The following is a 67,819-nucleotide window of genomic DNA, read 5'->3' as shown; positions in this document are numbered from 1 at the left end:
CCCCTCTAGGATCGCTACTGGGAAAAAAGGGAGATTTAACTGCAGTGGTGCCCACTGGTAGATTTGCATCAGCCAAAATGCCCTTCAACACCTAAGGCCAGATTTAAAGGGCACGTATCATAGGAAAATTGTGTCCTCCATCAGAGGTGCAGGCTAGAGCCCATACTCCATTTGAGGGAAATAATACTATTGTGCCCAAAAAATACTCATAGCGAGCACTATGCACTAAATTGGGGCCCTCAAGCCTTATTCCCTTTTTAATATTCTGCAACTGCAGACCATGGCATAACTAAAGAGTAAGGGTCTACAAGTCAGTGCCGGAAATAGGGGCAGGCAGAAGAGGCAGCTGCCTAGGGCGTAATGATAGCCGGAGGGGGCGCTGGGCAACTACCTCTAAAATTGTCTTCTGCCTAACCCTAGTCCGCACCCCTCAGTCTTAATCCCCTTCCTTCTGTCACCCACCCCTCTGTCGATCTCCCCTCCCTCCTGTCACTCTCCCCTCCATCGCTCTCCCCTCCCTCCTGTTGCCCTCCCCTCAGTTACTGTCCCCTCCCTCCTCTCTGTCGCTGCCCCCCCCTTCGGATGGCCCCACACATGGGCCAATAAACTGCCGACTTGGCCTGTCAGCAGCTTTTATCGGCCCGTGTATGGGGGCCTTTAGTTTAGTTGATACATTTCTTAACTTTGTCCCTGCTGAGCAGAATCTCTGGGTTTCATTAAAGGCAGCTGTTAGAACTAAATTGTAACAGTTTAGAGTCTGCATTACAATTACTGAGCTGTCAGACTGAAACACCAGAGACACGAACATTCAACTTTAAACTTGGATTTTGGAAAAACAGTAAAAAATAAATAATGTAAGGTAATTGAAAAAATTCTTTATTTCTGGGGAACAACCTAAAAACAACTGAATTGAAAAAAGTGTTTGGAAGGTGAACAACCCCTTTAAAGGAAAACTATTGTGAAAGTGCAATCTAAATCCCATCTCATGTAAAACAGGAAACATTCTAAATATAAACAATTCAAAATTCTGCATGAAGAGAGACAGATTGCTAAAAGGGGAATATTGAAGAAGAGAAACGTGATCACTGCAGAATGATTAACTGATTAAATTTATAATGTTTGTATCTATAAAATTAATCTTTATCTTTTAGTAGTACATTTTTCCTTTTTACTAGTTCCTCTTTAAACAAAGATTTAATTGTAGTGGAAGTCTATTTAATATGTCTTGCTTAAACAGGGCAACTTGTACTTTATACAGGTTTTTTTGGTGGTCAAAGATGAATTTGTTGTGGAGCCAGTGAGACAATTTAGCCCCAGGCCAGGGTTGACTTTGTACCTGTAGCCTTCCTGTAGCTCAGTGCTGTATAGACTGACAAAATCCTAAAACCCTGGTTAAAAACCTTTTTAAATTGTTAAATTGTAGCCTATTAGAGGGAGTGCCTGAGACAGGAAAGGAAGTACTGAGGTAGAATGATTAAGCATCCTGCAATATTATTGCTAATAGATGTGATGTCTATAATTCCTCACATGGGAAAACAGCTAACATCATAAACTGTGCCACAGTTCTGTGAATATTAAAATTGAGTGCCCGTGCCTCTCTATGGAAGGCTGTATGATGTGCTGCTAGTGGGAGAACTGCCCAGGCATGGGAAGAAGTGATTTTTTACAATATTGCTGCTGCTGCCAGTAGTGTGGAATGTGTGTGGCTTTTAACCATGTGGTGTAGGGTTAACAGATCACTTAAAAATTCAGGGACATAAATGGAAGTTGCAGGGCTGATTGCCTTTAAATTAAATTCCAATCAGTATGACCCTTCTAGCTGAATTTTCTAGACATTTCAATTAATTTTTAAGCGATCTGGTAACCCTAGTGTGGAGTGCATGTGCAGGACAGTTTCTAGTCAGATCTCTGTAGTGCTACATTGTGAGTAGAAGCTGCAGATGTGCTCTGTAGGCCAGCATGGTATTATGCGTAATAGATCTTGCCAGACTAACTTCATTTCTTTTTATGAGAAGGTAAGTAAAGATCTCGATTCTGGGATGGCAGTGGATGTGATTTACTTAGACTTTGCTAAAGCATTTGATACAGTGCCACACAAAAGGTTACTGGTTAAATAAAGGAATGTTGGCCTGGAACATAGTATTTGTACCTGGATAGAGAACTGGCTAAAAGATAGACTACAAAGAGTGGTGGTAAATGGAACATTTTCTAATTGGACCGGTGTTGTTAGTGGAGTACCGCAGGGCTCTGTACTAGGTCCTTTGCTTTTCAACTTGTTTATTAATGACCTGGAGGTGGGCATTGAAACTACTGTTTCTATTTTTGCAGATGAAACTAAATTGTGCAGAACTATAGGTTCCATGCAGGATGCTGCCACTTTGCAGAGTGATTTGTCTAAACTGGAAAACTGGGCAGCAAACTGGAAAATGAGGTTCAATGTTGATAAATGCAAGGTTATGCACTTTGGCAAAAATAATATAAATGCAAGTTATACACTAAATGGTGTGTTCCTTAATGAGAAGGATCTAGGGGTTTTTGTAGATAACAAATTGTCTAATTTTGGGCATTGTCATTCTGTGGCTACTAAAGCAAATAAAGTTCTGTCTTGCATAAAAAAGGGCATTAACTCAAGGGATGAAAACATAATTATGCCTCTTTATGGGTCCCTGGTGAGGCCTCATCTGGAGTATGCAGTGCAGTTTTGGACTCTAGTCCTTAAGAGGGATATAAATGAGCTGGAGAGGGTGCAGAGACGTGCAACTAAATTGGTTAGAGGGACGGAAGACTTAAATTATGAGGGTAGACTGTCAAGGTTGGGGTTGTTTTCTCTGGAAAAAAGGTGCTTGCGAGGGGACATGATTACACTTTACAAGTACATTAGAGGACATTATAGACAAATGGCAGGGGACCTTTTTACCCATAAAGTGGATCACCGTACCAGAGGCCACCCCTTTAGACTAGAAGAAAAGATCTTTCATTTGAAGCAACGTGGGGGTTCTTCACAGTCAGGACAGTGAGTTGTGGAATGCACTGCCGGGTGATGTTGTGATGCTGATTCAGTTAATGCCTTTAAGAATGGCTTGGATGATTTTTTGGACAGACATAACATCAAAGGCTATTGTGATACTAAACTCTATAGTTAGTATAGGTATGGGTATATAGAATTTATGTAAAAGTAGGGAGGGGTGTGTGTATGGATGCTGGGTTTTCATTTGGAGGGGTTGAACTTGATGGACTTTGTCTTTTTTCAACCCAATTTAACAATGTAACTATGTAAAAGGGACACACATTCCACCTTTCCATTTAGCACAGTGGTTCCCAACCAGTGGCTTGCGAGCAACATGTTGCTCATCAACTTCTTGGATGTTGCTCTCAGTGGCCTCAAAGCAGGTGCTTATTTTTGAATTCTAGGCTTGGAGGCAAGTTTTAATTGTATAAAAATAAAGTGCACTGCCAAATAGAGCCTCTTGTAGGCTGCCAGTCCAGTCCACATAGGGGTAACAAAATAGTAAATCATATTTTGGCACCCTCAGGAACATTTTTCATACTTGTGTTGCTTCCCAACTCTTTTTATATTTGAACGTGGCTCACAGTTAAGAAAGGTTGGGGTCCCCTGATTTAGCAGCTGCTGCCTCACTCTCTGCCCTTCTGCTTCTATGGAACACTGCTGCAACAGAGAACATATTATACCTCAAGTCTGGCCAGCAGAATAAAGAGTCTGAGGAGGAAATAAAACATGAAAGCAAAGTGAAAAGCAGATAGAGGAGAGAAGATACTGTATGAAACAGGGCAAAGACAAGTAGAAAGCCCAGCATGGAAAGAACTGTGCTATGGGCTGCTCTGACCTCCTCAGCCATTAACATTGAGAACTTATCTTTATACTTTTTTTTCATATATTAAACTAAACTAGCCAGGCAACTGTGCCTCCATGTTGGAAAAAGTATTTGGTACCAGGGGGAAGGGGGAATCTTACCAACCCTTCTGCACCAGGGAGGCTGCACAGTCACAAACTGCATCCTGTAAAAATCCCCAAGTACTGACACCTAGTGCTCACAGTTAGGAACTTCCAAGGAGCCTCAGTCGTTTGACATATACAAGCGACATTTAGTGGTAGGTCCAGGCCCGGATTTGCAGCAAGGCCTAGGGTGGCATAAATAAAGGGGCAGCATGCCGCCAAGCTGCATAAATGTTTGTTTGATTTCCGAGCACTAGCAACTAGGCAAAAAAAAAAAATTAAATGCGGAAGTGCAACGTTTCGGTGGCACACCCCTTTGCTTGACAAAGGGGCGTGCCCCGAAACATTGCACTTCCGCATTAAACATTTTTTGCCACTCTCAATTCATTTCTATGTGATTTATCAATGGGAAAAAAATGAAAATTCACCCTTTGATAAATATGCCTTTCAAAATGCAGTTGAAATGAGTGGCAAGTGGAGGAATTTCACTCTAGCGGACTGTGAAGATCTCTAACTTCACTCTTTGATAAATATACCCCAGTATATGTTCACAGTCCTCCTTTCTTTTTCCCAAGTATAGCTTTTATAATCTCCGCTCCTCTCCCTCTGATCTTGTCTGCAGCCTTCTCCATTCTGTCTGCCAGCGTCCTCTCCATGTGATTGATTCCACTGGTGTCTAGAAAGAAAAGCTACACAGGCTGGGGAGGATGGTTTGGAGCTGGTTAACTATTTACTATATTATCAAAGTGGCTGTTAACTTTTTAGTATGATATAGAGGGGGATATCCTTAGACAATTTGCAAGTGGTTTTCATTTTTTATGTTTGGATTTTGAGTTATTTAAATTTTTATTCAACAGATTTCCAGTTTGCTATTTCAGCAGTCTGGTTGCTAGGGTCCAAACTACCCTAGCAACCATGCAGTGATTTGGATATGAGACTGGAATACGAGTAGTTGGGGACCTGAATAGAAAGATGAGCAATAAAAAGTAGCAATTTCCATAAATGTGTAGCTTTAATGAGCATTTTTTTGTTTAGAACATCCAGTGCACCCTATGAAATGGACAGCTTTGGAATCCTAAATTATATGATTCAGCCCAATGCTACCCGGGCCGGACTGGGAGAAAAAAGCAGCCCTGGCAAAATAAATCAAAGCAGCCCATCTCGGATATGGGATTGGTTATCTGGATACCCATTATCCAGAAAGCACCAAATTATGGAAATGCCATCTCCCATAGACTCCATAATAATCAAACAATCCAAATGTTTAAAATTGATTTCATTTTCTCTGTAATAATAAAACAGAACCTTATACTTGAGCCAAACAAAGATATAATTAGTCTTTATTGGGAGCAAAATCAGATTATCGGGTTTATTTAATGTTTACATGATTTTCTAGTAGACTATGAAGATCCAAATTTTGGAAAGATCCATTTTCCAGAAAACCCCAGGTCTCAAGCATTCTGAATAACAGGTCCCAAACGAGCAAACTTAGGGGCTGTTACTGTTGAATTGTGCTTAGTACAGGGAATACCTATGCTGCCATAGTTTTATGGGATCTCTCTGTACAGACTATGAGCAAACGTAGGAGCTGTTCCTGCTGAATTGTGCTTAGTACAGGGGAATACCTATGCTGTCATAGCTTTATGGGATCTCTCTGTACAGACTATGAGCAAACTTAGGGGGCTGTTCCTGCTGAAACATGAGGTGACCATCTGACCATGCCCACTATGGGAGGAATATTGAATATAGACAGCTAAACATTTCTTTTTAAAAAAAGACACTGATGCAATTAAGCTTATTAAAACCCAAAAGACACAGTTGCAGTTCCATGTATAATACCTCAGAACTAAAAGCAGGATGAACACAGTGAGAATTCCATGAATAAATACCCCCCAAAACTGGCACAAGGAAAGGGAACAAGGAAAGGGTTTAAAATCACAAGGCAGTGTAATAAAAATGATTTGTATCCTTACTTGGGCCAGCATTCTTTCTGCACTGATAGTGGGGGGGGGGGTGAAGAGATTGAATCTGCAGCGCCAGTGTCTGCCATCCATCCTGCCTCTTCAGTACTGGACAAAGCAATCATATACAGGTGCCTTTTTCCCTGCCTGCAATTGCCTGTCATTTGTCCCATAGCTGAGGGCACACAGGGGACGTATGGTACGTTCGTTCTCCCAGTCGCTCCTCTCCACTGCACACTTGCTGAAACACCCCCCCCCCCCCCCCGCTAAAGCTGAGCAGTCCGGACAGAAAAAAAAAGAAAAGAAAACAAGCAAGGCCCTGGGGACGGGCTCTTCAGACAGAAGAAAGTAATCTTCCTCGATCACTGTTACTACGCGCACAGGGGATCGTTTGGTGAGGCAGGAGATTTTGCTATGGTGCGGCCCATTTACTTTGCACAGGCAGTGGCCCGAATTAACAGATGGCCAGTCCGGGTCTGAATGCTACCATATATAAAACTAAAGCAGTAACCATGGGGCGCAAACATTTGTTCTACGAAACTGGGGAGCTCTGTTTTACAGCACACGGCATTACAGCTAATACATTGATTTTCCTCTCAAAAAACCCAGAGATAATACGGAAAGTGGGCAATTCACGGGGGACATCACTGGGATATGGTTGTTGACCATTCAGGATAACCACATGCCTTATAAATACAACAGAACTTTATTTATATGTGGAGACCAAATATGTGAATAAATGATAGCACTCAGCACAACCAGCAATACTGCAGGCTTTCTTCTTAAAAATGGCATGTTTATTTTTAATAAACTACCGATAGTTTACTTTTGATTCTGATTAACTTACTCATCAGTTATGTCCCATGTGTCCCCCCCCTTTCAAGTTGCTGACTGACTAACAGGTTAGAGAGATACAATGGATAAAGTTATGTTCTGGCTGTTATGTTAGACTTCCCTTCACTCCAGCCTTTACAGGTTAAATACATTTCTCTTTCTAGTACAACTGCTACTATAATGACACCCAGCCAGTTGGTTGAATTGGCACATGATATACATGTGAGCAGTAACGCCACGTCAAGGCTTCAACCAGGTTACTGTCCATTCACACACCTATTGCAGCAAATGGCTCACCCGATGACTTGCTGCAGTAGTTTCCTATCTGGCCAGGTAGCGGCTGATATAAGCCATCATGGGACCCCTCCTCCTCAGATCAGACTGGGAGGTGTAAGGAACAAAAAAGTTCCCCAATGAATAATCTACAATAACACACACACTTCCACACACCCACATCACTCATTCACTCACTATTTTTCTCTGTGGCAAATCCCATGGTCAGTGAGACTGGGATTCGACTCCCCTCTGCTTTGCTAACTATATAATTCCCTCCAGTAGTTCCCTATCCAATATGGAAATACGATTAGATATGTGATCTGGCTCCTATCAGTGGATTATGGACACTGTTAGTAATGGAGGGTGAGCGTGTCCTTCAGGTTTAATCTAGATGATCCAGAGGAAGGCAAAAAACCCATCTGTAGCCATCTCCAATTTGCTTCAGATGGGGGAAAATTCCTTCCTGACTCCAAAACGGCAATCGGACCAGTCCCTGGATCAACTTTCTAAAGACTATTAATACCAGCAGCCTTTTATTATCTAAAAGGCCTGGTTATGGGGGATGAAGATTATGATGGGCCTAATTATTTTGCCTAATATAAGATTCATGGCGGGGAGGGGAAGGAGGGAGTTGTGGCTAGGCAGCATTTGGGGACCTACAGCTCTTCTTAGTCTACTCTTATTCCTTTAATCCTAAACCCTGAGCCTCCCTAAACATTACACCTTCACATTCACAACTCTAATGGTCTTATTTTTATTTTTAAAAATGGGCCCTCAAGCTGCAGCTCCATCTGCTGCATTATTACTCCCTCCAATTGGCACAAGCACACAGGCTGCCTTGTATTGATTTATTGTATTTACATTTTAATGGTGAACTAAACTAAATTTGCAGCCAATCAGAAGGTGCACTATGTTCATCTTCTAAATTGGTGCAATGGGGTTCCCTATTTGCATTCACACACCACTCATACCATTCAAACCTGCTGCAAATGTATTATCAGGATATAGCATCTCCCTTATCCCACATCATAATTCCCATATCCCCTTACTAAAACCTGTATAACACCCGTATTCCATATATCCCTTACTGCACATAGCTATTCTCATATCCCTTTACTATAACCCTTATAGTACCCATATCCCATAATTATAAACATATATCCCTTATCCCGTATCACTACTGCCATATCCTGTATCCCTTGTCCCATAAACTTTACCCTTTTCCCACAAACTTTACCTTTAACCTATGTACTACAGACTACAGACAGGGGAAAGACAGGAGAGCATAAAAGAAAAGAAACAAACTATTGTAATATTCCTATTCCAATATAACATCACTACCCACCCACCCACCCTTTTTTTTGCCTTAACTTATATTAAAGGTGAAAAACAAGGTTAGAGTAATATTTATATTCCTATATAACATCCTATCTATAAAAAACAGTAAAAGAATGGGAGGGAAGTTGGAAAAGGAAGAAAACTTACTTAATGCCATACTTACCCCACTTAACTTACCCTATATAAAGAAACTGAAGTATACTGAACGGTGTTACTTAACAGTGCACTGGGTTTCCATAAGTGCGCTGTATGTTCAGTATACATTTTTACCCTTATCCAAGGGTCTGTTGGATTTCTCCATTCAGAAAGTCCGGCGTGCAGCTATTCCTTTCTTCTGGTGGGGCCTCCTATGATGTTTTGTGTGCTACAAAATACAAAAGAAAAGAGTACATTATTCATAGCATAACTCTGTATATTACTTTATAAATACTGTTTCTCTCCTTTCCCATGTAAAAAACTAATTTCTAGGAGTCTAAGGGCACAAAACACACTAGCAAGTTGCCCCAATCTTCTGAAAGCCCTATTAATACCTCAACATGTTTACTATCATGTATTACTCCTTCCATAAGTAATCCTTTCTCGTCTTTCCCATTTTAATGGACTTAGTTAATTTCACTTACCACTTTGACTCGAATTCTCTCTACTTTCTGTCAAGGATCCCATGTGGTGCTGGTATGATTGGCTGTACGGGCAGACACTTGTACACTTGCAGTAGACAGTAGATGGCAGATCTGATGTTCATTGATGGAATTGGCCATGGATGGTACATTGCCGTCATCACTTGCTGTACAGGCAGTTTGAGGTTAATCCACATGAGCACAGAAAATACTTTACTTCTGCCAATTCCAGTTGGAATCCACATCGGAGAAACCTTCCACTTTAGCTCTCTTAGATGTCTCAGCGCAGAATCCTGGATGAATTACTGGCAACTTATCTGCTGGTGGCTAAAACAAGAAACAACACACTTTGTTGGATTATAATATATAATTTTAAGCATGGGTATAAAATAAATGATACAGTATGGTCACATATATTTGAATGAGATGTAGCTAAAAAAAGTGTATTTAATTTAAAATTCTGTACTTCGTGATTAAGAAGTTTTTTTACTACATGGTACAGGTATGGCATCCATTTTCCAGAAAACCCATTATCCAGAAATAATTTAATATTTTTCTCTTTAATAGTAAAACAGTCCCTTGTACTTTATTCTAACTAAAATACATTGAATCCTTATTAAAGGCAAAACAATCCTATTGGGTATAATGAATGTTTATATGCGTTTTTGGTAGACTTAATATATGGAAATCCAAATGATAAAAATACCCCTTATGCATAAAAACCCCAGCTCACAAACATTCTGGATAACAGACCCCATACCTGTATCAGGACAATTTGAGAAATGGGGTTATAACTATTTTTTTAACTCTTTCAGCTGCAAAGAAGAAAAATGTGATATTACAAGGTATATGGAGACTTGGTTCCTGCAAAAGCCAACTAACTACCTATTACAGCTCTAATAAAGGAAAGAGCCTGTTAGTCTCCACAAACCTAGCCTTCCCATCTGTCAATGATGCAATAAGTATACATGTAGGTGTTGTGGAGGTACGAATGTAAGGGAAATACGTAACTCAGTAGCTTTTATTTATGTTATTACTTTTATTTATGTTATTAAGCCATCAAACCCCCCACTACTGAGGAATTTTTACAAAACTCAGCTTTTTTCTTCTTCAATCTGCCACCCCAACTATAGATGAATAAAAACAGAAATAAGCAGTGTACTGTAGGGTGAATAAAGGGAGAAGCCTCATGTTGCTTGGTGTAGCCATGTACTTACAATTTTGGGCTGGAAAGGTGTCTTTATTTTTCTATTTTCCAGCTCGCTCCAGTTGACTCTGGCATAGAATGAGTGCTCCCTGATGTTCCCATTTGCTCCTAAACGTTTGGTCTTGTTCATCTCCAGAAGCTATAAAAAAAAGATTATTTATCAGACTATAATAGATGTTAAGTCAGGCACCATCCAACAATAGAAGGGCTGTAATTGTTTCTACTTACCTTTGGCAGAAGGTCCCGCATTTCCTGGCTCATGTGACGCGGGGTATTCAAGCTTTTTCTCCCTTATCTCAAACAGCTCCTGTGCAGAAACCAGTGATGGGGCAAATGGCTGTCTGCCAGTGGCCATTTCGTACATGATGACACCGAATGACCACCAGTCCACTCCAGCATTGTACTTCTCCAATGACAAAACCTTCAGAAAAAAAGAAGAACAAATTATCAAAGTTACAAAGATGTCCAAAGAAGAAAAAGACACAAAGATTTGAATGCCTCTGTGTATAAATGACATTAGAAAAGATTTCTGACCTCCGGTGCACGGTATCCAGGTGTTCCTGTCAATCCGCTGATCTTCTTTCCACCGAACACTCCCTCAACAGCGAGGCCGAAGTCACAGATTTTGATGTGCCCGTTGTTATCCACCAAGATATTTTCTGGCTTCAGATCTCTGCAACATAGGTGTTGGGAACAATTAACATTCTAGAATAAGTAGTTCTGTGAGTGATAGTCAGGGATAAGTAAGTAAATACACATTAAAAGATAACTGAAAACAGATATTTTTGGTATAGAACAACCTAAAAGCAACTAAGTTAAGAAGTAAGAAAAAGGAATGGATAATAAAGACAAAAAATAAGTGTTACAGTAAAGGCAGATTATACAGAGAGAAAGATGCATTGCTTGGTTAAAATGAAATGTAAAGTACAAAGAGTTAAGCAATTTGTAGTGAGTCTGGACAGAAAGTGTCACAGAGTCACTAAAATGAACTTTCACTAACTGATTGCACCAGATCAGGGCAGCCATCGGGGGGGGGCAAAGGGGAGAGTTGTAGGGGGCCCGAGGGTAAGGGGGCCCCGAGGGTAAGGGGGGCCCCGGCCATGGCACACTTACTTGACTAGCCGGGCACCCCATCTTTATGAGAGCTGCTGACTTCGGGAAGGCATGGACATTTAAGGGGCCCTGGCCACCAATTTTCTTATAATGTGTGGGGGTAGGGCCCTGGCCACCAATTTTTTTCTCATGTGGGGTCCTAACCACCAATATTTTTTAATGGGGGGGCCCTGGCCAGAAATGCTTTTTTATGGGGGGCCCTGACCACCAATATCTTTTTATTTTTATTAAGATGTCGGAACCTTAGCCACCAATATATTTTTTGTTTTTTTACTGTATGGTGGGGGGCGGACCTGTGGGGTGAGGAAGGCGGACATGTAGGTGGGGCTTGCAGTGGGCGCAGCCCAGGAAATGTTGTTGTATGGGGCCCTGTGATTTCTGATGGCGGTCCTGCACCAGATACCAGAGGTGGAAACATTACTGTTAGATTGTGAACTAATAGGGAAAAATCTTGCCCGTGAGGGAAGGGGGTGACACTTTGCTGTACATTTACGTGCCTGCAAAGTTACAGTAAGTATCTCAAGGAAACTTGAACAAATGCTATAAAAATGTTAACTATATCATGCTAACAGTGAATAAAAATGGAAAGTAGACATTACTCATTATTCTAGAGAAGAGAACTGAAATTTTACTGACCGATGGATGATGCCATTGGAGTGAAGGTACTGTAGGGCTATCACCATCTCTGCAGTGTAGAACCTGCAAAAAAAAGAAAAATAATAAGTAAACAAGCTAAATTCCATAGGGCTACCTATCGAATAGACACCACCTAGTGAATTAAACTTTTTCTTGTCCTTCAATGCAATTCAGTGGTGCGGTGGTTCTGCTGCTGTGCACACACCTTCCTTATTCATCATCATCATCATCATTTATTTATATAGCGCTGTCAAGATACGCAGTGCTTTATTCAGGCAAAGGCCCAAGAACTAATACACAGCTGTGCATGAATTTACATGAAGGACATTTCCAACAAATTCTGCATTTCTATTTTATTATCTACAGATGTAATGTTGTGATTCCCGAACCTGCAATAAAATGTATATATAAAAACAAATATTTAAATTCGATTTTCTTGCCCTCTAGTGGTGCCCTGGTTCTGCTGCTGTGCACACATCTTTTTTTTATTCCTCAGTCTATAGTAAGAATCTTATCACTTACTGGATGTTCTTCATTGGTAGACTTCCTTGATCTTCAATCACTTTGTACAGTGTTCCCCCGCTGGCATATTCGAGCACGAAGAAGGCATGCAGCTGGTTAGACAAATGAAGAATTGGTGAGACATAGGAATACATGGCACAGAACTGAACAGCAAGGAATGTGAATTGGGGACTAAATAGTTATCAGAGGTGTTTTCCTTCGTTCATTAGGCTCTGCTCTCCATTATGTATCTATTCTCATGTTGTTAATTCAAAATGGATATAGTATTAGGACCTGGGAATTCATTGGGGCAGGTGAGTTGCCTGAGTAGGCCTTATACACAAGAAATATGAACAGATGCAAGTAGCTCTGAGAATAGAATTTTAATAGAAGCTGCTTTTGCACTAATAACTATCCAAGGAAACCTCATAACATTGTATGTGGGTCTCTTCTCTCTCTGTGTATTTCTACAGACAGAAAAAATGTCAAGTGTTTTTTGATTGCAGTTGCAAGAAGGATGAGGAAAAGATATTTCTGCATTTTGTGAACTATGAGTACCAAAACTTGAGCACCAGCTGTGTGCCTAGTGATACTGGATCTGCTTTCAAACCAGAAATTAACTTTTCCTACTGACTCACAACACATAGGGATATATTTATCAAAGAGTGAAGTTAAAGATCACAGTCCGCTAGAGTGAAATACCGCATCTCTCCATTCATTTCTATTGGATTTTTAAAGGTGTATTTATGAAAGGGTGAAATACTTTAAAAATCCCATAGAAATGAATGGAGAGAGGCACTATTTCACGCTAGCAGACTGTGGTGATCTCTAACTTCCCTCTTTGATACATATATCCCCATCTGTCAATATATAACAGCCCCACATGAGTACAATGAAATAGAAGATATGGCTGCCCTGCATATTGCACTATATTGTGAAACCCAGTTTTGAAAGGCTAACGACTGCGAAATATGATGAAAAATTATAACTTTTTTCACATGTAGCTGCAGTTATAATACTAGATTTAATGGATCTGGAAATATTGCAGAGGCTCTTTCAGAGAGCAAAGAGTAACCCAAGGTAACCTAGAAAATAATCTAGGTTTATAAAGCTTGGGGAGTGACAGGATTGTAAATAAGATGAGCACTGGATAAGTTTTGTGCATTAGGTTGGCCTTAGGAAGTAAAACCATTAATGAAACAGATTATGTATCAAAAGAGTGTTCTGTACCTCGGACTGGAATGTGGCATGAGAATGGCAAAGAAAGGGGCATCCTCTGGCGATCTTCAAGAGTCGGGCCTCCTTCATGATGCAAGTAAAGTTGCCCTTGCTGGGTTGTTTGGGCACCTTCTTAATTGCCACAAGTTGTTTCTTTGATGTATATGATGCCAACATCACCTAAGAGCAAAGAGATGAAATATTACAGAGTGTCTTGAATGCTGCTAACATCATGAATGACAGATAATACAGTCAATCAGAATGTTAAAGACATTGCCAAGTGCTTGATTTTACTTCATGTTTTCTGTACAGATTTATAAAAGATAACAAAAGAGATTTCTATATTGGGAGTCCCCACACTCACCTGTCCAAACATGCCTTCTCCTAGCTCTCGGTGGAATTTGTAACTCTGTATGTCCAGGGGGGCTGGCCTTTTCTCATCCACGTGGGATTTCTTCGGTGCACTTCCACTTCCACCTTGTGGGATCAAACAAATTCAGTCAAATCCCATATCAAAATATATTATGAATTGTATATTTTACTAAATATATCTATGTATCTCTATAACAATGTAGCTAAGAAAGCACCCACATTCAGAGAAAAAACTCTTTATCTTTATTATTTGTGAGCCTTCTTAACATTAAGGGGTTATTTATCAATAACGAATAAACCCACAACTCAAGTGTTTTCTAATTTATGAAAAAACTACAATATGTAAAGAACTTGAATAAATCAATTTCGGGTGAAAACTCTGAATACTCAAATTAATCGAGTTTACAGTAAAAAAAAATTAAAAAAACTAGAATCATTCGAATTAATTGAGTTTTTGAGCGAAACCCACCAAAAAAAAAACCCTATTTCCTGCTTTGGGTATACTAAATCTCTAAATCTTTGTTTTTTTTCAACATAAAAACTCAAGTTTTTGGTAAAAACTACCCTCAAAACCTTTAATACATAACCCCCTAAGTGTAAGAGGGATTTTATTAGGCCTTTGGGGTTTCCTATTTTCCCTAATCGTCTTTGGCAAAAACTAAAAACACCTAACTGTAAATATAAGACATTTTAACAAAGCAAAGGGATGGATTTGTAGAAACCCCAACCCATCAACAGGACAAACATCCCACCAATGGGGGGCAGTTAATTAACTATAATAACTCTACCAAAAGCACTGTGTATCTTGACAGCGCTATATAAATAAATGATGATGATCAAAACGACAGTTGGGCATCAGTGGCAGTTGACAACCGACAGTTCACCCAGGAGAATCATGTGACTAGCAGCAGTGAGACATACAACCAGCAGCAGTAACATGTGCCATTAGCAAAAATTGAGTCTTACAATCACTGACACCAGGAATCAGAGGAATGTTTAAATTGCAGGGTAGATAAGGCAAATAAAAATAAGAAAACTCATTATGTAATCTACAACATACTTAGATTTTCATTTAGATTGTAATCTTTTTTGGACAGGGCCCGCTTTACCTCTTGTATTGGCTCTTGGTTGATTTTGTATATATTCTGGTATGCTTAGTATACACCCAGTGATTGTACAGCACTGCAAAATATGTTGGTGCTTTATGAATATGTGTAATAAACTGTAAAGCAAACTTTTAAACATTCAGTGAGAGCCACAAGAGCTTTCCTGTATAAAGAAGGTGGGTGGGCATTCTGTAAATAAATATAAAAATGTATGTCTAAGGGCAATGGCATGAGGGATTTTGGGCTTTGTCCATTGAATACAAAGTGGTGCCTGTAGGTGTGACAAGGCTAGAGGACCTTCTAGGGGTAGAAGTGGAGCTGGCCTGGAAGGAGGAGATGGTTTGCATTGTTGGGATTTTTAATAAAACAGTTAAGTGTAAGAGGGATTTTTTTAGGCCTTTGGGGATTCCTATTTTCCCTAATAATCTTTGGCCTAAAAACACCTAACTGTAAATATAAGTCTTCTAAAAATCTATAGACTTGAACGAAGCAGAGGGATGGATTTGTGGAAACTATAATGACTCTATATTAAAAAATTAGAAGTAGGTATAACAGAAAATGAATACTAAAGTAATATGTTTTTCCCCTTACCTTCCAACGGATCTTCTGGGCTCCTTGGTCTTTTCCTCTTGTCCTGCTCCTTCCTTCTTTTGCTGCTCTGAAGAATTTCAAGATCTTCTAAGCCGGTTTTCTTACTGCTTTCAGTTTTTTCATCTTGCTTTCTCTTCTTGCTCTCAGGTTTACTGGTCTCATCTGAGAGCATTTCCTTTTTCTTCTTTGCTTGATCTTCTTTAATCCTTTTTCTTTTCTTCTTCTCATCTTCAGGGTGTTTCTTCCCTACACTGATAAGTTTTTTATTCTCAGTGTCACTCTTCTTACTTTCTTTATTGTACTTGGTCTTCTGTGCTACATTCTGATTCTTGGCTTTCTTCTTTGTCTTCTTGCAGCATTTATCCTGTGAAGGTTCTCTCTCTTCTGGAGTCAGACTCCTCTTTTTCCTCTTCCTCTTCATCTTCACCTACCTTCTTATTCTCCTTTTATTGTAATTATGTGTCTTTTATCCAAAATTTGTCTTCGTTTTTAGCAATCGCTGTGGCACTCTCTTTCTCTTGCTCCCTCTCTCTCCACCGTCTAAAAGACAGTTGGGCATCAGTGGCAGTTGACAACCAACAGTCTACCCAGGAGAATCATGTGACTAGCAGCAGTGAGACATGCAACCAGTGGCAGTAGCATGAGCCATTAGCACAAATCGAGTCTTACAATCACTGACACCAGGAATCGGAGGAATGTTTAATTTTCAGAGTAGATGGAGGCAAATAATAAGAAAACTGATCATTTAGTTTCATTATGTCCATCTACAACATACTGAAATTTCCATTTAGATTGTAAGCTCTTTTGGACAGGGCCCGCTTTACTTCTTATATTGGCTCTTAGTTGATTTTGTATATATTTTGTATATATTCTTGTATGCTTAATGTATACACCCATTGATTGTACAGCACTGTGAAATACTTTGGTGCTTTATAAATATGTGTAATAAACTATAAGGTAAACTTTTAAACATTCATGGAGAGTCACAAGACTGTTCCTGTTTAAAGAAGATAGGTGGGCATTCTGTAAATAAATATAAAAATTTTCTAAGGCCAATGGCATGAGGGATTTTGGGCTTGTCCATTGCAATTTTAGTAGCCTGTGAAACACTGTCTATCAAGAGAGGTGCTGCCAGAAATGGGGCAGCATTTTCGATAGATCAAGTGGTGTGTCTGGCTTAACTGGGTATGACTAAAACTAGGGTATGTCCTAAATTGTTTTGATTTGAGGGAATCAAATGTTGAGGTAGTGTAGTGTTGCACTCACATATCAGCACATTGTGTGTGTGTGTATGTGTGTTTATGTTTCTTCCTGTGGGTATAGAGTTGGTAAGTAAAAATAAACTGGACAGAACGGTAGAAACGCTTGCAGTGAAAATAAAACAAACATTTTTGCAACAATACATTTTTGCAACAAACATTTTTGCAACAATATTGCAGGGTGTTCAAACCACAGGATTCAAACTGTTTATAGATCACAGGTCCCAGCATTCTCTGATCCTCCAAAGGGATCAGGGACTCCATTAAAAAATCAACAATGATTGTAAAGTGCCATGAATCACAAAACCCATAACTCTATATAAATATAATACACATACTAACACAAGTTACAGCTGCTACTTCATTAATTTATTATGTAAGTACAAATACTGCCAGCAAACCACCCTGCCTGATGGTGCTCTGGGCTTGCAGCTAATGCAGCCGGAGAAAAGGTTCCACTCAAAAATTTCTCACCAGATATGTTTTACACTGCCACTTTGCCCTGGAAAATCTGATCCCTTAAAGGAGTTTAATGAAACAATAAAAATAATAGTGGTCCCCACTCCCACAGTACAAAGGCCACACAGACATGGGAGCTGAAACAGTAAATAAAACACATTTGGCCAAGGGATTATTAAGCCTGCCACCACGTCAAGGTAGACTCTTTAAGTAATTACCTACTCTAATCTAAATTGCACCTAGTTAACATTTTAGCACTTCTAATGTACAAATAAGAGCGATTTGGTTAAAAAATAACCAGTCCTAATAAAGTTAATGGGAGGTGGAGATTTGTTGCCTGCTGAAAATCTGAACTAACGATGGGCACAAACTCCTGAAAATCCCTTCCTCATCTCTCACTGGATTTCAATGGAGATCTGGCTGAACTGCAGAAATAAATATTATATATATATATATATATATATATATATATATATATATATATATATAGAGTTCATGTGGGGCCGCACTCCGCTAAAACATTTCAAAATCGGGTGCAAGGTAAAAAATGTTACATATCATAAAGAAGACCAGCAACACCGATATATTTTGTGCAAAAAATTCAAATGTATTGAAAATGCATGTACAGCATTTTCAATACATTTGAATTTTTTGCACAAAATATATCGGTGTTGCTGGTCTTCTTTATGATAATAATATATATATATATATATATATAATATATATATATATATATATATATATATATATATATATATATATATATATATACACACACACACATTAGCATTTTCCCATGTTAAGTCAGTCTGCTGCTAACAATGTGTTTACATGCAGCAATCCATGACCCCAACAATTAAAAAAGAAAAACTTTGGTGGCCAGGGCCCCTACTAAAACAACATTAGTGGCCAGGGCCACTGCTAAAATGAAACTGGTTGCCAGGGGTTTAAAAAAAAATTAATGTTCACTGGAGCTTACCCTAAAAGTGTTTCTTTCCTGTGGTGTCTTCTCCTTCTTCAGTGGTCCTCTTCCTCCTCCTCAGCTTCTTTGTCTCAACCACCTTCCGTCAACCTTAGATTAACTGCGAGTCTACGACCTCTACATTTGTTTAATGTAGCAATCCATTATTATCCATTTTCCATATGGAAATCTCACAATGCTAAACTATGACAACATGCCAGCTGTCATTGGTTTGCTTTTCATGATTTCCTCTCCTACACCGACTTTAACCATACATCAACTGTAACTCTTCCCTCTGATATAAATACTAGACTAACAGTAGATTCTATTTATATATATATATACAATGATTCAATAATATGCTCTATCATGCCAAATTGAAACTGCTTACAATCCAAGTGCTTCATATGAAAGGTGAAGTTGGTCTTAGAATTACCTTTCAGTACAACAGACTTGATATTCAGAAACAAATTGCAATTGGTCTTCTGTTTATCTTTTTTTTAAAGTTTCTGTCCTGTGCCACTCCTATTCCTCATGCGGTCCTTGAATTGATTTGGGTTAAAGCTTTCAGTATTTGTTTGTGCCTCACTTAGCTCATGACAATATTACAAATCTATGAAAATATAAATAATGTAAAGATTGCAAAATGTAAGCAGTCATGCTTGCCATGGACCCACTTTCCTTTACAAATACATGGTAGGATACATACTGATAAGCTCCAATGTTAAATCACTTTTATTGACATGGCATTATCCCCACTGCTGCTATAGGCATCGTCTCAAAGTCCCTTCCCATAGACTATTATTAACTGTTCCTATAGGCACCATCTCTCCCTGCTATCCCACAGTCACAGTACATTCCCAGAGACTATTATCCCCACTGTTATTATAGACCCCATTTCTCCCTACAATACCTGCTATTCCACAGTCACAGTCCCTTCCCAGAGACTATTATCTCCAATGCTATTATAGACACCATATCTCCCTACTATACCTGCTATCCCACAGTCACAGTCTCTTCCCAGAGACTATTATCCCCACTGTTACCACCTCTCCCTACTATACTGCTATCCACAGCCACAGTCCCTTCCCAGAGTCTATTATCCCCACTGCTACTATAGGCACCATCTCTCCCTACTATACTTGCTATCCCACAGCCACATTCCCTTTCCAGAGACTATTATCCCACTGCTACTATAGGCACCATCTCTCCTATACCTGCTATCCCACAGCCACAGTGCTTTCCCGGAGGATATTTGCACACAGAGAATCCCAACAGCATCATTGAGTTTGTGGGCTCCCCCTGCAGAGGAACTTTCAGCCCCCCCCCCCCCGCGAGAAGGAAATAGAAAGAAAGGAGATAATGTGAATTGAGAGAACCAAAGAAAAGAGCATGTGACAAAGGTGCATAAACTGAAGGGAAAAAACAGAAAATAATGAAGCAAAGAGCAAGTGGAAACAGAAAGCATTATAGATAACAAAAGGCAGGATGGCACAGTGGCAATTACGTGGATAATACCCCTTGGATTTCATAGCAAGATGGCATATAGGCACATCCATGTATAGTACCCCCCAGAATTCGTAGCATGATGGCACAAAGGCAATTCCATGTATAGTACCCCCCAAAATTCATAGCAAGATGGCACAGAGGAAGTTCCATGTATAGTACCCCCCAGAATTAATAGCAGGATGGCACAGAGGCGATTACATTTATAATACCCCCCAGAATACATAGCAGTATGGCACAGACGCAGAAATGATACCCACTGAACAGTTATTTTTATGTACAACAGCCTCAGCACATTTATAAATGTAAATACACATTACATTTTCACAGATATTGGCAGACAACAAGGAAAGAGTTAAGGCTATTGCTTAGCAAGCTTTTTAGAAGTATTCAGGCAGACACACACAATGGACCACTGCGACCAAGTTTGAATAAAAAGGTAGGAATCTATTCACAGGAAAAATATACAAATAGCCTTACACTTTTCAGGCCTGAGGAGAGCATGTAATCATAAGCCTATGAAATGCATGAAATGTATAAAGCTATTTGTATTTTGTCCCTTATAATACAGTTTTTCTTTTTAATTGCAATTCTTTTACATGGAGGTCCATTATGAGTGCCTGCCTGAATATGATTCTCCTCACACTGGCTTTAAGTGCTTCCAGATAATGCTTACTTCTTGTACTATGCTCTGTCTGGGAGATTATATAAATTGTAGGGTTGGTGATAATAATACTCAGAGGCACCATGCCCTTTACTGTATACTGCAAATTTACTATCGACAGGTCACAGGTGCTGCGAGCAAGGGAAACAAGCAATTTCAATAACAGGATGTAGATATTTGACCATGCCCTGTTATGCCCCAAATCTCAATTATGGAGACTCCCAAAAAACTTTTGTAGTTGTCAGGGTTGCCAGGTTGGCGTTTTCCCAGCCAAATTGGGCTACTAATTTAAAGCCCAGGCTGGTTTTGAAAGTACAAACTAGCCAAGGTACAGATTTGGGCTACTTTTTGGGCCTTTGGTTGGTTTGTACTTTGGAAACCAGCCAAAGATTTTTCTTGCCCTAATCATGTGTCAAGCCTAAATCACAATGCATGTTGGGTAATGTAGTTTTTGTTTAACAATTTCCCGACTGCCAAGTTTAATGTAAGACTACAATACCCGGCATGCAATGGGCCTGACATATGTAGAGGTCGGGAGTTAGTGGATTTTGGGCTCTGTACCCCAGTCTCCCTCCCTCTGAAGCATTCTCACATTTTACAGTGACTCAATTTCAGACAATTTTGGGGCAAAAATCTGCTGGCCACCGAAATGTCTAGAGGGTGACCTGTTTTACCAATATTTAATGAAATCATATATGAACTAGGGCCTTGTGGGGCCCCTATACCTCCAGAGCCCTCCCCTGTAGTTACGTCCCCTGGTGACTGACCCATTTTGCTTCATGGAAAAATTAGCAAATCTTCAAATATATTCATTTATTTTTTTAGACTTTTTTTTCCCTTGGTAGAGAGCAGGAAGTCCATAAAGGCGGGAACAGTACTGTGCGCGTGAAAGGCAAAATGATGTCGCCAGTGGAAAGCGTGGCCGCAGCGCTTCTGCACGCAGACTGTAAATGGATTTAGAGAGCAATAATCCCTTCCGCTTCAAAAGGCCTAGATCTTTCCACCTCAGTTCTATTGGTTGGCAGAGTTGAGGTGAGCGGTCGAGGGACGTGCCCTGCACATGCGCACATCTAGATACGAACAGCGGCGAGACAGTGGCCGCTCACACGTATTAATACTACTCCCAAGGGGAGGAGTGCGAGGCTGCTAGAGTACCGTGGCCCGTTCCGTATTACAGGAACCAATGAGAGTGTGCGGGTGTGGCCTGAGGAGAGACCGCTGTTAGACATTGCAGCAGCCGGTTGCTGGGAATCATTTCCCCATTCCTTCCCTGTATCTGAAGGAGCGGCACCTGCTGGCTGTGACATATCCACCCAGTCACTCTTTCCCGCGCTTTCATTGAAGGCCCCGGGTGACTAAAATGCAGGGGTGGCCCTTAAGGACTAGGGGCCCGAACTGCGAGGTCCTTAGTTACGCCACTGCCCCCCCACTGTAACCAAGGAAATTTACAGCTGAATGATTGTACAGCCAACATGCAACGTTATTTGCTTTATAGTTGTGTTTTTAAACCGAGTATCTATGAAGCGACGCAGCGAGCGTCACACAAAATAGTTTCACAGATAACACCACGTGTACTGAGCAACTATATTAGGAAGAGACGCCGCTCCAGTTGAAACACAACGCGCATAGTTCACATTCCACACGCTCGTGTCCAGCTTATTATGCACTGAGCTATTGCAGCGTCACTTGTTTTTGTCAGAAGCATGCAGCCAATGATCGTCGACTTTCTCTATTAGAGGGGGCGTGGCCTGAGTTACCCGGAAGTCTCATGTTTGTGTTGGGCTGCGTTGCTTGTTGTCGCTTGGGGCTTTTAGACTGGTCTTTACTGCTCCTGTGCTCCATCTTCGGTACCAGCATGAAGGAGCCGTCCGTCTCTCCGGGGCCGACCCCAGTCCCCGTTTTTCTCACCAAGCTCTGGGTTCTAGTGGAGGACTCGGCTAATTGCGATGTGATCGCTTGGAACACGGTAATGTGCATTTTTAAGCCTCCTGCCTTTAAGTCCCAAGTCAGTGACGCGTGTCTTGTCTCTTGTTAAACTATATCTCCCTCACCTCCTGTCGCTTTCATTATCAGTGATGGTCCCTCGTGGCAGCTGTAGTCCAGGTTGGAGAGCCACAGACTGGAGACCCCAATGTAGTCTGCTGGGTAAATCGTATTTCTTACCTGCTATTTTGTGAGATTTCTCTGGGGCTGTCGCTTTTATGGCTGTATTTAGTCTTTATAAACACTTAAAACACTGTCTGTTTATCTGGGTCACTGACCACTGAAACCTCAAACCTCATGTTCTATGATGCTACAGTATTACTTTTAATTGCTTGTCTTTCTATACAGGTCCTCTCTGGTTGCTAGGGTGTGGGCCAAGCAACCAGATCAATAGTGAAATTAAAAAAAAACCTTTAGGCAAACACCTTAACAATTCTAGCATACTTTTTTCAACAAAACCAGTTTGAGCTTTCTTTTTAAAGAAGGTATCCTTTTAAGCTGGTGTGTTGCATGTTAGTTTAGTATTTCCCATTCTATAACATACTAAAAGGTGATTTAAAGGTAAACCATCCTTTTAATTGCCCACCGCTGCACTACCCATTCCCCCTCACATACACTACACCACTGCCTCTCTACTCTGCTCACCACATTTAGTGGTAATGAGTAATTTGGTGACCTTGTCCTGCTTAGCAACTTTGTTGTGGTAACATAGAGTTAAGGGGTTTCCCTTTTGCACTGCACAAACCTAGATGGTAATCTTGTTTAATGTGCTGAACTGATGGCTGCTGTACAGACTGTCTTATACAGCAACCCAGGTGATTGACCTGAGTTGAATTCTCAGTTACTGGAACTATTGCTCCTGTTATGTAAAATTATTTTCTATTGTCAGCTAATCATTTTCTCTCTGCTTCCTGCTTCACATGCTGTTTTCTTCAGACCTCTCGGGACCCCTACTGTACTGTGCACACCTCTGTCCTTAAGTCTGGATCTCTATGCTCTACTAAAAATTATTTAAACTTTTAAAGCAACCTAATAGAATTGTGTTGAATCCAATAGGAATTAGTTTTGTATTACAAGTACAAGGTACTGTTTTATTATTACTACTAAGGAAATAAGCTTTACCAATTTGAATTATCTGATTGAAATGGAGTTTATGGGAGATACCCTTTCTTTAATTTGGAGCTTTCTGGGTGACAGATCCCAAAACTGTATTAGCGCAGGCTGAGAAACAGCTCTTCCACTGGTAATCACACATTTGTGGCATTAACCAATACACATGTAAATATTGACTCAGACCCACTAATCAAAAAGACCAATAATATTTACATGTTTAACCTGGTCACATCACTCCCACGTCTTAGGCATCCAATTTATGCTTTGTGTATAGCAAACCTGGGCTTTAACATGTAGATGGAATATGAACCTTGGCAGAGCGTAATGTCAATCGCCATATTTATCAAGTGGTGTTGTCACAAATCACTATTTTTCAGCACAAGAAAGATACAAATCATTATATGTTGCCATTATGTATGTTATAGATTTTATTTTCTGTCTTTTCCAGCTAAAATTTGTTGTTTGGGGATATTGAGTATAGCAACCAAAAACCTGTTGCTATGCAGATCCGCCATAGTGGGGCAGGGACTAACATGGTCTGGAAAATGATATTAGTGCAGAGGGGGGCATTTTGCAGGTCGTGAGTATAATTAGGGATTGACGGGGTGCAAGGAACATGTATTTTCATGCTCCATGTTAATTGTTGGTGGGGCCCTCCACAACACAGGGCTCAGGTGAGAGGACCATGTTTCTTAGTATTATGGAGCCACATGATTATTGATGTCAGCCCTTTTGCTGTGTGAAGCATAATAACAATGTCTTCTGGATTAATTTATCCAAGACATGTTTTCAAAATTGTGTATATCTGTTATGTTCTTTTACAGAATGGACAGACCTTCAGCATACTGGATGAGCAACGGTTTACCAAAGAGATCCTTCCCAGATACTTCAAGCACAGCAATTTGTCCAGCTTCATTCGGCAGCTTAATATGTGTAAGTACTTAATGGACTTAAATTTGCCCCTTAATACTATAGGTATATTTTCAGTGGGTGTCAGGGATTTGATTGTACAGGTATGAAACCTGTTATCCAGAATGTTTGGAACCTGGCATTTTCAAAGACAAAGACTTTCTGTAATTTGAAACTCCATACCATGTCTACTAAAAAAATCAGTTAAAAATTAAAGGAGAACTATTGCGAAAATGAAAATTTAATACAAGCTTCACCATACTGAAATCAGAAACTTTCTATATACAACCAATTAAAAATTCTGTACCGTTTCTGAAATAATCAAATTTATCTTCACCATTCCTCTCTCAGCATCCGTTTCTCCTTGTTCTGTCGTCATTCAGGAGTTGGGTGTACTTGATGGTAACTAAGCTGCATGAATCTGTATTGATGGCAAAACAATCCTATTTAGTTTATTTCATGTTTAAATGATTATTAGAAAACGTAAGGTATGGCGATTCAAATAGCGGAAACATTTCTTATCTGGAATACCACAGGTCCCAAACATGGTTATATATTTAAAAGCTTGCAATCTGTGTTACCAGTTAGCAAAGTACCGAGACTACATCTATATATTCATCTATACATTCTATATACAGTGCAGCAAGAGATTTATTTATCTGTTGAAGTTAAAGGCCTAAAGATATTCTCATTCCATACGATATTCAGTGGCTGTATGGCAGGAGACGAGCCAACCAATATTGGCAAAAGACTTGGATATCAGTCAGCCACTTATCAGCCAGGTCAGAAAATTTTGATGCGCCTGAACATTGGCCAGTGTTCACTGCTGAATTGTCAGATACAGGTAGAATTCTATTGTTTCTACCTGTTTATCTATACCTAAATATCTATATTGAAAATGAGTGATCTTTCCTTAGTTTATGACCACCATTATATTGCCTATGCCAGGCTCTGGCCACCTTGTACTGCACCTTATATTACAGTGTACAGTGCAAATGGGCATAATAGGTTAGCTCCTTTCCATTGACAATTAGTAGTAACAGGCACTGGAAAAAAGGGTTACATTGAAACCCTAAGAACTCCCATGTGTCTGATGCTAAGGGTTGGTAATTTCGATTCTACTAATAGAAAGGGTCCCAGGAATGAAAATAAAAATGTCTTGACCATGCCATGGTCTCAAGGAGGCATTTTCCATGGACATTTACTGGAAATACATGAAACACATTTTGCATCAAGTGCAGAAGATTCCCTATTACATATGACAACTATTTTCTCTCCTCTCCTCCTAATTTCATTCCATCCTTATTAACATCTTTTTCTTCCTCCTTTATCTCCTTTTTTTCCTTTGACCACATTTCAGCATTACACTTCCATAATTAGTTCCTCTGAGTATGTAGAGAGACTGAAACAGACTGAATTTATAGTCTGACTCTGAGTATTATATTCTATACAGATGGCTTCCGCAAGGTGATGAGTTTGGAGAACGGTCTTGTAAAATCTGAGAGCGCCATTGAGTTCCAGCATCCTTTCTTTAAAAAAGGGAGACCGGAGTTATTGGAACACATCAAGCGTAAGGTATTGTCAGCTTATGGTATTCATTTCAGAGTACTATCTGTAATTATGTTATTCTTATAAACAGTAGTTATTATACTTGTACACTGAACAGCATTCAGTTTAAGACAGGAGTTGACTTAAAGGGGCCCTGTCACTCTAAGAAATGATTCCAAATCTTTTTTTATGATGTTGATCAAACCAAATTTACTTTACACAAACTTTATTTACGCTATACAAATTATTTAACTATATCAGTCTTGGAATTCACAGCAAGCAGGCAGTCACCATTTTGTTGACACTCTCTTATTGAGGCAAGCTTTGCATCTACCCTAAATCTTTTTTATTTTTCAGACTGGGGGAACTGATGGCCATGCACAGGCTAAACAATTATGGAGGGAGGGGGCATGTGAGAGTGCAGTAACATTTAGAAAGTGCAAATAATTGCCTGCCCTGATTATATGCCTACGGCATAGAGGCGGGGCAGATAATATATGATTGACTGCTAAGATTTTTAAATAACTTTATAATGGGTTTGGTTGCTTTATTTAAAAAAAATTGGACTCATGTTTAATTTGAAAAGGTTGTTTATTATACACATTTTTTATGTCTGGGTGACAGGTCCCCTCTGAGTCTAAGTGTTTTCTAAATAGATTTGAGAGGAGCTGCGGTTTCTCTCACTTCCTCTTCTGCAAATGCAACTTCACCAGCTAACAAAAATGACTGCAGTTTACCAGGCCTTTTAGATGGCAACTTTTTTCTCTGTCATGTCTTATATGGGGATTGCATCGCTATGTAATAGAGTGAAATAACTTCAATAAAGTGATTTATATGTAAAGGCATCGAAGTTACTCTGCATTATCACGGAAATTTGGTCAGTTAATAAGAATAGAGAAAACAGTTCAAATCCTGTATTTCTATGTATATATAAACATGTGATGGTTAAATCATATAGTAGTCCTTAACAAGACAGGTTACAGCCAACTGCACATAGAGCATTTTGGTCATCTAAGAAAGAGCATTAATGATCAAAACTGTCAGCAGCAGCATTTCCTATTGGTTTCAGTGTCATAATGCAAATGCCTCTTCTGACAGCAGTCCTGAGCAATTAGTTCATTGTAGTATGTAATTGAGCAACACATTTCCTATTGATTAGAATGGTATGTGACTGGAAGTGGGAAATGTTTTAAATGTTTTGGGCTGCTTAATATTTAAGGGTTGCCAATGGAACTTAACATTTCTACATTAATGTAAATTATGGGCTCTTCAGGGATGCTTACAATGAGTTGCACACTGCCAATATTGATTTTATAATCTATTAAACTGTAAGCAATTTGACACTATGCTATTTGCTAAACTGGCATGCTGCTGTGCCTTGCAGTTTTATTTATGGCATATGCTAGCATGTTCCTATACACTGCTATTTATGACTACACTAGTGTTTCTTAGTTAAAATGTTTGTGTAGCTGCTAGTAAAACCACAGCCAGACTGGCCCGATTATAGGCCTCCTTTTTTTATATGTCACCAATAGATTTTACTTACTCCTTTTGGCAGATATTAAACACCTTTCCCTTGAACCCTGGTGGCTATTTGGTATGGATAAAGATAAAGTGAACGAATATATAAATTCTATTTCTAGCTTGGCTATTCTATTATCACTTGCCAATGACATGATGTAGAGGAACTGTTGTACTGTATCTTTTTAAATAACAGTTATTTAATTGTCAAATGCTCCACTTTTAAAACCATATTGTAAAGTGAAACCTTTTTAATATAAGGATCAAAGAAGGTTTCTATTGTAACTGGAATTGTAACCACAGCAATCATGTAAAACATATATTTTGTTATTATTTGATATTAGGGGATGGACTCCACAATATATATGTGGGGTTCAGGTGCACCTTCAGCTTTTACTGTAAAGTAAAATTTATAGCAATCAGATATTTGGTTTCGTTATTCTAACACTACACCAGTCAAAGCTGACTGCAGATTGGTTGTTGACTTGCTGATCCAGAACATATATTGCCACTGTTACTGTGAAGTTTGGCTTCTTATAAATATAAATACTTAAAAGGCAAGTATAGGTTATACTATTTCTTGGAGGTGTTTTGTTCAAGTCGTACCACTTCTTGTATGTTTTGCCACATGGTCAGTTTTGTAGAAAGTAACAGAACCATGCTGCTATTTCTGTATTTTATACTTCGATTTGTCAAAACCTGACACCCAAGTGCCAGCAGTCCCTGACATTTAAATTTCTGTGTCCTGTGCCTCTTTTTTTTTTTTTTTTATAGTTATAATAAAATGAATGTTACAGTTGAAAAAGACACCTGATGTTTCAACACTCATCATTTTCTTTTCTGCTAGGTGAACTCGGTAAAAACAGAAGATGCTCATCTGTCCCAGGACAATTTGCAGAAGGTTATTAATGAATTAAAAGTGCTTCAAGATGGACAATCCAACATGGATTTCAAGTTGGATACAATGAGGAGGTTTGTGTGTGACGCTGGGTTATCTAGATGGAATGTTTACAACAACCATTTGTGACACTAGTGTACACAAACATTAATGGAACTAACTTAATAATTTACAGTTACAATAATATTAGATGAATAAGACTGGTGACAACTGACTTTTTTTTTTCCAGGGAAAATTAAATTCTTTGGAAGGAGGTTTCTTCTCTGAGAAGGAAGCACAGCCAACAGCAGAAACTTCTTGCAAAGGTGAATCTTCGTTGAAGGAGAGGGGTTTGGAGGATGCAAGCTGAGGAATGATGGCTGCTGATATAAAGTAACCGTAGTCAGCCAGCTCTGCAAAGTAGTCCGACAGATCAGCAGGAGAACAGGGGGCTAGCTTTAGGGAACGGTTCCAAACAATTAAAAATCCTTTAAAGTCTGCATATTTATTAATTGATGTATATGGCAAAGTTGCTTAAAATTATGTTCACTTTTCAAAAAGCGTAAGTTATATTTGTGTGGAGTTCCCTTTTAAAGTTTTGTTACCATTTACACCCTTTTTCTTACCCCCCCCATTTACAGGCCATTAACAATTGAAGCTTCACAGTCCTCTTCCCCTAAATACAGTCACAATATGCTGCAGCTTACAGAAGGAGGAGTTAGTGAGGTGAGTACGTTGTTGAGTTTATGACCCATTGCATGTCTGAGCTGCTCTAGTTCTCCAGGCCAACCCACAACAGATATCGGATAGTAGAACATCCATACCACTCTTAAAGCTGAAAGTCTGCAGTTCAACTGCATCTGCGTTGTTTCATTTAAAATTCATTGTGGTAATGTACGGAACCAAAATTAGAAAAAAGTTGTCTCTTATGCCTTGCTGTTTTGTCTCTAATTCAAGATTGCTGTGCTTTAAATAGTCTGAGCCAAGCAACACAAACAGCAAATGGGTGAATCAAAGATTTATAAGCTTTTCTGCAGATGGCTTTTGCAAAATAAGGGCATTACCAGCTAGGTGTTTGTCTTGAGTTTTTAGTATGCACTATTGTTTTCTTGTGTGGAAATGTATTAAACTGCAGTATTGTTATCCATTGGGTGACCTGACTCAATTGTGTTAAATGTCAAGGAATCATATTGTTTCATATAGGGCTAAAAAAGAAGATTAGAAAATCACCAGCCACTAAATGCAACAACCAGTGTATTATGAGGATTAGTCACTATATTAGTCTGGGACCCAACCTTCCAAATAACTAGTTCTGATGGGAGAGGTTCAGACTGGCCACAGATCTAGTCATTTCTAATTCAATTGAACACTCAGATCTTCGTTCTGGAAAAATTAAAACTCACTTTATTGCTGTTCTCTTTTTCAAGAACTATATGTAAGACCCTTTTGCTTACTATATGTTTTTGTATCCTCAGTGATACACAGCAGGTGATTCTAATGGATGAGACTGATGTGAATCTTCAGCTGGAGGTGGAAGAATCTCATTACCCAAGCAGCTCTATCCTGGCACAGGACCAGGTTGTGATCCCAAATGCTTCCTTGCCAGTGACAGATCAGTCCATAATTCCCAGCAATTCATTTATAGTAGAAAATTCCTTTAATCCTAATAGCTCTACTGCTGATGAGGAGTGGGCTCTTGATTTGGTACAAGACAGCGCTCCTGAGGACCCTGATAGTGTCATTGATTTGATTCTTAAATGAAAATGCCTCTGCAAGCAACATTAACATACTTGACAGGCGAGGAAGTGTTTCTGTGCTGTAAACATAATGATTGATAATCTGTATTTAATACATTTGCTCATAAAATATGATCATATAATGTTTTAATTACAAAATTGTGGTACCAATGAAACCAGGATATCCAATTCCAAGGTCCATACCCAGTGTTTGTTTCATTTATCTTACCTTTTTGGTCGGAGTCCGTAAATCTGACTGCTGTTTTGGGACATCATTGAGAGAGGTGTTTGATATTTTGGCATCTGCCTGGTTAAGGAAATGGAAAATTGTAAGGTTAGCTTCAGTACAGTATACCCAAGGCAGTTGACAAGGGTCTGTTGTACATTCTCTCTTTTGTGAGCATTCTGTCATTGCAGGGATTGAATAGTGACAGAAATGTAAAAAGGAAGAAGAATGTCCCCATATCCCATTATATGTGACTAACTTCCTTTTTTAGAGAGGAGATCCAAGACTTCTTGAACTGCATTGATGCCAGCCTAGAGGATCTTCAGACCATCCTGTGCAAAAGGAAATTTGATGTAGACTCTGTTTCAGCATTGCTATTATAAACCTGTTTCTAACAATCTTTTCCAATAATGCCTTTTCCAGTCATTTTATTTATCACATCCTCCTAATCTTTCTTATCTCATTCCTAAGGCTTCCTGTCTGCATTAGTACATGACTGATGGGGGGTGTTTTCATTTGCAGCTAATTCGAGGCAGTTATAATTTATCTGCAAAAGAATGGCCTGACAGAATTGACTAGCTCTCTAAATGGTCTGTTCTGTTTGGGCATGTGGATATAATCTAAGCCGGCATTGAGAAGTTTCTCATAAATAACTATTTGAGGGGCACAAATCTTATATGCAAGCACCTTAAAGACATTTATTTTCTCTATTTCTGTAATTTTTTTTATTTATTTAACAAATATTGCCATTCAGGTTTCAGTTGGGCTGCACTGAACACTTTTAGATACAATGATTTTAGTACAGGTATGGGACCTATTATTCAGAATGCTCAGGCCCTGGGGTTTTCTCCATACTTTAAGTCTGCTAGAAAATCATTTTAAACATTACATATACCCAGTAGGCTGTGCATCCAATAAGGATTAATTATATCTTAGTTGGGATCCAGTACAAGGTATTGTTTTATTATTACAAAGAAAAAATGATTTAATTTTTAATATTGGAGACAACTTTCCCGTAATTCAGAGCTTTCTGGATAACTGGTTTCCAGATAACAGATCCCATATTTGTACTTAAGCATTTATAAGTAGGGGTCTAATGTCATTTATTCCCCTCTACATCCATGCATGTTGGAATTGCCACATGTAGAAGACTTTACATGTGTGAGTCATTGCCCATAGGGTAAAAACCATTTCTCATATAAAACAGGACTGTTTCTAAGAAGCCTTGTTAAATAATTGTAATCTAGTGATTGGGCTGTGTTTATGTAGGTCTTTCCAGCTGACGCGAGAACACCCATTCCGATTAGAAGAAAACAGGTTCCGCCTAAATATTCGAAAGGGGTTTTTTACAGTGAGAGCAGTGAAGATGCAGAATTCTCTCCCTGAATCAGTCGTACAGGTTGATACATTAGATAGCTTTAAAGGGGTGGTTCACCTTTAAGTTAACTTTTAGTATGTTATAGAAGGACCAATTCTAAGCAACTTTTCAACTGGTCTTCAATATATATTTTTTATAGTTTTATAATAATTTACCTTTTTCTTCTGAATCTTTCCAGCTTTCAAATGGGCTGACTCAACATAAAAACAAATGCTCTGTTAGGCTACAATTGTATTGTTATTGCTACTTTTTATTATTCATCTTACTAGCGAGGTCCCCTCCTGGTCATATTCCAGTCTCTTATTCAAATCATTGAATGGTTGCTAGGGTAATTTGTCCCCTAGCAACCATATTGCTTAAAATATAAATTGAAAAGCTGCTGAATAAAAAGCTAAATAGATCAAAAACCTTAAATAACACCAAATGACAATCAATTGCAAATTGTCTCAGAATATCACTTTCTACATCATACCAAAAGTTATCTCAAAGGTGAACAACCAATTTAAGAAGGGGTTGGATGGCTTTTTAGCAAGAGAGGGAATACAGGGTTATGGAAGATAGCTCATTGTACAAGTTGATCCAGAGACTAGTCTGACATTTTGGAGGCTTGATAAAAGACCGATGGCGGTCTGAAACGTTGCCAAGTGTATCGGGGTCTGAGCCCATGTCTCAATAAAGGCATTTTAAGCAAAGAAATCCTTGAATGGTGCTGTCAATATTTGAAAATTGTGAGTGAGCTAGTCTGACATTTTGGAGTCAGAAAGGAATTTATTCCCCTCTGAAGCTTCAGATGGGTTTTTTTTTGCCTTCCTTTGGATCAACTAGCAATTAGGCCGGTTAAAAAAATAATTAAACAGTTAAACTTAATGGACGTGTCTTTTTTTCAACCTAACTTACTGCGTTACTATGTATCCCTTATCTGGAAACCTGTTATCTAGAAAGCCCTTAATTACAGAAAGGTCATCACCTAAAATATAATTAATCCTTATTGGTGGAAAGATAATCCTATTGGGTTTATTGAATGTTTAAACAACTTTTAGCAGATTTAGGGTCAGGCCACACGAGCAGATTCCCCAGCGACAAATTTCCTCTTCTTTGGGGCGACAATTTCCCTGAACTGCCTTCCCCCTGCCCTCCGCCGGCTAAAATGAAAATCACCTATGGCAATGCACACGCGGCACTTCGTTTTCCTCGTGTGGCGACTTCGGAAAATGAAGCGCTGTGTGTGCATTGCCGCAGGCGATTTTCATTTTAGCCAGCTGAGTTTTTTTTTATAGTAGTTTTTTTATATGGAAAATAGGCTTCTCAATGGCAGTTTGCTAAATTTTGCAAAAGCCTTTCTCTGCAACAATCTACTCTGTTGTTCAACACGAGTGCAATGACTATGGCTCCCTCTGACCATAATCCCAAAAAATCTGTTTTTTATTTCTTGAGGTGAACAGGACAAATGGGGCTATAGAAGCAAAGAGGTCAAATGGGGAAATTGAAGCAAAGCAGGAGTCCATGATACAGGGCATTATTTGTGCACTTGCAATCCATAACTATCTGCTATGCAAGGGCCAAACATGGAGTAGGTTAAGTTTCCCTGTTTGGCCTGTTGAGCTCAAGAAACAAAATCATAATCTTTTTTTTTTTTTTTTTCCGATTAAAAACCATTGGCAGAAAGTATGTTCAGCATGAGCACTATTCATTGACCTGCTGAAAATGAGGTTGAAAAATATTCTTTATTGAAGAGATTTACTATATTACATTACAAGTCTGTACTGTTCTAAAAGTGTAGTTTTTAAAGCAGTGCAAAGTATGTATTACATCATTACTTTGAAAATCTTGTTGATGCAAATTGTCCAAGCAGATTTATTGCTTTATAATACACAAAAGCCATGAAGATCTTGTAAATGATATCCTTATAAACAGTGAGTTCTGATGTCATCCGTTATAAACGGTGAGTTCTGATGTCATTTCTGTCACATGACTCACCGAAACTTGTGTATTATAATAAATAAAGTACCCCCAGTTGCAAAACCATGACCTGTATAAAAATACCACTGTTCGCATTTGTACTAACATTTTGTAGGGTCGTCCATTAATTCTTCCCATTCCAGTTGAATTCCCACTAACAGTGGAAATGTAAAACCTACCGTCTGGCACTTGGTAATTTGAGTTCCAGCACAGGTATGGGACCTGTTTTCCAGAATACTCAGGACTTGGGGTTTTCCGGATAATGGATTTTTCCGTAATTTGGTTCTTCATACCTTAAATCTACTATAAAATCAATTAAACACTAAATAAACTCAATAGGCTGGTTTTGCTTCCAACAAGGATTAATTGAATACTGCAATGTATTTTTTTATTATAGTAGTTGTTTTATTATTGCAGAGATAAAGGAAATTGTTTTTAAAAATCTGGATTACTTGTATAAAATGGAATCTATGGGAGACATCCTTTCTGTAAATCGGAGTTTTCTGGATAACGGATTCCTGTATAACAGGTCCCATACCTGTATTGTAGGTTCTATCTATGGCAGGTAAAGAGCTACTGCATATAGAATGGATCAAGTTATGAAACTACTTTTAAGTTCAGCATAATTTTTAATTGATATACCAAACATTTCTAATCTAAAACAGTGCCCCCTATCCTATGGGTCCAACAAGAACAGGCAAAAGTATAAAAACTTTTTACAGTAGTTGTAGTATGTATTCATGGTCCCTTAATATGGGTACATCTACAAAATATGGAGGCACCAGCATGTAGTTACAGCTGTGAGGTTTTGGGTAGGATGTATGTATCAGCTCTGCACATAGATCTATGAATCGTCCCATTAGCAGAACATAAACACGTCCTGTACAGTTTTTCTGGTGGCACAACTGGACCGTCATATTCATGTCCTGGATACTTAATGATCTCTTCTAATCCACGTGCCATTGTTAAGAACCACATATGCGCTAGCATGGTAACTTCAATCCTATTCAAGTATGGGATCCCCTATCTGGTAACCCATTATCCAAGAAGCTCTGAATTTTGGAATGGTTGTCTCCCATAGACTCCATTTTATCCAAATAATTAAAATGATTTCCTTTTTCTCTGTAATAATAAAACAGTACAGGTATCAGATCCATTATCTTGAAACCTGTTATCCAGAAAGCTCAGAATTACGGGAAGGCTGGCTCCCATAGACCCTATTTTATCCAAATAATTGACATTTTTAAAAAAATATTTCCTTTTTCGCTGTAATAATAAAACAGTACCTTGTACTTGATCCCAACTAAGATATAATTCATCCTTATTGGAAGCAAAACCAGCCTATTGGGTTTATTCAATGTCTTACGGTATGAAGATCCAAATTACGGAAAAATCTTCTAAATTAACTGCTTGCCTTAATCACTATACTGTTAACTAGGAGACTTAAAAACCAAATGAGACTTATTAATGAACCAAGAGTAAAGTGCAATTCTCAGCATCCCTTGTACCTATTTGGGCCTGCCCATTCTGGAACCCTGGTGGACTGTGCAGGAGTATTTTATGGCATTTTCCTATTAAGCCAGTGGAGGCTTCTTGAGTCTGGTTTGGTGAATAGTCTTGAAAAGTATTCACTTCAGCCGTTGTCTCCTCTGTTTCCACCTTCCACCTCATTATGGAAATCTGTAAATAATCCAATGATTATCATTACTATTTATGTATGGGATCGATAAAAAAAGCCTGCCCTGACCCCATCTTCTTTGTGTTCTGGATGTTGCTGCTTGTTAACTATGAGCTGCTACTTATGAGCTTGTCCATGTATGCAGACCATGCTATACATACTTGTGTACAGATACTTTTCCCTCTGGCAGTGCTGGGCATAAAGCTGAGGGTGCTCAATGCAAGCCCCTCCGACACGTGTGCAACTTATGCACCAAACCAAGTGAGTTTGCACCAAACCTATCAGTGAGACAGCAGCACATTAGATGTGGGGAGATTCAGTATGCCAGACTTACAGAAGAGCCACACTAGGGAATGGTAGGCAGAAGAGTCATCATTCCAGCCCTGTCTCTTGTCTTATGCTTAAGGCACAAAGCCATCATTGTCATTGCTTGAACCAGTTGGAATCACAGGACTCTGCTAATGAGGTTTGTATATGCTTTGATCACAATTTGCCATGTTCTGCCTGATTGGGGGTGAATCCTCTGATAACTTGCCTTCAAAATTTCATATGCTCTAAAGCAGTGATCCCCAACCAATGGCTCATGAACAGCATATTACTCGCCAACCCCATAGCTGTTGCTCTCAAAGCAGGTGCTTATTTTTCAATTTCAGACTTGGAGATAAGCTTTAGTTGTATAAAATCCATGTGTATTACCAAACAGAGCCTCCTGTAGGCTGCCAATCCAAATAGGGCTACCAATAGCCAATTATAGTCCATATTTGGCACCACCAGGGACTTTTTGCATGCTTGTGTTGCTCTCTAGCCTTTTTTATTTTATGTGGCTCATGGGTAAACCAGTTTGTTGATCTGTGCTCGAAATCATACAGACGTTTATACTGCCTAGATTCTTTCAAATTCCTGACCTTTCTTCAGAATGCTTATCACCTCATTTTAATCAAAATCTCATAGCATTTCAGCTACTTTTTCTGCCTCTCATAAAAACAAAGATGGTTCTCAGAGGGATTTTCACTCATTGGATTTCAAAAAAAATCAAACATTATTTGAATTATAAACAGAAGCCATTTCTAACAGCAATATACACCCAGCATTAATAATCATAACGATAATAATAATGAATTAAGGTCATAGGACACAGCTATATTGTCTGCAGCAATTACATTACTATTACTCATCAGTGAACCCTTGTCTACTTATTACTCAAGGAAAGTCACCAGCATAGTGCAACAATGGGCAGGGGGGATATTACTCCAAGTGGAACACCAGTGTAAATAAATATTGAACCGTTGGCAAACTGCAAACCAAACTTACAACGTGGAATTCATTCACATCAAGGCCTTTTCAACTTTGGACCTCCATAATTATTTTAATATCCCCAAATAGAATGAACTGATCTTTTTCTTTGCATTAAAACACATGAATGAAAAATATGTACATACTTAAAATATTTCCATACACATTCACAATGCACAAGGGCTTCATTATCTCTTCTGAGATAACCCTGCTACTTTCACTGACAGGAGAGTTATTTTATGTTTTCAATTATATCATGTAACAGGTGGTAAAATGTATCATTTGTAGCAGAAGGTGTGGATTAATTGTAAATCTGGGTAATTAAAAGAAATTAAAATAGAGATTCGCATGAGGGTGTTTGCTATTTATGTGCTGTGAAGACAGAATGCTTGAGAGGCCAGTCCTGAGTATATCATATATGCAAAAGGCACTTTTAATTTTGAAGTGAGGGCAAATGTTGTGGTTGATGATGAGCCACTATTCCCAAATGAGGCCCCTATTTCTTGCATAGATACCCTCTATACATGTTTTGAATATAACACGGCACAGCACCCCTACCTAAAAACCATCCAATAGATGTCCTTCTTTATCCTGGAGATAGGGCAATGGCTTAGAGTTATCAGTGATCCCAAATTGATGACAGATCAATGTATAATGTTGTACAAGTACACAATTTCCCAGTTATATGTATAATGAGTAAAGAAGGCTGCATCAAACAGCAAACTATATGAAAGTGTGTTGAGAGACCATCACAGATACTGACTCAAAACGCTTTTCCTTGGCATGGCCACTTGGAAGGTTTAAAACTGTCAACAGATCAATGAACTTATACAAGACTGGTTAATAGTCCAGGAAGTATCAAGCTTCATGGTAAGTTTGGTTGAAAAAGCTCAACTCAACCCTTGAGAGGACCCTTTCTTTTTAAAAGAATGGTGCGCAGAAAATAGCATCTAATATCTTTCAGAAGCAGAAGATTGTCTTTGTGTAATTGTGCAATTGCAACCATTGCCTTTTGGTATTGCCCTTATAATTCTATCTCAGTCTGCACTACTGAATGAAAAATGTGCAAAAGTAGCTGCACGGGGTCTGCAAGATGTGTTTGAACTCTCTACACTCGGCACCTAAGGGCCTAACTAAATAAAGGATATTAATAAAAAAGTCTGTGCACTAGCACATATATGAACTAAATCACTGTTATCACTGGTATTGACAGGAGGCATTTTTAAGAACCTTGCAAGCACATGTTTGTTTCAATTACTATGCTAGGATGTCTCAATTAATATTAATGGCAGCAGAAGGACACAGCCCAAATAGATTTCTGCCAAAGGTCCTGCCTTCACCTGCCATTTTGGGTATACTATTATGGCAGAATAAATGGGGTGGTGGTTGGGTAATAACTAATAAATTAGCAAACGCATGGGGAACATGGAGAAGATTCACTGACAAGTGGCCAGTGCAGTGATTCCCAACCAGTGTCAAGTGAGGAACATGTTGCTCACCAGTGGATGTTGCTCCCAGTGACCTCAGAGCAGGTGCTTGTTTTTCAATTTCAGGCTTAAAGGCAAGTTTTGGTTGTATAAAAACAAGATATACTGCCAAACAGAGCTTCCTGTAGGCTGCCAGCCCACATAGGGGCACCTACGAGCTTTTTTTCATGCTTGTGTTGCTCCTCTGCTCTTTTTATATTTGAATGTTGCTGTGAGGAAAGTACCTGGTGGTCTAGTGTGGGTGCAACAGGGATGGTCCATGAATGAATTTCATGGATTATTGCCATTACATTCAAATATTTAAAGAGCCCACACTCAGTAACTTGTTGCCCAACATAGGTCTATTCCAATAGTTCCTGGGTGCGATCTCTAGTGTTTCTGTCCTTTCTTGACCCCTCAGCCTGTGCTTTGACTATTGTGTTGGATCCTGTCTTGAAAATGTGATATTGATAAACTGACTCGGCCTGTGACCTCGACTAAGCTCCTGCCTCCTGATATTTTACTGTGTTTCCTGTTTGGTACTGACTCAGCCTGTCCTTTAACCACGCTCCTATTCTCCATTCCCTTTGCACATACGGTTCCCTTGCCTGCCCAGAACTCTCTCCTTGGTCCTTTCACATTAAGGGGTATAGTTATCAAAGAGTGAAGTTAATAGTGAAGTTCCACCACTAGAGTGAAATTCCGCCACTCTCCATTCATTTCTATGGGATTTTTATAGGCGTATTTATCAAAGGGTGAACTTTCACCCATTGATAAATACGCCTTTCAAAATCCCATAGAAATGAATTGAGAGTGGCGGAATTTCACTCTAGTGGTGGAACTTCACTCTTTGATAAATTTACCCCTATGAACTGGTGGCTGGTAGTGGAGGGCTCCTCCTAAAGTGAAAGGAGAGGGGATTCCATAAAAAATATAATATTACCTGATACACAAAGTCTGCATTGTTTTTTTAAATCAACGCTTTATTTGCCATGTTTTTACTACATTACAAATATGATTTCAAAGATTTTAGGAATGAATACAATTCAGTCAACAATAAATTGTTACAATTAATAAACAGAGACAAATGAGAAAACAAAGAGAAATAAATTAGAATTAACATACAAGTTGAGGTAAATTAACACTAGCCATTGTTCCTGTCAATGGGAGCAGCATTTATGAAATGAAGGAGAAAATGAATGACACCTGCTAAGTGCAGAATAGTGACCAAAGTGCCAAAAAATGGCACAATTCACCATGTTTTTGTACTTTTCCCCTTGCCCTGCACTTTCTACACATTTTTACCCCCAGTGCTCTGGCACTTGCATCTGGGTTGCAGTAAATGATCCCTTGCATGTTTTACAAGTCTATATTCCCTCTGATCTATGAGCATATAGAGGTTTTCCAAACTGTTTTATAGAAAATGGTAGGAATGGTCACCTTAAGGATGACTTATGCCAATAAGGGTAATCTAGCCATCCCTTTTCACCACACAGCAGAAGGTAATTACTCATCAGAAATGTATTATAGCACTGGCATAATGGAACTTTTGTCTTAGCACCATAGATTATATCTATATATGTTATATGCCATATATAAACAGGGAAAACTCTAGTAAATAGAACACAGAACTACAGACATGTACATGTAGAATTACGACTATCCTTATGAGCTGGACAGTAACATTTCCACATAAAAATCCAAGTAAACCGACAAATCCAATGGGACCAATTGGATTTTTCCAGCAATACACAATAGGGAACAGAGAAAAAAATGGGTTACTTTCAAATGTCCTTAACCTGCTAATTGGTTCCAAAATTCATTTGTATATCATTTTGTATAAAAGCTAATTTTAAAATAAGTCACTGTCATTATGTAAACACATATAACTTGCTGTAAACATGGGTAGTGTTCTACCATAAAACAATTTACATTATACAGCACAAAGATAAATAAATATGAATTTAAGAAAAACAGTTAAATAAATGAACATTCCAAGTAGTTCCAGTTTCCTGAGACCTGCCAGCAGGGCTCCAATACATATCATTAGGTTCCAAGACATCTATTATTGTGCTTCTACAAAACCCTCGGAGTGTTCTTGGCTCTCTCAAATAGTTGCATAATCTTAGTGGTTGGCACACAGCCCTCACGCAGGATTTTAATGATGCCTAAAAAAGAAAAACAGGGTCCATTATGATCACCTCTATGAAGCAAGCAGCTACATCTTGAAATATTCCGTCAAGGTACAGAAGAGCTGCATATGGTTAGAAAGAATAATTTTTGCCCCAACCAAGCTTCAGGAGGTGCTTTGGAATATTTAAATTTGGAAAGACTGACTGAGATCTGATAGGATTTCAGGATGGAATCTCTATCCGTGAAATACTCACCTTCATTTATTTTGGTGCAATTTACAACTGTGGATCCCACAAGCTCATTGGAGTATCCATCACATAGAACTGCATCCAGCTTATCACTCAGTCGGCTAAGGAAAAATACAGAGATTGCACATAAATTGACAGTTCCTCTAGGCAAAAAAAGTCAGAATTGAGCATTTGCGACTTGGCAGTCCTTCTCAGAAATGTTTTCTATTATTAGGGTATTCAATAGACCACAAAAATGCATTATAAGTACACAAATGAAATGAGGGCTGCTTGGTTGTTAAATCTTTGGTACCCATGTTTTATAACTTTAACATGGTCGTTGCTACATAATTGTACATATGTTGCCAATATTTGTAATAGTGCAGGTATGGGCTCCGTTATCCGGAAACCCGTTATCCAGAACACTCCAAATTACGGGATGGCCATCTCCCATAGACTCCATTTCAATTAAATAATTCACATTTTTAAAACTGATTTCTTTTTTCTCTGTAATAAAGAAACAGTATCTTGAACTTGATCCAAACAAAGGTATCGTTATTAATTGTAAGCAGACTTAGGGGGCCCATTTATTAAGCCTCAAATTTATCTTATCAAGGTTTTTAAGGGGAAATTTGAATTTTCCGTAGATAAATTTTATTTTTAGAGATTTATTATATCCCAAAGTTGCTAAAAATACTTCATCTAAAATCTGTCAAGGTCATGTTGAAGTCAATGGCAGATGTCCCTACAGTTGTTTCTAGACAAGTTGAGTTTTTGGAACGTCAATCGTACAATATGAATTGATGCTCGATTTTGTTGCAACATTTTGTCACTCTGACTTTGTCGAGAAAAATTATTGAAAAATGAGTTCAATTTCATGGGAGGGAGTTTGGTCAACTTTGTTTTAAAAAAGAGATTGAATCGAGTTTAGTTTTAGTAAATAACCCCCTTAATGTACGGAGTTCAAAATTATGGAAAGATCACTTATCAGGAAAACCCCAGCTCCCGACTCCCGAGCATTCTGGATAATAGGTCCAATACCTGATGTAGCTACATTTTGACCTCACTTACGTTATCACCATATCATGATGGGTGCTATCACTTTCTCCACTTGGATTGGCCGACGTGATAGCTAAAGGCCCAGTCATGTCTGTGAGATGAGCGGTGACTGTGTGGTCTGGGACCCTTATCATGATGGAGTCATTAGTTCCGACTGTTTCATAGGCAGGACCGACACCTGGAACACAATTGAAGAATAATCAGTAAAAGTCCTGTGGCTGTTGAAGTGATGTCCGCTATTAGAAATATATTGATTCCCAATTGCCAAATGAGATATATTAGGGAGATTGCCTACAGAGGTGAAAAGGGAAGACTTACAATTCATCAGAATAAATCCCAGATGTTCATTTGCCAATAAAATTTCCTAAAAATAAATTACTACTGACTGTGTTTATTAATTATTTAGCAAATCAATTTGTGTTTTTCAATTGGCCTGTTCTTGTTTTTATTGCTTTGATGGACACAATGTTTGATGGTATATGTTGGGTTTAAAATTCACAAACTCAGTTGATTTTTTGTGAAAGTGACCATGTTCAACAGAAGAAAAAAAAAGAAATATTCACATACCTAATTTTTTAAGCCATTCTCCTTTCTGTACTATGCAGCTTATGCCTCCAGGGTATACAAGATCCATGAAGTTCCACAGCAAGGGGCTGAACGGGGGATTGATGACCCTCAGCTGGTCAAGGTTGGAAATGCAGATACAGATAGGCTTTTCCGATGGACGTTCCTATAAAGGAAGCCAACATATATAGAATATTTAGCTTTATACTTCTCCCGGAGAGTGTATGCAGTCATGCAGATGTTTCCTGCACCTTTTATAGTCATGTTAAATTCTGCATTTCAGTATCACCCTGTATAACCTGTATAACCCATTCTTCTCTAATCCCACGATCATTGCTTGTTACCCCTCCACTGACTATTCTTACAACTATTCTGTAACTCAACCAAAGGAATACTTTCATTATTTATTGATTCTACAACCTAGCTATGGTCTGTTAAAGTCACTTTTAACAGGTCACACATTAAAGGGTTTGTTCACCTTTCAGTTAATGTTTAATATGGGGTATTGAGTGATTTCGGAGCCAATTTTCAATTGGTTTTCATAATTTATTATTTATAGTTTTTGAGTGATTACGATTTTTATTCAGCAGCTCTCTAGTTTGCAGTTTCGGAAAACTGGTTGCTAGGGTCCACATTACTCTAGCAAACATGCATTGATTTGAATAAGAGACTGGAATATAAATAGGAGAAGGCCTGCATAGAAGGATGAGTAATAAAAAGTAGCAATAACAATACATTTGAAGCCTTACAGAGTGTTTGTTTTTTAGATGGGGTCAGTGACCCCCCATTCAAAATCGAAAAGAGTCAGAAAAAGAAGTGAAATTATTAGAAAAAGTAAAGAAAAAAAATAAAGTCCAGTTGAAAAGTTGTGTAGAATTGGCCATTCTATAAAATACTAAAACTTAACTTAGGTTGAATCACCCATTTAATATGAGTTAGATAATATGTTCTGATACAGTTAGAGCACACTCTGGCTAGCATGATGCTTAGGGACAGCATTTCTTTCAGTATGAGAATTGGTGAGAATTATACTCCAGGAGCTTCCTCCAGCTCATCCATCCCTATAAATATTTTGTTGCGTGTAGACAAAATCACTTACAGTTCATGATGGCTACTTACCTTGATGGAGTAAATCCTGTTGATAGCTTCTGGGTGCTTGCAGGAAGCTGCCAGGGCATAGACAGTGTCAGTGGGAATTCCACACACTCCTCCATTATCAAGCATATTAGCAATTGTCCTCAAACTGCTTGTACGGTGGGACTGTGGTAAGATACAAGAGCTTACAACTTCCTTCATTTTGTGGCTCTTGCTTCTACAAAACACAATACATAAAATCAATATTATCAATCAATACAAATACAAACTACAACATAACAAAAATAATCAGTTCATTAATTCTTCATATCATTTCTGAGAAGCAGCAGTTGTATGAGTTCTTCTTATGGTCCTCTAAATTGTTTATAAACAGTAAATACATCTTCCCAACAAAGGAATATGGGCATAAAACGTTTTTAACTACAGAGCTAATTAATACAATGCTGATCTGTAGTTAGTTTGATAGTTTTAATCGCCCATTGCTATCTCCTAGTGCTTGAAATGATTTATTATATGGTAAATGATTCTGACAATTCCCCCTGCCACAATAAACCCTGCATTTGCTTGTTGTATAATAAATATTTTTCATATATACTGTTCTACAACAATGAATGCCCCATGAATAAAGAATGAAATTGATAGCTAAAGCTTTCATTATACCGGGTATAAGGATATAACCACATTCTATAGATTATCACTTTAACTAGTTAGAATGCTGTTGATGCAGAAATGGTAGGTAAGTTTGATCTGTTGCCATTCAAGGAACATTTGTGTATTATTCTCTTCATTTTCTTTGTAATAAAATATAAAACAAACCATTTTGAGTTAGAGTTCTAAACACAATAAAAGTACATGGATAGTATATAATAATACAGTGAAATGACATTGTAACATATAAGAAAGATATCCAGGAGATCTTGCAGATACATTTTCATTTCTAAAGAGGATTAGTTCCTACTCTCTGCTGTTTCTGACTTACCAGCAGTGATGCTCCAGTCGGGTGCTGCAAGTTTCTCAGTATCCCCAGTGTAGAAGTCAGTGCCTTGTGAGTGTCAGTGGCAGGTTATATTCTCTCTAGGGACTGGGAGGAGCCATACCTGCTTACCTAATTAACTGCTGGTATTTCCATTTTACCTGCATTTCCTTCTCTGATCAGTATCAGTCAAGGTTCTCATTAAATGAATTCATTTCCCTCTCTCATATGTACTCCCTGCAGGGCATTACATTATATGGTGTCTGCTTGGGACATTCTGCTAATTATTATTTCGATTTTTATTGCTATAAAGGAGCTGACAATATAATACATTCTCTTAAAAATGTTTGTTTTTGTTTTTTTAGTACAGGCATAGAACCTAATACCTAGAATGCTCTGGACCTGGGCTTTCTGTAATTTGGATCTTCATACAATAAGTCTGGTTGGAGAACGAAACCCCGTACCAAAAAATCCCCCTTAACTGTCTGTCATTGCCCCCCTTTCCCCTCTCACTCCCCACACTGTGAATCAGTCAAAAAAAGAATATGAAGCAGTAGAAGATGATGCCATGGAGCTCCGCTGCGCTGCTCTGCATTTTAGGGTCAGATTTTTGTTAAGGTTTTTTTTTTGTTTTTTTTACTAATGCAATGCCCAGCAGTTAAAGGGGGCTTTTTTGGTACAGGGGTCAGTTCTCCTTTAAACATTAAATAAACCCAATAGGATTGTTTTGTTCTAATAAGGATTAATTATACAGGTATGGGATCTGTTATCTGTAAACCTGTTATCCAGAGAGATCCATAGAATATGGATAATGGGTTTCCGGATAAGGGATCCCATACCCATCTTATAATGGTTTGTCCCCTTACCCCCACAAACACATATATACCACATGCTGTAATTCAGTCAGGTTTGGCACCACAGAAAGGGACAGAACTTTTAAAATCCCCCCCCATTTAAAGTCAATAGGAATTGCTGCCATGCTCCTGGTGCTGTAAAATGACTGGGGGGCCAATCACTTAAAAGTGCAGCGGCACATGATTTATGGCATTATAGATGTGTTATATGAAAGGACTGGGAGTTTGGTGGGGCATTTATCTTGATTGGGGGAAATGTGAGCATTTTGTCCCCCTCCACAAAGCTGCATGAAGTCAAGCAAAATAACTTTAAAAGTCACCTAATTTCCATTAACCCTCTGCTGAACCCCTACTGTTTGTTAAAAGAAAGGCAAATAACTGAACCCAAATCTGTCCAGTTTTTAATTCAAAGAGCTAGTTTGAAGAATTCTAAATAACAGATCCCACATCTGTATTTGCAGTGAGAGAAACTCTCTGCCTGAAACAAATTAAAAATCAGTTGTCCTTTTAGCAAATGAAAGAAGGTGATTGTTTTGTAGGAGACAAGGTTAGCTAAGTTGCTCCCAGGACTGGTTCTGTCACTATTTGTAATCACATGGGAAATTCCTGTCACTGAAGTAAACTGAAAATTGTTTCCATTAGATCAGTAAAAACAAAACAGGAAATATCCTAGGAAACTGGTGAAACTTGATGGATGCAACGTTTGAGAAATGACATCATACTAAGAACCATTGTGTTGGTTTTTTGTGTTTCTACAGCTCGGTTTCCCCTTCAGTGTAATGGCACAGGGGGCTCTTGTGGGTACTTTACACTTTTGTTTTTTAAAGCCTCTGAAACTGCTCCCTCTTAGACTTGCATTGTATTCACCAACAAGTGTTCATATCAGGGCTTGGCAGCTGTTAATGCCTATATTCTTAATTTTACATGTCATTTCATTTTCTTTCTTTCCTTAACCTCAGCTTATTTTAATATTTATTATTACTGTAGAAATTAATATATATTTTTTTTACTTTGCTTACCATTTCACTGGGAGGTAATGGGGAATTAGAGGCTGAATTTAGTGGGTGGGTGGCTTTTATAACCATAACTAGTATGATACCCATGCTTGCCATTATTTTAACTAAGCATGTGCCCCTATGAGGTATATATATAGGGAATAATGCTCCACTATTGTAAAATATAAGCTATTATAAGTTACTAAGGAGTTCTGTGACACAAAAAAGCATGAAGCTGGACATATACTGTACTTATTTACTAAAGTAAATATAAACATTCACAATATATTTAATATAAGTATGCTTAGAGTGCTAATCTTAGCACTTTTTTAGTTTTTTATGATATTAGCAACTTTTTCCCTGCTACTACAATGAATTTCAAACAGCAGCACCATCTGCTGGTACGTTGCAATATAAACGACATACTCTCTTAGTAGGGCACTCTGAACTATTATGCACACATTTGTGCTGAGGTCGTTTACATGTCTTTTAAGAATAAAGCATAAGCATAATACATATAATTAAATTGCAATATCAGTCATATAGTATTAATAGATGTATCCCAATTTGGAAAATTTATACAGGTATGGGACCTATTATCCAGAACGTGGTTTTCCAGAAATTAGTATTTTCCTTAATTTTGTTCTCTATGCTTTAAAATAATTTAAACATTAAACCCAACAGGTTTGTTTTGCCATCAGTGTGGATTCATGTAGCTTAGTTACCGTCAAGTACAAGGTACTCTTTATTATGCAGAGAAGTAGGACAGTTAAAAAAAAAAAAAGTACAAATTTGGAGCTTTCTGGATAATGGGTTTCTGGATAAGTGATCTTATATACCTGTACAATGCACACAGGGACTTTTTGCAAGCACAACGCTTTAACTCCCATTACCGCTGTCAGTTCAGCTAATGAAGACAATGCCGGGCAGGGTTTCCTAATTAGTAAGAATAATTAGCAATGTATTTCCCAAGTAGTTTATAATTATTATATTATTAAATGCTACAAATTTGCACACATTATTGGTTGTGATCTGATCTCTGTTATCGAGAGATAACTAGTTTGTTATCGAGATCAATCTTAGTTTGCCATCTGCTGGAAACTGAGGAAAACAGCATTTAGTTATATTTACAAAAAATATACAGGTATGCGACCTGTTATCCAGAATACTTGGGATCTGGGCTTTTCTGGGGTAACAAATCTTTCTATATCTTTAGTCTGTTAAAAAAATGTAAACTGATTAAATCCAAATAGGATTGGTTTTACCCTAATAAGCATTAGTTACTTTATGTCTTAGTTGGGTTTCAAGTACAAGCTAATGTCTTTTTAATATAGTGAGAAAGGAAATTATTTTTATAAATTTTGATTAAAATGGAGGCTATTGGAGATGACCTTCCTGTAAGTAGGAGCTTTCTGGATAATGGGGTTTCCAGATAATGGATCCTATACCATGTATATACTCTGATTTTATATGTATTGTTAACAAATATTATTTTAATATATTAAAAAAGTTATGTTATGGTAACAGTCTAGCCACTTTATTCCTTCACTTTGCTCAAGTGCAACATCAATATCTTTACATCTTTAAAGGGGTTGCTCAACTTTAAATGAACATTAAGTATGATGTAAAGCAGTGCTGTGTAACTTCTGTGGTGTCGAGGGCCGGAATTTTTTGGTCTACATGGTGGAGGGCTGATAATGGAAGCCAGTGTTGACCACTCCCTGTTTTTAAAGGATAATTCAACCCTTAACTTAAAAAACCCTACCTCCTACCCTACGTAGGCCAACCCTCCTCCCCCAGCCTAGCTGCTACCCTGGAGAAATTTAAGATGCATGCGCCAGTTGTAGCAAACCGGGAATTGCTCCAAACCCCATGGAGTTGTGGTACCCAGCATTCCGTGCAATAGCCCCTCCTACAACGTGCTCCCTGTAATTGCTTTTCCACCTGAGAGTTGGCTGCACTGTGGCGCTGCCTTACCAGCAGAGAGATCCTTCTTCCCTTCTAAGGAACTCTAATGTGTGACTTTCGAACCTGCCAGGGAGTGGAGTGAAGATGGATCCACCTGGAAGTATCGCACTTGACAGGTGCAGCGTCGAGTCTGTACCCCTCCCCTCTGAGTGAAACCCCATACCTCCTGCCCAATGATACACACACACAACACTGGTTGGAAAGAGATGGCCGCAGTTGTTATTTAACAAAATTAATACCATACTTAACATGTATAACATATTTAACTTAACAAGCAGTTTGTATAACAAAACCATTTTACCCCACCTTTATATCATCCCCCCCCGGGACAAAAGGGCGGGGGGGTGTGGGTGCTGAGCCTCAACTGGTAAGCTTGGGTTCCTCCTCCATTTTCCCGGGGCCCTAAACCAGGGCTACATCCCATGGGAACCACAGGCCTACCAGGCTACATACCATTGCTGCAAAATACCCCATTTTAACTCCCCCTGGGGGTCCTCTGTAAAGGGTACCCTCCGCCAACTTGCGACAGTAACCGCCATGCTACAGGGAGGGGGGGCGGGATGCTGCGTCCTGCTGCTTCCACGTCCCGGCGCCGACTGATGAGTATCCTGTAACTCTGCCTCCTCTGCCGAACCCGGGAACAAATTGGCTAATCCTAGCGCACCACAGCAAAAGGGGGCGGGGAGTGGCTCTCTCCTTAGCCCTGTCAGGCCCTGCTTCCCTAACCAGCTCATTGGGTTCCAGCCTGTTACTCTTCACTGTCACCCCCTCCCTCTTTCTCTATCAGAGATAGGGATGTGTGCCTGCTCCGACTCAGTAGCTCTGGACTTGTGCAAAGCCCTGTCTGATACCCCCTGGCCAGCCAAGCCAGCACCTGTCTCCCTGTGAATTCTCATTTGCGCCCATCACTGCCTTCTTCTGCCGACTGACCTGCACCTTGCCCTCGCTCTCCACTGAAGATGGGGCATCTGTCGGAAAGTTACGGGTAAATCATGATGTGCATGTGTGTAACTGAGCAGGTGAATGACACATGGCAGGGGGCATGGGGGGTTCTTTCTCTGGCCACATCACAGCAGGTTAGACACTGTTTGGGGCACCACATTGGCTCCCAGCCTGTGTATATTAGCAAGGACTATACACTTATACTCTCAATACAATGTCAGGAGATCTGTGTGTCTGTCCATATATTATCTGGCGTGCCTCCGTCTGTCATACAGCTGCTGTGACTTCATGCACAGTACAACTACATGTAAGTACAAACGTTCTTGGCATGTGCACAAATATTGTATAGTGGGTTTGTATTTTCATTTAATGAGCACAGTTGATTATACTGGGACGCTACACTCCAATAACCTAGGGTGAAAGCCAAATCTCATATTTGTTGTCCTGTTGTTTTCATGCTGCCTGTTGCCATTTGGGAGATAATAAAATATTTGGTCAATTTACCATATGTATATGTTATCGGCATCAATGAGTCGATTGTTTTGACTAGCAAATGACACGCTTACTGGGCAGATTGCTGCCTCAGAAAGACTCAATAAATTGCATTGGATCTCTGACAGTCTGTGGTTATGGGCATTTTCTACTCTAGGGAATCATTTAACTCATGAAGCCTAATATTCCTGGGGCCCCTTGGCGCTGTAAACAGATTTAAAACACTGTTTCCTGGTTGCTATGGTAATTAACCCCCTAGCAACCAGATTACAGTTTAAATTTTTATCTTTAGAATAAAAAAGTGTAAATAATTGAAAAAGTTTTAAATGAACTCTTATGAACTGATCATTGTTTTGCTTGACCTCCTTCCTGTAATAAAGGCAAGTAGCAGTAATGAGCTCTGTTATAAACAACCCCCCCCCCCGTTTCTACACATTTGCTTTAGTCTCAGGTTTATTGATAAGAAGCAGTTCATTCATGGAGTTTAATCACAGGCTAGGAACTGAACTAACTCCTCCTTCTCCCACAATTAGAAAAAACCAAGATGTGGGATCAAGTGTAAACAAATGTGATTTCCATTTCAATTTTCAGCACTTTGACTCACTACTGGGTACTAACTTGGACACTGTAGGATGCATTGAACTGTATCACATACAGATGCTGAGTTTGAGCTGAAGTTACATATGCAACATCTTGAAAAAAAAACCAAGTTCTATTCAAAACTAGTGATGGGCGAATAAATTCGCCTGGCACAAATTTGCGGCACATTTTGGCGTTAAATTCGCGAATCTCCTGCAAAAATTCCCTGGCATCGATTTCCGTTTTTCACAATTTTTTTTGTGAAATCGTTTGAACTTCACAATTTTTTAGTAAAAACTTTGAATTTGACGATTTCACAAAGTTTGTCTTGACATATTGTTTTTGTGATTGGCAGTAAGGGGAATCTCAAGTTTGAAAAGCACAAATAGCTGGTGAGGCACATGGTGGGAGAACCCCACCATGCATTATACAGTATAACACATTTGTAATGCAGTGGACTGGTTTGCTTTGCTTCTTTTTGCTGCTGGAAGTCTATTTAAAGGGGACGATAGTCTATTTTATTGTAGGTATGAGCATTTAATAAGCTAATTGCACCAAACATCCTCTTAACATATCTGCATATGCCTGTTATTATTTCTATATAATACACAAAAGCCATGAATATCTTGTAAATTATATTTATAAATGGTAACTAGTGATGTCATCAGTTATAAACGATGAGTAGTGATGTCATTTTTGTCACATGACTCTAAAACTTGTATATTATAATACATAAATGTCATGTAACTGCTCGTGACTTATAATATCCTTATATTTTACAATAGGGGATATTTTATTCACTGTATATCCAGGTTTGGGAAGTGTTATCCAGAAACCCCTTATAATTCTGTTATCTGCCTTTTTATGGTGTGTTTCCTATGATAATGGGATTAGTAAACACATTGTGACAAATATTTCCATGAATCTGCATCTATGTGTTCTGCATATTGCCTAATGCAGGGATTTGAAATTCATGAATCACAACTTTAAAATAGATTCTCATGCAGTTCCCGGCTGTCCATCATGATCCTTTATTAGAGTTATTATTTTCGTCAAATATTTGAGTCATTTAAAAGCACCTATTCCTAATTCTGAACAGAATCTTGTATCTTGATCCTATTGAAAAAAAAGGTTCTCCTTGGCATAATCTACAGCTTCAGACAGAGCAATATACTGTATCCTAATCATCCATACAATTGAATCGACAGCACTCAAACAGAAACAGCATTCACTACCCTAAAGCCACAGATGAATTGCTGTGTCTTCATTTTTTTGGCTAGGAAATATCTGAAAAACTAAAATTTTTAGAGGTTTTCGAGGTATTCATATTTTTTAGAGGATTTCCCGTTTGTCCTTTTTTTTATTCAGATCTTTTAATAAATGGCATGACATTTGTAGTTTTAGGGGTCCATTTATTAAAGCTTTCATTCATCTGATCAAGGTTTTTAAGGGGAAAACTCAAATTTTTAGAGATTTATTTATTATACCCCAAAGCTACTAAAAATCCGGATGAAAATACCTGTTGAGGTCTTGTAGTCAATGGTAGCTGTCCCTGAAGTTGTTTCTTGACATCATGATCTGCACTGGAGAATCCAATAAAGTCTGGGTTTTTGTCAGATAATCTGATAAAGTTGAGTTTTTGCAGCAACAATTTGATAAAATTGAGTTTTCAGAGCCTCAATTATACAATACAAATTGACGCCTGATTTTGTTGCAACATATATTCATTCCGAGATTTTTTGAGAAAAATTATTGATAAATGAGTTCAATTTGTGGAAGGGAGTTTGGTTAACTTTGTTTTAATAAAAAATTAGATAAAGTGAAGTTTAGTAAACAACCCCATGGTGTTTCTAAGTTTAGTCTTGGTTTCAAAAACCTCTAAAACTACTAAAATCTGACCATTAATAAATAAGCCTCCCTGATTCTGTCTGGAGGGATGCAAATGCTGCCTGCTGGAACTCACTCATGTGCACCTTGATCAGGCAGTTAGGGGCCGATTCACTAACTTCGAGTGAAGGATTCGAAGTAAAAAAACTTTGAATTTCAAAGTGTTTTTTGGGCTACTTCGACCATCGAATGGGCTACTACGACTACGACTTTGAATCGAACTATTCGAACTAAAAATTGTTCGGCCATTCGATAGTCGAAGTACTGTCTCTTTAAGAAAAAACTTCGACCCCCTAGTTCGCCATCTAAAAGCTACCGAACTCAATTTTAGCCTATGGGGAAGGTCCCCATAGGCTTGGCTAACTTTTTTGATCGAAGGATATTCCTTCGATCGTTGGATTAAAATCCTTCGAATCGTTTGATTCGAAGGATTTTATTGTTCGATCGAAGGAATAATCCTTTGACCGTTCGATCGCACTATTTGCGCTAAAATCCTTCGACTTCGATATTCGAAGTTGAAGGATTTTAATTCCCAGTCGAATATCGAGGGTTAATTAACCCTCGATATTCGACCCTTTGTGAATCGGCCCCTAAGTGTCCACTATCTAGCAGATGCCACCCCTTAAATAAAGAATTTATCAGAAACCCATAGACACGTTTTTAACTATGGAAGCCCTTCCTTCCACGCTGCTTGTGCGCTATACAAACAATCTGCTAGAAGGCAGGAGGGCTTTGCTAGGACAAAAGGTTCAACTTTATACATGTGTTTTTTTATACAGCTCAAACTCACTAATCTTTTTACTGAAAAGCCGGGTCGTAACTCTGCAATAACCAGTTAATATAAATAGTTCCACTAATTAATTTGCTAATAAGTCGGTCCATGGGGGTTCAGTGGAGTTTGCCCTATGTTTACACAATACTAATCTACATGCCCTGGTCAAATTCTATGTGTTGTCATCACTTGGTATGTAACTTGCTAAGTTTATACTAAAGTAACAACTTTTTTGCATAACTACATCTCAACTGCATACGTTTTAGGGGCCCAATGATGTTGCTGGGGGTCCAATTACTAGTTATTCCACTGCTGAAAAGTTCAGGTAGATGACACTCATATAATTCAGTAAACAGATGCCAATATAAAGTAATATAAACGCGTGTTTAAGATAACGCTCTTGTGGGATACAGGTTCTGATGCAGCGAATCTCAGCCATAAAGCATGACACGGCTTCTGTTGTTTGCCAAATAGGAAATAGAATCAGTCACATGAATACCAGGAAATAGAGTGCTCCATGCAAGCATTAAAACAAGGAGATCTGCCAGGTATGAAATTACAAGATGTATTTACTTACTAAATACTTCCCTCTTCTTTATAGATATTTCCTTCTGACAAGGGAATTGCAGCAACCCAGATCAAGCCACAAATATATTCTAAAAATTTGTTCAAAATGTTTTCCAAAATCTGGTTTGATTTTAAAGGCAGTAAAACCCAAAAAATCATATGGCTTAAAAATGCCATATTTGATATACCGGCATACAGTTTCAGCTTGTCAATAGCAGGCAATGATACATGGCTTCAAACTTGTCACAGAGGGTCACCATCTTGGAAAGTGTCTGTGACACTCACATGCTCAGTGGGCTCTGAGCCGCCTATTGAGAAGCTAAGCATAGGGGATGTCGTAAATTATCAAGCAGAAAATGAGGTTAGTCTGTTATAATATGCTGATGCTACAGGGCTGATAATTCAATTCTGATGCTAGTTGCAATGGTTTATGTGCTGCATGTAGTAATTATCTGTAATTAATTACTAATCAGCCTATATTGTCACATTATATTCTATGTGTACTGTATATTGTGAGTATCTAAGCTCAGTAAGTGATAGCAACACAGAGTATGTTCAGTTAAATCAGCAGAAATGAAGATGGGGAGCTACTGGGGCATCTTTGGAGACACAGATCTTCCCTGCTAAAGGGCTGTGCTTAGTCTTGGGCTGGTACAGAAGCACAAAAATAATGTACAACATTTCTATCTAGACTTTTTAGTTAGACTTTAGTTTGCCTTTTAAAACCTAGCTCGCTCCTTTAATGCAGGATTCTGCTGGAGGAGCCACTATTAACTGATGCATTTGGTAAAAAACATGTTTTCCTGTGACAGAATCCTTTTTAAAATCTATGTTCTGTGAGACTACAACTGTATTGTTATTATAATTTCTTATTCTTATCTTTGTTTTCAGGCCTTCTCCAATTGATATCCCAGTCTGTCTTTCAAACCACTGCCCGGCTACTAGGCTAAATTGGTCCCTAGCATCCTTAAAGCTGCTGAAATTCCAGATTGGAGAGTTGCTAAGCAAAAAGCTAAATAATTCCAAAGCAAATAACAAAAAGAAGGACTGATTGCATTTTGTCTCAGAATATCACCATCTACATCATTTTAAAAGTTAATATTAAAGGGTGAACTACCCCTTTAATCAGACGCTTTTAGTGATATTTTATATCACAAATAATTTCCATCACTTTCCAAACAGGTTGAAGTTGTATATCAGTATAGGTTATTGGGGTATCTGCCAAGCTGTGTACAATTCAGTTTTTCCATTCTGCCAGGATAGACAAGATCCTTTATATATGTTTTATGTTGAGACAATACGTGGTTGTGGTGCTTAATTCTGCATACTGTAGGAAGCATTATTTTAAATTCTGACACACCTGCTAATCTTGTATCATCTGTAGGGAAACTTTAATGGCAAACTATGTGCTTTTGATTACATATCATTAGACAAGATTGTGACGTATGATACCGACTGTAAATTCCACTAAGCCAGGACAATTAGTCACATATGTTCATTTTTACTGTATATTGATAAATACTGATAAGGGTGAATTCCTACAGTCATATGCAGTACTTCTATGTATATGCAAGTTATTTAGGATCATGTGTCACAATTGTATTTGAATGCATTTATTTTCAGTTTTGAAATAATCCCCGGCCCTCTGGTAGTGATGATAAGAAGTGAATGGTTTCTGTCAATTGACACAGTGCAGCCCTAATAACTGGCTTAGTGAGAGTTCAAATCTATTTATAATGGTCAGAGAAGGAATTTGGCTCCCCTTCACCAACACCAATGTGGATAAATTAGCTGCCTGCCTTAATCACTATACTGTTAACTGGGAGACTTAAAAACCAAATGAGACTTATTTATGAACCGAGAGTAAAGTGCAAGAACTTCTCAGCAACCTATTTGGGCCTGCCCGTTCTGGAACCCTGGTGGACTGTGCAGGAGTATTTTATGGCATTTTCCTGATTTTCCTATTAAGCCAGTGGAGGCTTCTTGAGTCTGGTATGGTGAATAGTCTTGAAAAGTATTCACTTCAGCCGTTGTCTCCTGTTTCCACCTTCCACCTCATTATGGAAATCTGTAAATAATCCAATGATTATCATTACTATTTATGTCTGGGATCGATAAAAAAGCCTGCCCTGACCCCATCTTCTTTGTGTTCTGGATGTTGCTGCTTGTTAACTATGAGCTGCTACTTATGAGCTTGTCCATGTATGCAGACCATGCTATACATACTTGTGTACAGATACTTTTCCCTCTGGCAGTGCTGGGCATAAAGCTGAGGGTGCTCAATGCAAGCCCCTCCGACACGTGTGCAACTTGTGCACCAAACCAAGTGAGTTTGCACCAAACCTATCAGTGAGACAGCAGCACATTAGATGTGGGGAGATTCAGTATGCCAGACTTACAGAAGAGCCACACTAGGGGATGGTAGGCAGAAGAGCCATCATTGTGCTCTAGGCCTTTTCTGCCTACCTCTAGTTCCAGCCCTGTCTCTTTCATATGCTCTACAGCAGTGATCCCCAACCAATGGCTCATGAGCAGCATATTGCTCACCAACCCCATAGCTGTTGCTCTCAAAGCAGGTGCTTATTTTTCAATTTCAGACTTGGAGATAAGCTTTAGTTGTATAAAATCCATGTGTATTACCAAACAGAGCCTCCTGTAGGCTGCCAATCCACATAGGGCTACCAATGGCCAATTATAGTCCATATTTGGCACCACCAGGGACTTTTTGCATGCTTGTGTTTCTCTCTAGCCTTTTTTATTTTATGTGGCTCATGGATAAACCAGTTTGTTGATCGGTGCTCTAAATCATACGGACGTTTATACTGCGACTCCTGACTAGATTCTTTCAAATTCTTGACCTTTCTTCAGAATGCTTATCACCTCATTTTAATCAAAATCTCATAGAATTTCAGCTACTTTTTCTGCCTCTCATAAAAACAAAGATGGTTCTCAGAGGGATTTTCACTCATTGGATTTCAAAAAATTAAAAAAAAAAATCAAACATTATTTGAATTATAAACAGAAGCCATTTCTAACAGCAATATACACCCAGCATTAATAATCATAACGATAATAATAATGACTTAAAAACTGAATTAAGGTCATAGGACACAGCTCTATTGTCTGCAGCAATAACATTACTATTACTCATCAGTGAGCCCTTGTCTACTTATTACTCAAGGAAAATCACCAGCATAGTGCAACAATGGGCAGGGGGATATTACGCCAAGTGGAACACCAGTGTAAATAAATATTGAACCGTTGGCAAACTGCAAACCAAACTTACAAGGTGGAATTCATTCACATGAAGGCCTTTTCATCTTTTGGACCTCTATAATTATTTTAATATCCCCAAATAGAATGAACTGATCTTTTTCTTTGTATTAAAACACTTGACTGAAAAATATGTACTTAAAATAGTTCCATACACATTCACAATGCACAAGGGCTTCATTATCTCTTCTGAGATAACCCTGCTACTTTCACTGACAGGAGAGTTATTTTATGTTTTCAATTATATCATGTAACAGGTGATAAAATGTATCATTTGTAGCAGAAGGTGTGGATTAATTGTAAATCTGGGGAATTAAAAGAGATTAACATGGGGTGTTTGCTATTTTATGTGCTATGAAGACAGAATGCTTGAGAGGCCAGTCCTGGGTATATCATATATGCAAAAGGCACTGTTAATTTTGAATCAAACAGCAATCTATATGAAAGTGTGTTGAGAGACCACCACAGATTCTGACTCAAAACGCTTTTCCTTGGTATGGCCACTTAGAAGGTTGTGAACTTATACAAGACTGGTTAATAGTCCAGGAAGTATCAAGCTTCTTGATAAGTTAGGCTGAAAAAGCTTAACTCAACCCTTGAGAGAACTCTTTCTTTTAAAAGAGCGGTGGGCGGAAAATAGCATCTAATATCTTTCAGAAGCAGAACATTGTCTTCATGTAATTGTGCAATTGCCACCATTGCCTTTTGGTTTTGCCCTTATAATTCTATCTCAGTCTGCACTACTGAATAAAAATGTGCAAAAGAAGCTGCATGGGGTCTGCAAGATGGGCATTTACTGGAGAAATCCATTTCTAACCTTTTTATTGTATAACTGCAAGATTTCCCATGTTTTCATATTATTCATTTTCTCTCTCAGTAAACTACTAACCTGGGTGTTTTAGCTTGCCCTAATTATTTAGAACTCTGACTTCATCCAACATGTAACAAAGCACTTCATGGACAAATGTTCTGCAAGTGCAGGGAAGTGTTTGAACTCTCTACACTTGGCAACCTAAGGGCCTAACTAAACAAAGGTTATTAATAAAAAAAAGTCTGTGCACTAGCACATATATGAACCAAATCATGTTATCAATGATATTGACAGAGGAGGCATTTTTAAGAATTCTGCCAAGGTCCTGCCTTCACCTGCCACTTTGTGTATACTATTATGGCAGAATAAATGGGGTGGTGGTTGGGTAATAACTAATAAATTAGCAAACACATGGGGAACATGGAGAAGATTCACTGACAAGTGGCCAGTGCAGTGATTCCCAACCAGTGTCAAGTGAGGAACATGTTACTCACCAGTGGATGTTGCTCCCAGTGACCTCAGAGCAGGTGCTTGTTTTTCAATTTCAGGCTTAAAGGCACGTTTTGGTTGCATAAAAACAAGAATGTACTGCCAAACAGAGCTTCCTGTAGGCTGCCAGCCCACATAGGGCACCTACGAGCTTTTTTCAATGCTTGACTGTTGCCTCCTCTGCTCTCTTTTATATTTGAATGTTGCTAGTGAGGGAAGTACCTTTGCGGGCTCTAGTGTGGGGTGCAAACAGGGATGGTCCGTCTGTTTCCTCCCTTCCCTGCGCCCCAATTCCACGATCCATTGCCCGTCTTAGGTTGGCAATGGCGAGTGCCGCCTCATATGCGTACAGGCTTAACACCGCCGCTGCATTTGGCATCATCGATTATTCCCATGAAATTCCAATATTTAAAGAGCGCCACCACTTCAATAACTTGGTTGCCCAACATAGGTCTATTCGCAATAGTTCCTGGGTGCGATCTCTAGTGTTTCTGTCCTTTCTTGACCCTGCCTGACCCTGACCTCAGCCTGTGCTTTGACTATTCTGTTGGATCCTGTCTTGAAAATGTGATATTGATAAACCTGACTTGGCCTGTGACCTCGACGACGCTCCTGCCTCCTGATATTTACTGTGTTTCCTGTTTGTACTGACTCTGCCTGTCCTTTACACCACTCTCCTATTCTCCATTCCCTTTGCACATACTGTTCCCTGTGCCTGCCCAGAACTCTCTCCTTGGTCCTCTCACATTAAGACCTGGTGGCTTCCGAGTAGTGGAGGGCTCCTCCTGAAGTGAAAGGAAGGGGATTCCATAAAAACATATAATATTACCTGCTACACAAAGTCGTGCATTGTTTTTTTTAAATCAGACGCTTATTTGCCATGTTTTTACTAGATTACAAATATGATTTCAGAGATTTTAGGAATGAATACAATTCAGTCAACAATAAATTGTTGCAATTAACAAAACAGAGGACAAATGAGAAAACAAAGAGAAATAAATTAGAATTAACATTAAACAGCTTTGAGGTAAATTAACACTAGCCATTGTTCCTGTCAATGGGAGCAGGATTTATGGAATGAAGGAGAAAAGGAATGACACCTGCTAAGTGCAGAATAGTGAGCAAAGTGCCAAAAAATGGCAGCAATTCACCATGTTTTGTACTTTGCCCCTTGCCCTACACTTTCTACACATTTTTACCCCCAGTGCTCTGGCACTTGCATCTGGGGTTGCAGTAAATGATCCCTTGCATGTTTTTACAAGTCTATATTCCCTCTGCATATAGAGGTTTCCAAACTGTTTTATAGAAAATGGTAGGACATGGTCAACCTTAAGGGTGACTTATGCCAATAAGGGTAATCTAGCCATCCCTTTTTACCACACAGCAGAAGGTAATTACTCAGAAATGTATTATAGCTCTGGCATAATGGAACTTTTGTCTTAGCACCATAGATTATATCTATATATGTTATATGCCATATATAAACAGGGAAAACTCTAGTAAATAGAACACAGAACTACAGACATGTACATGAAGAATTACGACTGTCCTTATGAGCTGGACAGTAACATTTCCACATAAAAATCCAAGTATACCGACAAATCCAATGGACCCATTGGATTTTTCCAGCTATACACAATAGGGAACAGAGAAAAACATGGGTTGCTTTCAAATGTCCTTAACCTGCTAATTGGTTCCAAAATCCATTTGTATATCATTTTGTATAAAAGCTAATTTTAAAATAAGTCACTGTCATTATGTAAACACATTTAACTTTCTATAAACATGGGTAGTGTTCTACCATAAAACAATTTACATTATACAGCACAAAGATAAATAAATAGGAATTTAAGAAAAACAGTTAAATAAATGACCATTCCAAGTAGTTCCAGTTTCCCGAGACCTGCCAGCAGGGCTCCAATACATATCATTAGGTTCCAAGACATCTATTACTGTGCTTCTACAAAACCCCCGGAGTGTTCTTGGCTCTCTCAAATAGTTGCATAATCTTAGTGGTTGGCACACAGCCCTCACGCAGGATTTTAATGATGCCTAAAAAAGAAAAACAAGGTCCATTATGATCACCTCTATGAAGCAGCTACATCTTGAAATATTCCGTCCAGGTGCAAAAGAGCTGCATAAGGTTAGAAAGAATAATTTTGCCCCAACCAAGCTTCAGGAGTTGCTTTGGAATATTTAAATTTGGAAAGACTGACTGAGATCTGATAGGATTTCAGGATGGAATCTCTCTCCGTGTAATACTCACCTTCATTTATTTTGGTGCAATTTACAACTGTGGATCCCACAAGCTCATTGGAGTATCCATCACATAGAACTGCATCCAGCTTATCACTCAGTCGGCTAAGGAAAATACAGAGATTGCACATAAATTGACAGTTCCTCTAGGCAAAAAAAGTCAGAATTGAGCATTTGCGACGTGGCAGTCCTTCTCAGAAATGTTTTCTATTATTAGGGTATTCAGTAGACCACAACAATGCATTATAAGTACACAAATGAAAAAAGGGCTGCTTGGTTGTTGCTAAATTTTTGGTACCTGTGTTTTATAACTTTAACATGGTCGTTGCTACATAATTGTACATATGTTGCCAATATTTGTAATAGTGCAGGTATGGTCTCCGTTATCCGGAAACCCGTTATCCAGAACACTCCAAATTACAGGATGGCCATCTCCCATAGACTTCATTTCAATTAAATAATTCACATTTTTAAAATTGATTTCTTTTTTCTCTGTAATAAAGAAACAGTACCTTGAACTTGATCCAAACAAAGGTATCATTTATTCATTTTAAGCAGACTTAGGGACCCATTTATTAAGCCTCAAATTTATCTTATCAAGGTTTTTAAGGGGAAACTTGAATTTTTCCGTAGACAAATTTTATTTTTAGAGATTTATTATATCCCAAAGTTGCTAAAAATACTTCATCTAAAATCTGTCAAGGTCATGTTGAAGTCAATGGCAGATGTCCCTACAGTTGTTTCTTGACAAGTGGAGTTTTTGGAATGTCAATCGTACAATACGAATTGATGCTCGATTTTGTTGCAACATTTTGTCACTCTGAATTTGTCGAGAAAAATTATTGAAAAATGAGTTCAATTTCATGGGAGGGAGTTTGATCAACTTTGTTTTAAAAAATGAGATTGAATCGAGTTTTAGTTTTTAGTAAATAACCCCCTTAATGTACAGAGTTCAAAATTATGGAAAGATCACTTATCAGGAAAACCACAGCTCCCGAGCATTCTGGATAATAGGTCCAATACCTGATGTAGCTACATTTTGACCTCACTTACGTTATCACCATATTCATGATGGGTGCTATCACTTTCTCCACTTGGATGGCCGACGTGATAGCTAAAGGCCCAGTCATGTCTGTGAGGATGAGCGGTGACTGTGTGGTCTGGGACCCTTATATGATGGAGTCGTTAGTTCCGACTGTTTCATAGGCAGGACCGACACCTGGAACACAATTGAAGAATAATCAGTAAAAGTCCTGTGGCTGTTGAAGTGATGTCCGCTATTAGAAATATATTGATTCCCAATTGCCAAATGAGATATATTAGGGAGATTGCCTACAGAGGTGAAAAGGGAAGACTTACAATTCATCAGAATAAATCCCAGATGTTCATTTGCCAATAAAATTTCCTAAAAACAAATTACTACTGACTGTGTTTATTAATTATTTAGCAATCATTTTGTGTTTTCAATTGGCCTGTTCTTGTTTTTATTGCTTTGATGGACATAATGTTTGATGGTATATGTTGGGTTTAAAATTCACAAACTCAGTTGATTTTTTGTGAAAGTGACCATGTTCAACAGAAAAAAAAAAAGAAATATTCACATACCTAACTTTTTAAGCCATTCTCCTTTCTGTACTATGCAGCTTATGCCTCCAGGGTATACAAGATCCATGAAGTTCCACAGCAAGGGGCTGAACGGGGGATTGATGATCCTCAGCTGGTCAAGGTTGGAAATGCAGATACAATAGGCTTTTCCGATGGACGTTCCTATAAAAGAATCCAACATATATAGAATATTTAGCTTTATACTTCTCCCGGAGAGTGTATGCAGTCATGCAGATGTTTCCTGCACCTTTTATAGTCATGTTAAATTCTGCATTTCAGTATCACCCTGTATAACCTGTATAACCCATTCTTCTCTAATCCCATGATCATTGCTTGTTACCCCTCCATTGACTATTCTTGCAACTATTCTGTAACTCAACCAAAGGAATACTTTCATTATTTATTGATTCTACAACCTAGCTATGGTCTGTTAAAGTCACTTTTAACAGGTCACACATTAAAGGGTTTGTTCAAACTTTCAGTTAATGTTTAATATGGGGTAGTGAGTGATATTCTGAGCCAATTTTCAATTGGTTTTCATAATTTATTATTTATAGTTTTTGAGTGATTACGATTTTTATTCAGCAGCTCTCCAGTTTGCAGTTTCGGAAAACTGGTTGCTAGGGTCCACATTACTCTAGCAAACAAGCATTGATTTGAATAAGAGACTGGAATATAAATAGGAGAAGGCCTGCATAGAAGGATGAGTAATAAAAAGTAGCAATAACAATACATTTGAAGCCTTACAGAGTGTTTGTTTTTTAGATGGGGTCAGTGACCCCCCAATCAAATCGAAAAAGAGTCAGAAAAAGAAGTGAAATTATTAGAAAAAGTAAAGAAAAAAAATAAAGTCCAGTTGAAAAGTTGTGTAGAATTGGCCATTCTATAATATACTAAAACTTAACTAAGGTTGAATCACCCATTTAATATGAGTTAGATAATATGTTCTGATACAGTTAGAGCACACTCTGGCTAGCATGATGCTTAGGGACAGCATTTCTTTCAGTAGGAGAATTGGTGAGAATTATACTCCAGGAGCTTCCTCCAGCTCATCCATCCCTATAATATTTTGTTGCGTGTAGACAAATCACTTACAGTTCATGATGGCTACTTACCTTGATGGAGTAAATCCTGTTGATAGCTTCTGGGTGCTTGCAGGAAGCTGCCAGGCATAGACAGTGTCAGTGGGAATTCCACACACTCCTCCATTATCAAGCATATTAGCAATTGTCCTCAAACTGCTTGTACGGTGGGACTGTGGTAAGATACAAGAGCTTACAACTTCCTTCATTTTTGTGGCTCTTGCTTCTACAAAACACAATACATAAAATCAATATTATCAATCAATACAAATACAAACTACAACAGAACAAAAAAAAATCAGTTCATTAATTCTTCATATCATTTCTGAGAAGCAGCAGTTGTATCAGTTCTTCTTATGGTCCTCTAAATTGTTTATAAACAGTAAATACATCTTCCAACAAAGGAATATGGGCATAAAAGTGCTTAACTACAGAGCTAATTAATACAATGCTGATCTGTAGTTAGTTTGATAGTTTTAATCGCCCATTGCTATCTCCTAGTGCTTGAAATGATTTATTATATGGTAAATGATTCTGACAATTCCCCCTGCCACAATAAACCCTGCATTTGCTTGTTGTATAATAAATATTTTTCATATATACTGTTCTACAACAATGAATGCCCCATGAATAAAGAATGAAATTGATAGCTAAAGCTTTCATTATACCGGGTATAAGGATATAACCACATTCTATAGATTATCACTTTAAATAGTTAGAATGCTGTTGATGCAGAAATGGTAGGTAAGTTTGATCTGTTGCCATTCAAGGAACATTTGTGTATTATTCTCTTCATTTTATTTGTAATAAAATATAAAACAAACCATTTTGAGTTAGAGTTCTAAACATAATAAAAGTACATGGATAGTATATAATAATACAGTGAAATGACATTGTAACATATAAGAAAGATATCCAGGAGATCTTGCAGATACATTTTCATTTCTAAAGAGGATTAGTTCCTACTCTCTGCTGTTTCTGACTTACCAGCAGTGATGCTCCAGTCGGGTGCTGCAAGTTTCTCAGTATCCCCAGTGTAGAAGTCAGTGCCTTGTGAGTGTCAGTGGCAGGTTATATTCTCTCTAGGGACTGGGAGGAGACATACCTGCTTACCTAATTAACTACTGGTATTTCCATTTTACCTGCATTTCCTTCTCTGATCAGTATCAGTCAAGATTCTCATTAAATTAATTAATTTCCCTCTCTCATATGGACTCCCTGCAGGGAATTACATTGTATGGTGTCTGCTTGGGACATTCTGCTAATTATTATTTCGATTTTTATTGCTATAAAGGAGCTGACAATATAATAGATTCTCTTAAAAATGTTTGTTTTTGTTTTTTAGTACAGGCATAGAACCTAATATCTAGAATGCTCTGGACCTGGGCTTTCTGTAATTTGGATCTTCATACAATAAGTCTGGTTGGAGAACGAAACCCCCGTACCAAAAATCCCCCTTAACTGCTTGCTAGAATATGAAGCATTGGAAGATGGTGCCATGGAGCTCCGCTGCGCTGCGCAGCTCTGCATTTTAGGGTCAGATTTTTGTTAAGGTTTTTTTTTTTTACTAATGCCCAGCAGTTAAAGGGGGGCTTTTATGGTACAGGGGTCAGTTCTCCTTTAAACATAAATAAACCCAATAGGATTGTTTTGTTCTAATATGGATTAATTATACAGGTATGGGATCTGTTATCTGTAAAGCTTGATAAAGGGCTGGAAGGGCTCGAAACGTCGCTCAGCTTGAGGCACGAATAAAGTACCAATTTTTCACCATAATCGGAGTGCTGCTGAAGTATTTTCTTGTATGTTATCTGTAAACCTGTTATCCAGAGAGATCCATAGAATATGGATAATGGGTTTCCGGATAAGGGATCCCATACCTGTATCTTACAATGGTTTGGCCCCTTACCCTATTAATATTCACAAACACATATATACCACATGCTGTAATTCAGTCAGGTTTGGCACCACAGAAAGGGACAGAACTTTTAAAATCCCCCCCCATTTAAAGTCAATAGGAATTGCTGGCCATGCTCCTGGTGCTGTAAATGACTGGGGGGCCAATCACTTGAAAGTGTAGCGGCACAATGTTTTATAACGTTATAGATGTGTTATATGAAAGGACTGGGAGTTTTGGTGGGGCATTATCTTGATTGGGGGAAATGTTGAGCATTTTGTCCCCCTCCCACAAAGCTACATGAGTCAAGCAAAATAACTTTAAAAATCACCCAATTTACATTTCCATTAACCCCCTACTGTTTGTTAAAGAAAGGCAAATAACAGAACCCAAATCTGTCCAGTTTTTAATTCAAAGAGCTAGTTTACCTTATGTTAACTTTTAGCATGTAATAGAATGTCTTATTCTTAGCAACTTTTCAGTTGGTCTGTATTGCTGTTTTGTTATAGTTTTTGAATTATTATTCTTTTTCTTCTGCCACTTTTCAGCTTTCAAATGGGGGTCAGTGACCCGGTACCAACAAAAATAAAGATTGCTTTGTGAGGCTACAATATGATTGCTATTGTAACATATTATAGCTTTTCTTTCTATACAGACAGTCTCCTATTCATATTCCACTTTCTCATTCAAACAACTTCCTGATTGCTGGGGTAATTGTACCATAGCAACCACATAGCTGCTGATGTTCCAAACTGGAGAACAATTTCATTTGCATAAGCAGCTGCAACGAGCATTATGTGGAAATTATGGCAGATATTAATGCTAATCATTAAAAGTACTTTAGTTCCAAAGATGCTTCCTGTTGCACTTCCCATAGTTAAGCTGAACACCAGTGTGTCTCCTATTTAAAATTATGTCATGGCATACTAAGATCATTAAATAGTGACAACAAGGTAAAATATGGGGGTAACAATGTGGCACTTACATTTGAAAGGATAATACATTTTATGGCTGACAAACAATATTATTTAGTAATTTTTGAATTCTAATTACTAAACGATAAATGATCTGGAAATATATCTAGATTTCTTTAATTGTCCCTTTAGCATCATTTTTCCTTCCTTTCTGGGTACAGGTATGGGATCCATTATCTGGAAACCCATTGTCAAGAAAGCTCCACAATACAGGAAGGCCATCTTCCATAGAATCCATTTTAATCAAATAATTGAAATAATTAAATATTATTCCCTTTTTCTTTATCATATTAAACCTTGTACATAATTATGAATAATGAATCCCTTATTTGAGACAGAACAATCCTGTAGGGTTTATTTATTGTTTAAATGATTTATTAGTAAACTTAAGGTATGAAGATCTAAATTACAATAAGACCCTGAGATTCTAGATAACAGGTCCCACATCTGTATTTGCAGTGAGAGAAATTCTCTGCCTGAAACAAATGAAGGATCAGTTGTCCTTTTAGCAAAAGAAGGTGATTGTTTTGTAGGAGACAAGGTTAGCCAACTTGCTCCAGGGAATGGTTCTGTCACTATTTGTAATCACATGGGAAATTTCCTGTCACTGAAGTAAACTGAAAATTGTTTCCATTAGATCAGTAAAAATAAAACAGGAAATATCCTAGGAAAACTGGTTAAACTTGATGGATGCAACGTTTGAGAAATGACATCATACTAAGAACCATTGTGTTTGCTTCTCTTGTTTCTACAGCTCGGTTTCCCCTTTAGGGTAATGGCACAGGGGGCTCTTGTGGGTATTTTACACTTTTTGTTTTTTTAAGTAGCCCAAAAAGATCGCAATAAAGCCTCTGAAACTGCTCCCCCTTAGACTTGCATTGTATTCACCAACAAGTGTTCATATCAGGGCTTTGCCCTACCAATAAACGCAGGTGGTACTGGACTTCAGACAAGGTACACAGGCCTTCCCAAACTCTTCCAACATCTGCTGCAAATGTCAAAAAGAGGACCGCCATCAGAATCACAGGGCCCCAATACGAAAAAATTTCCTGGGCCCCCTGGCTGCGCCCACCGCAAGCCCCACCTACAGGTCTGCCCTCCCCAACCCACAGGTCCGCCCCCCACCACACAGTTCCCACATGTTAATAAAAGATATTGGTGGTCAGGGCCCCCCATAAAAAACATTTGTGGCCAGGGCCCCCCCATTAAAAAATATTGGTGGCTGGGACCCCACATGAAAAAAAAATTGGTGGCCAACCCCCCCCCCACACACATTATAAGAAAATTGGTGGCCAGGGCCCCTTACACGTCCATGCCTTCCCGAAGTCAGCAGCTCTCAGAAAGATGGGGGCCCGGATAATCAAGTAAGTGTGGCGTGGCCGGGTCCCCCTTACCCTCGGGGCCCCCCTACAACTCTCCCCCCTGTCCCCCCCTGATGGCTGCCCTGCATATATGGTAGACATGCCCCCAAGCAAAGACCTTTTGGTCCCAGGTGTCAAAAACTAGCTCAGCAAATCACAGACATACGCCTCATAATACCCCCAGCCCTAGCATTACTAGGCATGTTCCTGTATCAGATACATAAAAAAACTAAATATATCATTGTAGGATGGTCTACTCTAGTGGAGCACAATGAGTAACTGGAAAAGGTCTTCACTCCCAGACATGGAGGTCATTAAAAAGAAATGCTCTATATCAATGTACATTTACCACCATGTGTCAAAACCATCGGTCCATTGGGCTCTCAACTGGCCACTCCTTCCTTTACCCGTTGATCTAGACCGAGCCTCCCCATGTGTTCTACACTGATTAGTTTATTGTGTAACAGATTTGATTGCTTACTAGTGATGTGCGGACCTGACAGATACCCGCAGGCCTACCCCGCACCCCTTTGCTTTATAGCCGCGTGCCTGCTTGCCCCACCCCTTTGTGATGTCATTGATGTTCGGGGTGGGTCGGCGCGAGTCTATAAAGGGTAGTCAAAAGTCGGGCGTGGGTGGGGAAAAACCCGACCCACACATCACTATTGCTTACCTATGTGACAAGCTGGTTTGCCTGTACACA

At 38.7% G+C, this 67,819-nt stretch overlaps 3 protein-coding genes and 1 long non-coding RNA gene across 4 annotated transcripts; 1 reads left to right on the top strand and 3 right to left on the bottom strand.

Annotated features, from left to right (window-relative positions):
* Positions 1–7,013: 7,013 nt before the first annotated feature.
* LOC121396932 (protein kinase C delta type-like) lies at positions 7,014–10,453 on the bottom strand. The gene is made up of 4 exons (XM_041572592.1): positions 10,417–10,453; positions 10,199–10,327; positions 8,985–9,308; positions 7,014–8,728 (listed from the first exon to the last, which is right to left on the bottom strand). Exons 1-3 carry the CDS (start codon positions 10,447–10,449, stop codon positions 9,195–9,197), a joined length of 276 nt encoding a protein of 91 aa, XP_041428526.1. The 5' UTR covers positions 10,450–10,453; the 3' UTR covers positions 7,014–8,728; positions 8,985–9,194.
* Positions 10,454–22,324: 11,871 nt separating this feature from the next.
* LOC121396931 (heat shock factor protein 3-like) lies at positions 22,325–30,085 on the top strand. The gene is made up of 7 exons (XM_041572591.1): positions 22,325–22,540; positions 24,495–24,603; positions 26,033–26,154; positions 28,496–28,620; positions 28,776–28,851; positions 29,167–29,251; positions 30,001–30,085. The coding sequence occupies exons 1-5, from the start codon at positions 22,343–22,345 to the stop codon at positions 28,783–28,785; spliced, it is 564 nt and encodes a 187-aa protein (XP_041428525.1). The 5' UTR covers positions 22,325–22,342; the 3' UTR covers positions 28,786–28,851; positions 29,167–29,251; positions 30,001–30,085.
* Positions 30,086–39,223: 9,138 nt separating this feature from the next.
* On the bottom strand, positions 39,224–44,345 carry LOC121396929 (threonylcarbamoyl-AMP synthase-like). Its single transcript, XM_041572590.1, has 6 exons — positions 44,319–44,345; positions 43,364–43,556; positions 42,248–42,410; positions 41,693–41,858; positions 40,649–40,743; positions 39,224–40,429 (listed from the first exon to the last, which is right to left on the bottom strand). The coding sequence occupies exons 2-6, from the start codon at positions 43,538–43,540 to the stop codon at positions 40,338–40,340; spliced, it is 693 nt and encodes a 230-aa protein (XP_041428524.1). The 5' UTR covers positions 43,541–43,556; positions 44,319–44,345; the 3' UTR covers positions 39,224–40,337.
* Positions 44,346–59,272: 14,927 nt separating this feature from the next.
* Positions 59,273–61,287, bottom strand: LOC121396930. The gene is made up of 3 exons (XR_005963269.1): positions 61,251–61,287; positions 60,208–60,302; positions 59,273–59,993 (listed from the first exon to the last, which is right to left on the bottom strand). It is a non-coding gene; the product is annotated as an uncharacterized LOC121396930 (long non-coding RNA).
* Positions 61,288–67,819: the final 6,532 nt, after the last annotated feature.

Source organism: Xenopus laevis, chromosome 8L (assembly GCF_017654675.1).
Source record: "Xenopus laevis strain J_2021 chromosome 8L, Xenopus_laevis_v10.1, whole genome shotgun sequence".
NCBI lineage: Eukaryota > Metazoa > Chordata > Amphibia > Anura > Pipidae > Xenopus > Xenopus laevis.
The sequence above is the reverse complement of the archived record's forward strand: the minus strand, read 5'-3'. Positions and strand labels throughout refer to the sequence as shown.

Excerpts from the sequence above, each read along its gene's own strand:
- LOC121396932 (XM_041572592.1), bottom strand. The coding sequence starts at position 10,449 with ATGAGCCAGGAAATGCGGGACCTTCTGCCAAAG. Across the intron at positions 10,328-10,416 it reads TGCGGGACCTTCTGCCAAAG|CTTCTGGAGATGAACAAGAC; the intron begins GTAAGTAGAAAC and ends TTTTTTTTATAG. Across the intron at positions 9,309-10,198 it reads CACCTTTCCAGCCCAAAATT|CCACCAGCAGATAAGTTGCC; the intron begins GTAAGTACATGG and ends TTCTTGTTTTAG.
- LOC121396931 (XM_041572591.1), top strand. The coding sequence starts at position 22,343 with ATGTTTGTGTTGGGCTGCGTTGCTTGTTGTCGCTTGGGGCTTTTAGAC. Across the intron at positions 22,541-24,494 it reads ATGTGATCGCTTGGAACACG|AATGGACAGACCTTCAGCAT; the intron begins GTAATGTGCATT and ends GTTCTTTTACAG. Across the intron at positions 26,155-28,495 it reads TGGAACACATCAAGCGTAAG|GTGAACTCGGTAAAAACAGA; the intron begins GTATTGTCAGCT and ends CTTTTCTGCTAG.
- LOC121396929 (XM_041572590.1), bottom strand. The coding sequence starts at position 43,540 with ATGAAGGAAGTTGTAAGCTCTTGTATCTTACCACAGTCCCACCGTACA. Across the intron at positions 40,744-41,692 it reads CATCATGATATGGTGATAAC|CCGACTGAGTGATAAGCTGG; the intron begins GTAAGTGAGGTC and ends ATTTTTCCTTAG. Across the intron at positions 40,430-40,648 it reads TTGCACCAAAATAAATGAAG|GCATCATTAAAATCCTGCGT; the intron begins GTGAGTATTTCA and ends TTTCTTTTTTAG.